Below are 63,058 nucleotides of genomic sequence, written 5' to 3' on the forward strand. Positions count from 1 at the left end.
ATCCTGAAGCCAGCTCAATCACTACAGGAGGATCCTCTCTGTAAAGGTATTACCGCTAACATTAACATTTTATGAATCCATTTGCAGCAGAATCATTGGAGATTACGTTATAATTTGGGCTTACTCTCCCCTATATTTATCCCTGCTCTGATTTTAAGCAGGTAGCCAAGCTGGTTGGAATTGCTTGCCCTTGAGATTTTTCAGGGCAGAAAGCAAAAGAGCTTCAAGTCAATCAATGCCTCCTTTGCTATTTGTTGCTGGTGAAGTCGGGGACGAGAACTAAGGCAATGTCGGGAAGACATATGTCCTACATGAAGAGGGGAGTAAGAGTAGCAAGAGGAAGAGAGAACCCTCCAGTGTTATTGAAACCACAGCGAGGGTTATGCCCTAGGTCCAGTTACTTTCTGCACAAAGACAACGAGGATTGCCAAGGAAGAAAGGAAATTTTACTACTACAGACATCTGTCATGCAGTCAGGAGAAGCAACCTCAAATCCATCTTCCAAACTAAAGCAGAATAAGGGCTTTTTAAATAGGGGAAATTAACAAGGGTCTACAGGCATTTTGGCAGGTCTTATTGAAATTAACAAGGGGATACTTGCATTGGGGCAGGTTGTATTGAAATTAAGGAGGGGCTACATGCATTGAGCAGGTTAGCGAGGGATGGAGTCTTAGCATCAAGAAATCTGCCCAGGGGCCTTCAGAATTGCAACTCCTTTGCCTTGCAGAAATCCCTCCATTTCTGGGAAACAACCCAAAAGGTCAAGTAGTTAGTTAAAGGATAGGATCATAAAAAGACACAGAGGGATTATTGAAATCTGTTCATACCGCAGGTTACACCAGCCTGCAGTGGGGAATTGTGTGTGTCTTTCTGGCAAGATCTGAAGGGACAGGTGGCCATGTGACACACCTAGGTGTACTGAGCCCCAGACACCAAAGGCTTCAAGTCTTCCCAGAGTCCCTGTCCCCAAATGTGGTGCAGATGCAGCAGAGTCAGGAGCTGAAAAGGACCACGCAAGCTGAGTCACAAGGGGTCTCAGAGTGACCAGTGGGGCTGGGGCCTAGCAGAGCATCTCAGATAAGGCTTTAGTGCTTAATTAAGGTTTTAGGAACTTTGTATGACCTGTGGCAGGTAGGACACTGTCGGGGAGACCCAGTAAACACTGAAATTTAACATCCCACCAATTTCACAGGTGGGATAATACTAAATTGATTTAAGGATAATAAAGAAATGTAATATTCTTGAACATCTGAGTTTGTGGACTAAGATTTATACCAAGTCTACATTCATTCACTTGTTCATCTGGCAAGTAAATGAACTTGCCGCCATGTGCCGTACACTGAGATGGGACCCGAGGACACAGCGATCCCCAGGCTTCCAGTGATCACACACTTAGAGACATCCTTCCTGCACCAGAGAGAAGCCACTGCAGTGCTGCTGGGGTAGGACAGGGTCCCAGGACATCTTACAGGTAGCATCACACATGGCCCGTGTGCACTCATCCCCAGCCACTGTTAATTTGAGCACAGTATAATGTATTGTACAGGAGGCAGAATTTTTCCTCTACCTTCATTAGGACTTTTCAGCTGGGCCTGAGAATTAAACTGACACAACAGGAGGAAATCAGCAGGTGAAAAGCATACACATTCCTTTAATATAAGTGTACATGGCACAGGAGCCCCCAAAAGGAAATGACCCAAAGACACAGAGTCAAACATTTATGTGCTGAATTGGACAAAAAGTAGTAAATTATGAAAATGTGACATGGCAAAGGGGCTTGGGCTAGGATAGTGAATTGGGTAGAGAAGTGAGTAGGAAGATAAGGGTTAGTCTAACAAGGTTTGTTTGTACAGATTTCCCTCAGCCTCGACTTCCCGTTCCTGATGATAGATAGGAACGATATTCTCTTTTTGGAACATCGTTCACACGGGAATGTCATCACCCGAGTTGAAACAGAAGGAAGTTGAGGGTGATCTTGCACCTGCCATTTTTCAAGTGCCTCTAACTCAGAATAGTCAATACGCCAGGGCAGCCTCTCTTGGGGTGGCATGTTCTTAACTCCCTCAGTGTTAAGTTTCAAGATTCTACATCTAGAAATTTAGTCCAAGGAAATATTCGTGGATGAATGCAGTAATTTTGCTGGAAGAATGTTCATCTGAGGGTCATTCATAATAGCAAACCCTGGAAGCACCCAAAATAGGTTAAATATGTTATAACACATCTACTCACCAGGACACTGTGCAGGGATTAAGAATGATGTTATGTACAGTACTTTTATAACTAAAAATAAAATATTAAAGAAAAATACTTCAGAGTAACATTTGATGACATGGAAAGACATGAACAATTTTTTTAAGTTAAAAAATCATAAAGCTCTGAGCAAATATCACATTTTCTAAAAACGGTATCAATTTGTGTGTACACGGGATGCAAGGGGATTAGGAGGATATGCAAAAGAAAACATTAAAAGTAGTTATTTCTGCGAGGGTTGGATTATGACTCTCGTGGGCCTTCGGCACGTTTGCCTTTGAGGGTCCTGTCCACCACTAAAAAATATGAAAATTATGTTTTATGGCTGCATGGGTATAAAGATGAATATAATGTAGGATAGACTCAGTATATTTTCATTGTTATTATATTCATTTTTCTTCTGATTTTAAGGGAAATTAAAATGAGAACATTTTGTGGGTCCTGGGCACTGTGCTTCCTATACCTGTTCGATGAGTTACTTGGCCCTGATCCCTGGGATTACCTGCTTCTTAAGTCCTTCTTTTTGCCTGTGTGCATTTTGTAAATTTTCAATACCTAAGATTTATTCTTTTGTTACAATGAAAAGCTATCTGAACAAATCGGTAAACATAAATAAATAGCCCATTTTATGTGACGCCCACATGCAAAACCGAGAGCAAATGCAACCTCTAGGGTCAGCACCCTCTGGGAACTTTAAAGCATCCCAGTGGACACAGCTTGGCATCCCTGGCACTGGTGGGTAGCCCGTCAGATGACTTCCTGCTATCACCAACCCACAAAACAAAACCTCCGATTTTCAGAACAAAGTAGCTCTCTCGTTTACCAAAGAGAATGGGTCCATGTCCTGTCTTTCACACACAAAGACAACACCAACAACCAACACTGGTGAATGTGCACTGGAACCTCAAATGCTTCCTACACCTTCCATCCAGGAGGGCCCAGCCTTCAGAACCACATGAACAAGTAAAACGTAACATAAAGGAATAGCACACTGCCCTGGTACTATAGACTTATAGTACGTCTTGATTCTTCTGGTGTACATCTCTCCAGCTCTTTTTCTTCTTCACACTTGTCTTTATTCTTCTTGGCCTTTCAGGTTTCCATGAGTTTTAGAAATCAGCTTGTCAATTTCCACAAAATAAAACTGGCTAGTACTTTGTTAAGGATCGCATTGAACCTAAAGATTCATTTGGAGAGAACTGACATTTTTGCATTCTTGAGTCTTTCAATCCACAAACATGGACTAGCCTTCAATTTATTTAGATTTTATTTTCTTTCAATGATAAGATGTCATTCAAGGAAGAGGTCTTGCACATGCTTTGTTAGATTTATTTCTAGATCTGTAACTTTTTAGGCTATTGTAGTGGGCCAACATTAGAGATATTAATTGAATGAAATAATTTCCCAGGAAAATATAATACTTTGCAAAATGTGAAACTTTATACAAATTTAAAATATTCTTTCTTACCAACACCACTGAATACATCACTTTGGAAAGCCAGTCTATATACTCTTAAGGCATCCTTCCCAGTAGCTATTTTTTTTTTTTTTTGAGACAGAGTCTCACTTTGTTGCCCGGGCTAGAGTGAGTGCCGTGGCGTCAGTCTAGCTCACAGCAACCTCAAACTCCTGGGCTTAAGCGATCCTACTGCCTCAGCCTCCCGAGTAGCTGGGACTACAGGCATGCGCCACCATGCCCGGCTAATTTTTTGTATATATATATTTTAGTTGTCCATATAATTTCTTTCTATTTTTAGTAGAGACGGGGTCTCGCTCTTGCTCAGGCTGGTCTCGAACTCCTGACCTTGAGCGATCCACCCGCCTCGGCCTCCCAGAGTGCTAGGATTACAGGCGTGAGCCACCGCGCCCGGCCCCCAGTAGCTATTGATTAACCAACATGCCAAGGCTTTACAACCAGGACAACCAAAAAGTGACATCAGAGGCCAAGAACAGAATTACTGACTTGGTATAAACACTGTGGAACAAAACAAAACAAATCAAGTTTTCAATCTGAGTCTGAGTTTTACCCAACAGCCACTAGATGGCCTCAGGAAAAAAAAAAAAAAAAAATCTCAAAAAACACACGATTCAATCAAAACCCAGGGACTAGGTACACTTGATACAAGGTCTCATTCAATCTATGAGCTCCTGAAACTGCCACTGAAAATTCTCCCACACCTTGACCATGCCTTATTGCAGGTGCTACTAAGCCTTTCTGCCTCCTTTCTGCCTTCCCAGGAACAGACTAAGGCAAGACTTGGCTTCCTCCTGAGAACAGTCCCTGGCAGCGGGTTAGTCTCACTTTCAGCTGCCTGAGTCTGAACTGGTGACTCACACCCCCTTGTCTGAGCCCAGCCCTGCAAGCACCCTCCTCCCCTGCCAAGCCCTGTCCCCCGCAGACACCGCCGGGTCCTCATCTCCTTCCTCTTTCCACTGGTCTGAAGAAGAAAATGGCCAAGAAGGAAGTCCTGGGGACATTAAGACTACTTATAAAGCACAAAAACGAGAACGGCTTTGCTGTCATTTACCCCTACATCACTCCATTCCAGTCTCTTGTATCCTCCACCCATCAGCGTAGCAATAACTCTGGGGGTGGGGCCCAGAAATCTGTGTGTAACAGGTCCCCCAAATGAATTAGGGGCTCTCCAAGGATTATCTGATTCCATAGGGGTAGATGCTTACGGGTGTCTTCCTATTGACAAGGCTATTTTATAACTAACTCTGTAAGGACAGAATTTTAGCTGTAGAAAAACTGATAGTAATGCAAAATCATTCTTGGCCATACAAATGCAAAGAAATTTTGTCCAGTAGAGATACGTGGATTTTTAGAAAAGACAATCCCATTCCAATTCATAGGATATGAACCAGTTTTATGCCCATTGACAAATTCAGCATTACTGATTGTGTGTGTTTTCAAATTTTCCCCTTAACTGGTTTTAACAATTTTCTTCTTCCCTCATTAATCAATGAGTTACATAAAATCTTCAACACATACTCATTTTATATTTGTATGAGAGCCATTTTACCTTTTTGAAAATTACACTTGAGCATAGTGATTGTCACAGTGAAGTCCTGGACCTGGGAGCTTGTCAGACATGCAGATTCCCAGGCCTCACCCGGACCCACTGAGTCGGGAACTCCAGGGGCAGGGCCCAGCCACCGTGCTGTAAGGAGCCCCTCCCAAGTTTGAGAAGCCGGCTTCATCCCACCCAGCAAACACTATCAAGGCGCTGTTTTAGTACTGTCTCACGTGGAACCTTGGAACCTGACGTCTGTGTTGTCCCTAACACAGCCTGCCTGTGACAGACGAGAACAGGCCAGGCCATCCTCTCTCATCTTCAAGGACCATCTCAGCATCCTCTCAATCACTCCGTCTCTCCCCACAGCAGCAGGGGAGTGAACAAGCATCCTTTGTGAACTGGAAAAACCAAGAATGTCAAGATTTCCTTAAGGGGATTCCTCTAGGGCCCGTTTGCATCTGCTGGTCTGACCCGGTGGGAGCTAAAAACATCTAAGCTTCATAACTAATGTTCCCACAGGGGCCGTGACCCCAGAGAGAAGGGATGAGGATAAAGGAAAAGAGATCTCAGGACCCAAACGGTGTGCGTATTCTCTCCTCCCGCAATAACAGAGCGCTACTGCTCTGCTGGCAGATGTAGAATCACACGCCCTTCCCGCACCGGCTGGAGCGCATATGCCGCCCATTCGTCTTGCAGCCTGGCAGGGCGCTCTGCCCTGTCCACAGGAAGCCCTCCCTGATTGGCCAACATAAACAAGCCAGATAATCGTCCCTCACCAGGGAGGGGACCCACCAGAAACACTGCCTTCCCTTCACCTGCACAACTGATGGGGCGGGAAGGGCATTCTAGTCACCCCCCACCCCACCTCTGCCATGCCAGCTGGGCCGGCTGCCACCCACATTCTCCTGTGGATGCATCACAGGGGTTCATGTGGCCCAGTGGGGGGCACGATGTGGGAAGGGCATCCTTGGAGGCAGCAGAGCACAGTGATTAAGAGAGGAGGCTCAGGAAGGTCTGGGTTCAAATCCTGCCTCTGCCCCCAGTTAGCAGGGCCGTGAACTTGGGCATGTTCCTTCCCTCTCCTAACCCTCATTTCCTCCAACAGAATGCGGATGATAAGAACACCTTCCTCTAGGGGTGCTGTGAGGATTAAATGAGCCAATCATTAGAAAGCCCTTAACACAGAGCCACACCCCAAATAAGTCTGAGTCCGTATTGGTGGCGGCGGTGGTGGTGGTGGTGGTGGTTGATGATGAAATAGATCCCCTAAAAAGCCCCCTGAAAGGGGAGTAGACAAAATACAGGCATTAACTACCGGCTGAACCAACAGAGGCAGGAAGGAGCCGGCCACAGAGGACACTTGCAGCGGATGAGAAGCCCCAGCCTGCAGTGCAGTCCGGGGACTTTATGGGGCTGTTGTTTGCTTTGTATGCTGACAGGCGCCAGCCACAGGGCAGTGAGAAGACCAAATTGGAAAATCTAAGTGGACACTCTTTGTCAAATGGGAAAACACTAAACAAGTGAGTTTTTCCCTCCTTTCTTCGGCTGCCAAAACACTTTTCTTGTCTATAAAATCTCCATAGGCCCAGGTTGAAGGCCATTTCTTACCTAAAACCAGTGGTTCCCAACTGGGAGTGACTGTCACAACTGGGGAGGTTGCCACTGACATCTAGTCGGGTACAGGGCCTGGATGCCACTAACCATCCTACAGTACACAGGACAGGCACCCACAACAGAGAACTGTGCAGGTCCACATATTAGCAGTGCCTACAGCTTAACACGGTGGCCTGGATTAGGACAAATCTCTCCCTCTGTGCTCCTCAAACATTTTATCTGAGCCCGTGTTGGAGCGTTGGCCTGACCGTCCCTTCCAGGTATTGTAGTTGTCTGGTGGCCTCCTGGAACAGCAGACAGGGCACCGGCTCTGAATGTGCCCAGCCACGCACTGGTTATGACTCAGAAACAGTCATTTAGCTTCTCTGAGGCCATTTCCTCAACTGAAAAATGGAAATAGGATCCCTATTTGTGAAGTTAAGGTAAGGATTACATACAATACTATGCGCAGAGCGCCTGGTATACGTTAAGGGCTCAGTAAGTTATTAGATACAACCCCAGAGGGCCATGACGTCTTGCATAGCCACATCTCCTGCAGCACCTTAGGCTATGCCATGCACGTGTCAGGCACCCAAAAATTGTTATTGAACTAAAGTGATGTCTTCCCTGGAAGCCAAGACTTAAGAAATAAACCCAGCCCACCTCATGGACCTAGAGTCCTACAATTTGTAAGTGGTTTTGATCTAGTCTTCAGGATACACGAGCATCTCTGAACACCCTCTGTTTCTCCCTGTCACAAAGTCTGGGGCTTTTCCGTTGACCAGGGAAGCTGAGATTGGCCTTTGATTCTTTCTGGGACAGCCAGAGATTTGACCATGGCTTGAGAGCAACTACCACAGCCCGGTCATTCTTGACTGACTGACTCAATCACCCCACTAGCCAGACACCTGCTGCAGTGCGTGGGGGAAAAAAGTCCAAGGAAACCCCATGTTCCTGACAATAGGAGGGACACAAGTCTGCATGAGTGTGATCTGCCTGGAAAATGGAGGGGCCATCATCCCGTCCTCCAGGTTGAGGAGAACCTTCCTCAACGCCGTCCCCAGCCACCCACTGACACACCCTGCAGCAAACGTGGGAAGAGCTTCTCTGGCCCTTGACACTGCAATGCTCTTAAGTGCTCACCTGTGATCAGTTTCTCCGCTGCTAGGGAACACACCAGGGAAGGCAGACTAGGCCAGGAAGGAGGGGAGACCTGAGTTCAAGTGTGAGCCCCAACACTAACTGGCGGTGTCATCCTAAGTCCTGTCACCTCTCTGAGCCTCAGTTTCCCATCTTTGAAATGGAAGCTGGAAAAAAGATCTCTAAGGGTCTCTCTAGCTGTGATACTCTGTGACCAGTCGTGGCTTTGCTCCCACATAGACCTGCTGAATGCCACGCAGACAAGCCCTGATCCATTCTACGTCCAGCTTTTGCTGCTCACCAAGCCCTGGATCTCCTACTACTGTATAAGGTGGCCCCTGGAGAATGGCAAGGGTGAGATCTGCTTTGGAATGGACACAGTGACTCCTGGCCCTTCTGAGTCCCCAGAGGCCAGGCCGGGCTGCCCAGGAAGTATCAGGCAGGGACTCAGCTTACAAAGATACACGGTGACATAGACACCCTGCCAGCCCACAGGAGTCCAGGCCAAGAATAGATGATGTTTATATTAAGCATGCACCATAATTGCTAGGTGTCGAAGAGCTAACTGCTCCAGGTACAACACTGCTCTTAGCTGCTTCCTCCCAATCCCTTAGTAAAAAGAATCCAGGTACAGCCACTAACTAAAAGGACTCCACTCCAAATCCGTTCACCTGTCTTATCCGCAAATCCCCCTTCCGTCCAGGCTCCCAGGAGTCTCATTGAGCGCAGATAACAATTGTCCGAATCATATCAGTTCTGGAGCTTCCACTGCCACACAAAGTAAGGGCTGCATCTCACCTGCACACAGCTTTCCTCCCTACGTGGAGCCAGAGCAGAAAGCTGCCGTCTGCCAGCCGCCCTGAGCTCTCCGAGATGGGGTTGCTGCAGGGTGGTGTCGGGAAAGAGCACGAACCAGGAGTTAGAATCCCAGCTGTCCTGAATAAGGCAAGTTGTAATCCTTAGCATCTTTGAATCTCAGTTTGCTCATGTGTGAACTGTTGTCAGCATTCCCTAACTTGCAAGACTGTCCTGGGGAGCAAATGAAACTGTGCATATGAAGCACCTGACCTACCCCAGGTGCCCAGTAAAGGGTAGCTATTTTTATAGGAATTTCTCCCACGTGGCCAAACAATGCGGGTCCAGGCACGAAACACACGAATAGTTTGAGAAAGAAGTGCTTTGAAATAAACCCCAAACCAGAAGTTCTTTTGGCACTTTATTTGAAGTGAATTGGATTCTGTTTGGATTAAGGGAGAATAGACTTGTTCTCCTCTAAGAAGGGTGCATCCAATTCGGACAGATGCCAAATCCATTCAAAACTCTGATTTTGTAAGAACTCCAGGAGTGGAAGTCAGACCCTTGCAGATTCAGGTTTTCAGCTTTTAGCGGATGAAATTCACTTCCCTGGTCAGACCAGGTTTCAGTGGTTCTCAAGCCCAGCTACATATTAGCATCACCTGGGGAGCTTTTCTAAACCATGGGTACCAGGCCCCATACACCAATTTCGTAAGAATCTCTAGAGGTTGAGGGTTGATGCAGGTACCAATAATTCTAAGAGCTCCTGGGTGATCCTAAGGTGAGATCCGCTGGACCAGAAACTCGCCAAGCTTCCTCCCCAGTATCCCTGGTGCCCACAACCATGGATAATTCAGAGTAGACACTTGGTGTATGTTTGTTGAATAAATGAATGAAGATTCTGACTTACCTTTTTTGCTGTTTCCATGTTCATAATTTATGAGGTAAAAGAAGAAAAGAAAAAGAGCTGAATCCTAAGTAAGAATCATCATCAGTGCCGTCCTGTAGAAATGTCTACAATGATGGAAATGTTCCATCATCTGTGCTGTTCGTTACAGCAGCCGTGAGCTGTGTGTGACCTTTAACTACTGGAAATACGGCCAGTGTGACTGAGCAGCTGAACTTTTAATTCTATTTCGTGTTAATTAAATTCAAATATAAATAGCCACATACGACTTCTGGCCACCAGCTGGACAGCGCAGGCATAGCGTGTCTACCTGTCATAAACACATCTATACCTCTGTGCCTTCGTGCCCTTCTCTTCCTAATAGCACCTCGTTTACATTTAGGGCACCCCCTTGCCCGCACCCCTTGCAGTCTTGGTGGGACAGCTAGTGAAAGAAGCTGCCCCGCCCCCCTCCAGCCAAGGAGCGGGCCCAGGAGCCAACCAAGCTACCTCAACTGGACTCTTCTCTCTGGGAATCTGACTCCAGCTTCAGTGTCACAAGAATGGAAAATGAGTCAGAGCAGATTAATAAACGTGTGGATGCCCCGAGACAATGTGTATTCATTTCCAGACCATTAGTCCAGAGTATGCCGACGATAACCGTGATGTACGATGTGCGCTACACATCGTTATCATCATCCCTGTCATCATCAGAGTCACTTGTACCCAGCAACTCTTGCTGTGCCAGCTCCGGCACTAGGTATGTAATTTGCCTAGCTTCTCTCGTGCATCATTTCTTCATCTGTAAAATGGGAATCATATTCCCTAACTTCTTCCGGAGTTTCTGTGAAGACAGCAAAAGAGATAATCGTCATAAAAGCTTTAAGCCAAATAAAGTGTCTGTTAGAGGAGTTGTTCCTAGGGCATGGGTGTCAGGAGTCATGGGAGGGTTTGATGAAGGACCCAGGATCTAGGCCCAGTTCACAAGCTGTGCGATGCCAGGCAAGACTCTTGTCCTCTCTGGGCTTTTGGCGAAAAGGAGATTTGGTTAGACACCATTTTCTAATCTACTTGCATGCCCCCTTGCCTGACACATATCCCTTCTCACTTCTATGCAACGATGCCAGAAAATTCTCTAGCCTGGATCATTCTGGCCTTGTACCCAACTCACTTCCTCTTTCCCCAACTCCCCTCCTGACCAGGAAGTCGCGTTGGCTATGCACTCCCACAGCTTCCTGTTAACTAGCCCTCTGGCAGAGCACTTTATGGGAGTCATGTTTAAATGTCTCCTCCACTAACACACCATCAGCCCTACGAGGCAAAGGCCACGTCCCTTTTGTTCACTACTACATCCCCAGTGCCTGGTGCAGAGCCAGACACCTAGAACATGCTCACTAAGTAGTTACTGTTTGAATGTTTGAATGAATACCCCAAATCTACTTTGTTATTTGTCATTTCAGGAAATCCACAGTATTAGTTATCTAATGCTGCATAACAAATCACCCCAAAACTTGCTAGCTTAAAACAACAATGGTCATTTGTTATTTCTCAATTTCTGTAGGAGAGGAATTCAGAGAGGGCACAGCAAGGCTGGCTTTTCTCTGCTCCATGTCTGGAACCCCAACTCTAGGACTCAAAAACTGGCAGCTGGAATGATGTGAAGTCTCAGTTTACCACCCACCTGGTGCTTCATTCTGGCTGTTGGCTGGGAGCGTAGCAGCAGATGTCAGCCAGACACCTCCATGTGGCCTCATCCTATGGCTTGGGCCTCACAATATGGTGGCTGGTTTTTTCTGAGAAACAGAGAGAAAGCTGTCTCCTTTGTATGAACTACTCATAACATTCACATAGCATCGCTTCTACCACATTCTGTTCATTAGAAATGAGTCACTAATTCTCATAAGATTCCATCTTTGGAAGGAGTGGTCAAGAACCTGCAAGCATATTTTAAAACCACCACAACCACTTGGCTAACACCGGACACAAAGTATAGGGTGAAAACTAAGTGTCTGAAGAAGGAAGACTTCAGTTCAAATTCTAATTCTGCCACTTACCAGCTATGTGAACGTAAGGGAAGCTACTTACTCTCTGAGACTTGGTTTCCCCATTAATACAAAAGAAGGTGGCAGCTGTTGGTCCCGTGTGACTTTTACATGCTTGGCGTCTTCTTGCCTCAGTGAGTGTAAGAGGATCCCGGCAACTAACTTCCCTGGAGCCCTGTGATCCCCCATCACCGACCACCCTTGGCTTCTGACCCTGCAGGCAGCAAGAGGTTGCTACTGGAGCCCAAGGGACCCAGAAATTTCAGACACCAGGGACAACTTTAAAGAACAGATGGGGAACCACTGAGGACCTGGGTTTCTCTAAGGCCTTCTCCAGCCCAGCTCTGGGCTAGAAACCTCAGCTTGTCAACAAATGCAGTTACACCAGACCTAAAAAAATCTGCCAGCTGGGGCCCAGGAATCTGCATTTTCGCGCGAGAGACTGTTATTCCTGTTAACTACCAGTAGGGGAGAGGGGAAGAGTCTTAAAGACACACTTGGCTGTTGACTTTTAGTAAAGTTGTTCCCTTCTGCTCGGCGGTGGTGGCTTTTTCCGAGTGTTACATCTCTGTGGAACGGGGGAGGGGGAGGGGGCGGGGGCGTTGAGTCTCAAAAGTCCAGGGGCCACACAAGACAATCTGCTGTACTTTCACCTTCCTCTGGGCCGGCTAAATCGCCCCATCCATCGCTTCCCATTCCCACGTCGCGGTCCCACGACCCTGGGGAGCTGCATCTCTCCCTCCGGGCCTTAGGGGACCTCGGTGTCCAAAGCGGGGTCCAGGGAGGTGAACTAGGAGCGAACTCTGCGCACCCCCCCCCCCACCGGTGCAGGTGATGGGATAGAATAGGGTGACTTTTAACTCTTTTGTTTCCAGAGGTAGTTACCTCCAACCCCTAGATATCCTCCCTTAAGGAACGTGCGCTCCAGGAGGGACTCTGCGCTCACCCAAAGTGACCACCTCAGCTGAGGGGGAAACTGAGGCCTACAGAGAGAAGTGATCTGTTGAACGTTCCACGCACAACAGTCACTGAATCTGTCTTCCAGGCCAGCGCTCTCGCGTCTACACCCTGAGTGCCGCCGCGAGGTACCCGCTTTAGGAAATTCCCGGCCGCAGAAGTTCCTTCCGCGCCCGGAATCCCCGTGGACTTTGCGCTCTGTTTGACACATTGTAAAGTCCCTCTGCAGGTCCGCACCGCCTTCGCGGCGCCCTGAGAGCGAGGTGAGAAGAGAGCGAATGCCCACCCGCATCCCTGAGATAACTTAGGGGAGAGGGATGGCTGCTGGAGGCGGAGGACCGGGCGGGAAGGCGCTGGCCCTTTAAGGGGGGGACGGAGCGCATGCGCGGCGCGGGCCGGAGTCGAGCCTGGTGGGCGGCGGGCGGGCAGGGGACGCGATCGGCGACAGCTGGACCCTGGGGCGGCGTGGGCAGCGGCGGCGGCACCAGCTTCGCCGAGCCGCGGAACCGCGATCTGGTCGTGGGCTCCGCGTTTGCAGGCTGCTCCCGGGGGGCCAGCGCAGCCGGTGCTCGCCCCGGCTTTGTCACTCGTCTCCAGCTACATCCGCGGGCCGTGGCTGCTCGAGCCTCGGAGCTTGCGGTCCCCGCCCCGCGGTCCTTCCTCCGCCCCTTAACCGGGGCAGCGGGAGTCCGAGCGAACAGCCACCGAGCATCCTTCGCCCGCCCCGGCCGCGCCACCGCCCATGCTGCAGCCAGTCCGGGACAGCGACCCCGCGGCCGCAGCCCGCCGCTCGGTGACCTCAGCCTGGGCCCTGCGCGCCGCCCGAGCCAGTCCCGCTGAACCCTGGGCCCTGGCGCGGCACCCGTGCCCCGCGATGGCTCGGCTGGCGCAGCGCGGCGCCAGGTGCCCGCCGTCTGCCCGCTGAGACGCGCCCGGCTGGGGACCCGCTGGGCCTTGGCACTCCCAGCCTTCGCCTCCCTGCCGCGCCCTTTCTCCTTCTGGGGGAGCCGCTACCGCTTCCCAGGGGCGAGGGGACCGGGGGCCCAGACAAAGCCCACTTTGTGCAGGGAGTTGGCCGCGGGCGTGGAATGTGCGCGTCGATGCGCGCCCCCTCCCCGCGCCCCGCCAGCTGCGAGTCTTGGCTCCCGGACTTGTCTCATTGCGTCGGGGAAATCGCCCCCCAGCGCCACTCTGCCGCCGAGGGGTGTCGGTTCTGAGCTCCCCGGCCGGGAGTCGCCTTGGTCCCCCTTGGGGCGCGCGCGGGTGTGAGCGTGCAGGGGTTTTGTAGAGGAATTTGTTCTCTCCAACACTGGGACCCGGGGCGCCCAGTGGGCACCTGTGCCTTGAGCCTTTCTTTCTGCAGCCGCAGGTCTGAGCTGTCTGGCCTCAGTTTCCCTCCGATTTTTCTCCTGCTTGCCAGCCCAGGCTGCTGCCCGGCATTGTTCTTGTTGTCAAATGGGGGTGCTTTGTGAAGACTGCCAAGTTGGGGTGTGTTCTCTTTACCCCGTTTTTCAAACAAAACAAGGCCTCTAATGCTGACCTCGGACAACCCTCTCGGCCCCTACTTTACGTCGTTGCACTGATTTTTTTTTTTTTTTTTTTTTCTCATTGAGTAGTATTTTATTGTACAGGAGCCACGCCCTGGTTTCTTAAAGGCGCCTTGCACTCTGGCCATGTGTTATCTCTGCAGCTGGTGTGCGGGAGGCCTCCTGTGAGCCACCTGTTTTTCCCGCCTTCTGAGACATCCTCCCACCTGCCTCAAGAATTTAGGGATGCCAGGGGGGAAGAAGGTGATCGGAGGTGGCGGCAGTGGCACTGCCCCCGCTGCCGCCGCCGCCCCCTCTGGGGTCAGGCGTTTGGAGACCAGCGAAGGGGCCTCAGCCCAGAGAGAGGAGGATCCAGAGGAGGAAGGGGAAGAGGACCTTCGCGACGGAGGCGTCCCCTTCTTTGTCAACCGGGGTGGGCTGCCTGTGGATGAGGCCACCTGGGAAAGGATGTGGAAACACGTGGCCAAGATCCACCCCGATGGAGAGAAGGTGGCGCAAAGGATCCGTGGGGCCACGGACCTGCCCAAGGTGAGGAGTGGGGTGGGGGAGGCTGTAGCACAGTCTAGGATATTAGTGGCCTTAGGACTGACCGAGAGAGCAAAGCCACCCTCTCCTCTTGTGGGGTAGGGGACCCTTGGCAGAATAAGATTTAAAGAATAGGGACAGGTCTATCTTGTCCAGAAGAACTTTCTCTCCACTGCCAGTCGCTGAGGGGGTTCACATGCCTGTCTCTGGGAGGCGTTCCCCCATGTCTTTTAAAATGCTGGTGTTTTGTGGGAGGGGACAGGGAATGAACTAACACTAGGATAGCTTGACATGTCATTTGCTTGATGACGCTTGCTAAGCCAGAGAACTGTGAACAGACAGATAATGAATGACTAAGGAAATAAGGGCTTCATATGTTGAGAAAATATTTTCATGCATTATGCCACTGAATTCTCCAGCAATCTTACAAAGTAAGTGTAATTTGGGTCCCCGTTTTACAGATGAGAAAGCCAAAAACTCAAGTAGGAATCAGGGTCCCACAGCCAGTAAGTGGCAGGGCTGGGACTCAACCCCAGGTCCTCTACTCTGTTGGACACTAGATTCAGGGAAATTACAAGAGATCCTGTGGAGAGGGGTCAAATGAAATAATTTTTCTGTGTTTGCTGGAACTCTTCCACGAGGGCTATCCTTCAAGTTGTGTTGCCAATGAAGGCGGAGCCTGTGTCTCATTCATCTTTGTCTTCCCAAGGTCTCCTGTGTGCCTGGCACAGAACAGGCACTTAATGTATGTGTTCACGGAATGAGAGGATATTTGAGACTTTCTGTACTGTACAGTGCTATATGGAAATACATGCCTAGTATTTTTTAAACAAACATTATGGTTCAGACTAAGGAAGCACTCTCCTAAATGCAGAGGTCTGAAATCGCCCAAACAGAGCCCTCTAGACGGAGGTCGGAGCCCAATGCTTAGTCCTGCCTGCTCAGGTGGGAAGGAGGGGTATAGGGAGAATGGCAGTTAGTGTGAATTAGATGTGGGAACAAGTGGCCTGTTCTGTTTTGGTTTTGCCATGTTATTAGTAGAGCCATCAGAAAAATGTCTTCTGGGGTGGGGTACGGTGGCTCACACCTATAAACGCAGCACTTTGGGAGGCTGAGGTGGGAGGATCGCATGAGGCCAGGAGTTTGAGACCAACCTGGGCAACATAGTGAGACCCCATCTCTATCAAAAATTTTAAAAAAATGAGCTAGGCATGGTGGCACTTGACTGTATTCCCAGCTGGTTTGGAGGCTGAGGCGGGAGAATAAGCAGCTGCTCAATATTTCCAGGGGAAATAAAATGTAGATTGATTTTGAATGGCTACATAATTGTCCTCTGTGCTGACTTACCTTACTAGTTTATTTACCTGCTCTCCTATGGTTGGACATTGTTTCCACTATTTTATTCTTTTTTTTTTTTTTTTAAACAGAGTCTCGCTCCATTGCCCCAAGTAGAGTGCAATGGTGTCTTTATAGCTCACAGCAACCTCAAACTCCTGGGCTCAAGCCATCCTTCTGCCTCAGCCTCCCGAGCAGCTGGGACTACAAGCAGGTGCCACCATGTCCGGCTAATTTTTCTGTTTTTAGTAGAGATGGAGTCTCACTTTTGTTGCTCAGGCTGGTCTCGAACTCCTGAGCTCAAGAGATCCTCCCACCTCGGCCTCCCAGAGGGCTAGGATTACAAGCATGAGCCACCACACCTGGCCCATTATTTTATTCTTAAAATGAATACTGTGGGGAACATTCTAAAACATAGATTTTGGGATTCAACTCTGATATTTCCTTTAATATAAACTCCTGGAAGAGAAAGTACTGCATCAAAGGATATGGACATTGGTAAGGACCCTCTGCCTGTGTATATGACCTTAGGCAAACCCCTTTGACCTATTTGAGCCCCAGTTTTCTCATCAGTAAAATGGGATGGGTTGATGGGAAGATTAAGTGAGAGACTCTGTGTTAAAACAGTGGACAAAGGGGTAGAGCCCCAAACCAGTACTGGTTATTGGCTGTTCATTGTCTTGTCTCCTGTCCTTCATCGGGAGGGGAGACTAGATTTCACTCAGAACATTTGAGCCCATGAGGCCAGAGTCACACGCTGCTCCCACATGAGCAAGTTGGCGTTGAGCAGACAGCTCTCCTGCCATCTTGCTTGTGTCTAAATCAGGCCATAGGAGAGTGTGAATGGTTCCCTGCCAAACTGTCACCACTCCTAGGGACTAAAAAAAAACCAATGAGCTTATTGGTGACTGATGTGTATTATCATCTTGTCATTGTCAATCCTCATGCATAGGAGAGACACCAATGAAGGAAGGAAGCTATGATCTGAGGGGGAGGGGGTGTCATGACTGACAGGTGGAAGGAATTTTGTGAGTGGTTTGGAAAAATTTGAAACTTCCCCTGCTCAAACCACGGGAAAAGTGTCTCAGATAGAGGAACCGCATGAGTCTGCGTGAGGTTCCTTCTCTCCCGGGGCCCAGAGTACCAGAAGCCCTTAGAGTCGGGGGTGTGGCGGAGCCCAGGAGGCTTTGGAGAGGAGCAGCGGAGGTTGGGTGCTGGATTGCCAGCGGGCCACCGCGGGCACCCGTCCTGGGGGGCCCTGCCACTACAGCTGGCCCACAGGCATTCTCCACAGAGGTTACACCTCGGGGATCCCAAGAAGGGTTTTGCTGGGACTGTATCATGTTTTAAAAAAACCACTTGAGCCAAAATTTAAAATTGGGAGCTTTTCCCATAACGACCCAGATTTTTGGCATCTTTTCAGAAAACGAGAATTTGGGAACAGAGAATCTGCAATCCCATGTGGCGCTGTCAGCTGGGGCTGAGGAGTGGTTCCCCCATCCCTACCTTTTCAGCCCTGCCTTCTCTGTTTGTGTTACCTGCCAGGCCCCTGCAGGCAGTTGAGTCTGGGACCCCTACTCAGGAGAACACTATAGAGCCTCATCCACCAGGCTCAGATCCTAGCTCTCCCACGACTACTTTCCTGGGGAAGGGAGGAAGGTATGCAACCTCCCTGTGCCTCAGTTTCCTTAACTGTAAAATGGGGATAAGAGCAGTGCCCACTTCAGGGGAAGTTGAGAGGAATTAATGATGTAAAGTAGTTGTCCCCAACCTTTTTGGCACCAGGGACCAGTTTCATGGAAGACAATTTTTCCACAGACCCAGGGTGGAGGGTGGTTTCTGGATGGTTCAAGCACATGACGTTTATTGTGCACTTTATTTCTATTATTATTACATTGTGATATGTAATGAAATAATTATATTCACTATAATGCAGAATCAGTGGGAGCCCTGAGCTTGTTTTCCTGCAGCTAGATGGTCCCATCTAGGAGTGATGGGAGACAGTGACACCCGAAGTATGTTGCTTATGTCCAGTCTACTCTGTAATCTTGCTTTGGTTGCTGTCACTGCAGAAAAACCTGCTTCACAAAGAGAAGATGTTGGAAATGGAAGCAGGTTTTTCAGAGCTTTTGTGGCAATCTCAGGATATTCTGCCTTGACTTTAATCCAGAATGTATGGAGATTTGAAGTTGTCTCAAACATACTTTTAAGGCCACTGTCATTTGTGATCTCAAACAGTTGATCCTCTTCTAGCACAGACAAAGTGGATTCACCTGGCTTATTCACAAATGGGTCACAGATGCATCCCTTCCCAGTTCAGGGGTATTTGTGGTTGGGAAGTAATGCTCAAACTCTTTTGAAAGCCGAGATAGATGATCATGCACCAGCTGGGAGAAAGAAGGCCCTGGCTCAGTCTCTTCCAAATCTCTGCTAATGTTTGAAACATGTCAAAAATCCCAGTGTTCACTTGTTACCGCCATAATCCCAGTTTGGCATTGAATGCAGCCACTGTATCTGCCGACGTGAACATGGTTGTCATCCTCCTCTGAAGTGATAGATTGAGTTCGTTGAGCAGGTTGAATATGTCACACAAGTAAGCAAGTTTTGCGACCCATTCTGTGTCATTGAAATGTGCTGCCATTGGTGACTGTTTTTCTAAAAGAAGTCTCTAGAACGGCTCTTGTAACTCAGAAACTCTGGGCAGTGATCTGCCTTTAGAAAGCCGTCTCACTCCTGTGTGTAAGAGAAGATGTGTGCGTTCTGCGTCCGTCTCCTCACGGAGCTGTGCGAACAGACGTGAGGTAAGGGCATGGACTTTAACGTGGTTAATAATTTTAATCACATCCTGCAAAATGTTTTTTAGTTCAGATGACATTTTCCGGCTAGCCAGCATTTTTCTGTGGATGACACAGTGCGTAGACTCACGTTCAGAAGCGACCTCCTTGACCCGAGCAGTGAAACCAGGAAGCGGTCCAGTCATGGCAGCCACTCCGTCTGTGCATACACTGATACAAAATGACCAATTCAGTTTTCCTGACATGTAATCATTCAAAGACTTGAAGAGCTCTGCAGCTGTGGTGTTGGCAAGAAAAGTGCATGTAACATACCCTCATGCACATCCTCCTAAAAAATGTATCATATAAAAACAAGCATTGTCACCTTGTTACCAACATCAGTAGACTCGCCAACCTGGATTGTGTACCACAGTGACTCATTAATCCTCTCTAACAATTGTGCCTCAATATCCTCTGCTATCAGCCAGGCTCGGTGGCTCACACCTATAATCCTAGCACTCTGGGAGGCTGAGATGGGAGGCTTGAGGTCAGGAGTTAAGAGACCAGCCTGAGCAAGAGTGAGATTCTGTTTCTACTAAACTAGAAAAAAAAATTAGCTAGGTGACTAAAAATAGAAAAAAATTATCGGGGTGTTGTAGTGCATGCCTGTAGTCCCAGCTACTCAGGAGGCTGAGGCAGGAGGATCACTTGAGCCCAGGAGTTTGAGGTTGCCGTGAGCTAAGCTGACACCATAGCACTCTAGCCCAGGCAACAGAGACTCTCTCAGAAAAAAAAAAAAAAAAAAAAAATCCTCTGCTATTTCATCAATTCATCTAGTTACGGTGCTAGCTGAAAAAGGAACACGTGCCACCTTTTGAACTGCAGCCTCTCCTAAAAGTGCACGGCAAATGTCTTTAGCAGCAGGCAGGATCAACTCTTCACCAATGGTAAAGGGCTTCTTAGCTTTAGCAATGCAGTTAGCCACTAAGAATGATGCTCTCAGTGCAGACACATTTGATGAAGTGGTGGCCTTCAATAATTGCTTCTGTTCCTCGAGTTCACATTTTTTTCTTTTGCAAAACTCCAAAGGCTTGTCTTTTAATGCAGGGTGCTTGGTCTTCATGTGGTGAAGCAGTTTTGAAGGTTTCATGGCTTAGTTGGATAGCCGGTCACCACATATTATACAGTATGGACTTGGAGAATGTGAATCACCTGTTGCAATGAACCCATAATTTAAGTAGGACCTTTGATATTTTCTTTTAAATGCAGCTTTCAATTTGTTTGGCAGTCTTGGAGTTTTCTGCTGTCTCATCATCGGGTCTTTCCCCCTTTCCAAAGAAGCTCTCCAGCAACATTTGTTTTTTACTCATTTTTGCTAGGGTTAGCTTGTCATTGAGACAAGTGTGCAGTGCAGGAAAGAGGCGTGGATGGAAGTGGTAAATAAAATAACAGGCGAGCCACACATGGACTAAAGTGTCGGATTCTGACTTAAAGCCTGCCACCAGATGCAGCTGTACAGTTGAAGAACATCAACTCACTAGCCACTGTAAAGCCTGCCACCAGATGCAGCTTAATTGTCACTTGCCACTCACTGATGGGGTTTTGATATGAGTTTGCAAGCAGTTGATTTATTATGGTGTCTGTGCAGCCAAACCTGTCTGCTAATGATAATCTGTATTTGCAGCCACTCCCCAGCACTAGGATCACCTCCTCAGCTCCACCTCAGATCATCAGGCATTAGATTCTTAAAAGGAGTGCACAACCTAAATTCCTCACATGCACAGTTTACAGTAGGGTTCACGCTCCTGTGAGAATCTAAAGCTGCTGTTGATCTGACAGGGGGCGGAGCTCAGGTAGCGGCGTAAGGGATGGGGAGCGGCTGTAATTACAGATGAAGCTTCCATTGGTTGCCCCCCACTCACCTCCTGCTGTGGGGCCTGGCTCCTAACAGACCACAGACTGGTACTGGTCCCCACCTGGGGGTTGGGGACTAAAGAAGTAAAGCATGTGATGCTTCATCCAGGTGAGCCTCTGCTCCAGAGCTTTTGGACCCTTCCTTGTCACAGAGCAGCCTGTTCCTGGGTCCTCTGTCTGGATGGCAGGTGCCAGTCCTCTTGCGGGTACTTCCTGGCCCTGGCCAAGCTTAGGTGAATGGTTCTTGGACTGCAGCTCCCGCCCTGTTTGGAGGATCTCATGGGAGAGTGTTCTTACAGCCTTTACCTGAAGCTCCAGTGACAAGTGGGGATGCCTGGCTGAGACTGCCACCTGAGGAGGTCAGGTGACTGGACGTGAATGTGCCTTGCTGTTAAATAATTCCTGTAATTCCTCTCCCACTCCCCACCTGCATGCCCTTGACATAGGGGAGGCCAGGCCAGGGCCTGGAGCCCACGTGGCACCGGCAGGAGGAAGAGGAGCCCCCACCCTGGGGCTTTTATCCTGCTGGCGACTGTAAGTGGTGGTGCCAGTTTAGGGAGGGGAGTGATGTGAAAGGGGAACCAGCTTCCTTCAGACAGAGGTGTCAGCTGCTCAGGGGTAGCCCAGACAGACAGGAAGGAGAGGACGGCAGGGAGGGAGAAGGAGGAAGCTCATGCAAAGCTGTCACTTTGGACCAGGGCCCTTCCCTCATGTGTCTCCGCCCTAGAGCCAGTAGGTGCCATCAGCAGCACCCAGACGCGAGCGTACAGTGATAACTGGTGTGTCACTTCCCTCCTTGTCAGACCCCCAGTGCTGCAGCCACGTGATGTAAAAGGCTGTCCCCTGTGGGTGCCTTGTCCCTGGAAGGAAGTCCGTTCTGAAGCCCCAGAGGTCCCTAGTCGGCTTCCTCCACCCCACTGACTTGTTGGAGCCAAACTGCCAGCATTTGGGTTCCCCTGGCTGGAGAGGGGGCCCACACCTGCGAGGTAGCCTCTGTCCTGCAGACTGCATGGTGGCTGAGGGACAGCATCGGGGGCTGCTCCTGACCCGAGCCCCAGCAGCCTGGCAGCCCCTGCCTGTCAGTCCCAGCCTGTCAGTCCCAGGCATCGGGAGGCGCCTGCCCGACTTGTGCTGCTCTCCCCGTTGCTGGGCTGGGTGCTGGAAAGGGCATCTTGGTGAGGAGGACTGCAGGGTTACACCTGTACTGCGTAGGTGTGGAGCTGGCGGGAAAGGGGGGTGTTGAAGGAGAACCTGGGGCCCCTGTGCCGCTGTGGAACCCCTCCAAAGCAGCTGGGCCCCAGCAAATAGAGCCCCAGCAAGACCTGTTCCAAAATGTCTCTCTGCTCTGCCTGCTACCCCGACTTACTCCTTGACAGTTCAGGTTGGAGCTCTGCAAGGTCCCATATGTGCCAGTGGTACTGGGTGGGTGACTCCTCCTGCCGAGGACGCATAGATCCCTCCTGGGACCACGCCCCCAGCCCAGGGCACCACCCTGAGAGCATGGGACACCAGGTAAACCAGTTTTGATCTAGCACTCGAGCAAGAGTGAACTTCAAACCCAGAGGAGCTTAACCCCAGTAGTAGGATTCCTCATAAGCCTTGAAGTTAATGACTCTTTAAAATTCAAAACAGTTGGTGAATCAACCTATGTTTTTCTAAAATTATTGAAGATGTAAAACATTGGAATCATCAACATAAGCTCCAAATTAGGAATGCCAGCAAGTGCCAGGAGGGAAGGAATGGCTGGGGTGGGGTCCTGGCAGAAGTCCCCGGAAGGAGGGGGTGACAAGGGAAGAGGCTCAGCACAGAGGGACGGTTGCCCCTCCCCAGAGTGGGGCTCCTCTGGGGACTATTCCTGGGTGTCTGATGGGCTGGCAGCTCCAGGGTGGCCTCCTCTAGTGACCAGAGCTCTTTCTCTGTCCCCAGATTCCCATACCGAGTGTGCCTACGTTCCAGCCGTCTACGCCTGTCCCTGAGCGCCTGGAAGCCGTGCAGCGCTACATCAGGGAGCTGCAGTATCCTCTCTGGTCCAGGGTCATGGCCACCTTCTGGCTGGTGTGATGGCTCCAACAGCCAAGTGGGACTTGTTTCCAGACAGAGCTGGACAGGTGTCAGCAGAGCCGGACAGGTGTCAGCAGAGCCATCTCATTCCCCAGCTCCAGGGGTGCCACTCACACAGCAGCTCTGTGCTCCCCGAAGCTGTGGGACACGGCCTGTGTGCCCCCCAGTATCGGAGGAATTCTGTCCAGCGAGTGCTGGGCCCACTCCATCCTCCCACCCTGTGATGAGGCAGAGGGAGAGGTGTCCTGGCGACTTCTGGTGGGGTGGCCAAGCCAAGAGCTCCTCTGTCTCCATCCAGCCCTAGCAGAGAGAGGAAGGGGGAATGGGCTTGGGCTGTTAAAAGACTGGGTTTAAAAGTAGGGCAAATGGAGGAGAAAAAGGATTTTTGTGTGCCAGGAGCTAACTTCCACATCTTGGAAATTTCTCCTGGTTCTTCTCCTTTTTCTTCCCCAGCAGGAGGCTGGTTGCCCAGTGTGCAAAGAGCTGGGCTCCCCTGAGTCCAGATTCCCCTGTGTCCCTGCTCTGGGCCCCTCCAGCCCCTGCACCCTGTCCCTGGGTCCTCTTCCCCGTCCTTCCAGCTGCAGATGAGGTCAGAGGTGGGAGAACTAGGCATGGGTCCTGGCTAGGCGGAAGGCCAGGCTGACGACTGAAAAGTGCGTCCAGCCCCTCCCTTTGCCAACAGGACAATTGTGGCCCAGTGAGGGGAGGTGGATGGCTCAGGAGCACCCAGCAATTAGAGGCCACATTGGACCCCCGCCCCCGGCCTTCTCCTCACAGTCCATGTTGCTTCTCAGCTGGTTGGAAAATGATGTGCTGCAGAGAGATGTTCCCAGCCTGGCTGGGCTGGCTGCCTGCTCCACATCTCCCATCCTGGGAAGGGAGGCAGGAGGTGGGGCGGGGAAAGGGGTGACGCCAAGGAAGAGGAGGGAGAAGGACAGAGAAGGAGCCTTCTCTGCTTGCCAGGAGACATGGGTCTTTAGCATCCTCCAAGGTGTCTTGCAGGAGCTACTTTTGGGGTCCTAACACACTGTACTACTGGGAGTGCTGGGTGCCCAAGGTCTGGGACGTGGCCAGGGAGAGAGGGACAACCTCCTCCTGACCAAGCCAGGAAGCCCTTAACTGGCGCCTGCAGGTACAATCACACAGGGACACAGTTCTTTGAAATTAAGAAGAGCAGACCTCTGACAGGGTGAGTATGGGGTGGCCGGTGCTCTGCCCAGGCTGGGTTGGAGCCTCGTGGGGAGCCTCTGGTGTGCCTTGGGTGGAAGCTCATGGGGCAGGCAGGGACTCTCCGAGGGAAGCCCGACATGGGGCGGGTACCACCCTGGGGACAGGTACCACTTAGGGTGTCACATGGAGGGAAATCTGGCTCAGAGGAACAGCCAGGGCTACCTTGATGAAAAGGAAACCCTGACATCCCTGCTAAGCTAGCAGGATAGGGGAGAGCCCCCCCCGTTTGCCTTGGTGAGGAGAGGGTGGCCCCAGGTAGACTGGCTGAACCTCAGAGCATCGTCTTATTGAGAAGCAGGCAGAGCAGGAGAGAGCCCTTCCCCTTCCCTCTGTTCCTGTGCACGCCCCCTCGCAGGGGACCTGCCCTGTCACCCTGCTTGCCTTCCTGGACTCTTTTCTGGTCATTTAGCAGAAGGCCCAATGTTGCATCTCTCACTTCCTAGCCCTCCCCGAGTGCTGACCCCTGGCTAGATTCGCTGGCTCTAGAAAGTTTCTGCCCTCGAAGCCCGAAGCCCGGTGGACAGAGCAGAGTGAGGAATGAACGCCTGGGGCCTCGGGCCTCAGCCCAAAGATGCCCCCAGGCTTAAGACCCACCCCCACCCCCGTTTTAAAAATTTATGTGTTTTACATCTTGCTCCACACATAATCTATGTTTGCTTTCTTGTGAAAAAATCTTTAAATGGCTTATTAGCAAAATTACTGAATTATTCCTTCTCCAAGGCCCTGGGTGGAGTCCAACCTCGCTAACTCCAGTGCGCTTGTCCCGCAGCCACTGTGGGGGCCCACTCCAGCCTCCTGTGGCAGGAAGGAGTCCGGCCCCTTCCAGCCAAAGCCAGTGGCCGGACTGAATCCCCAGGCGGGGCCACATTTGGTGAGGAGGGAGGAACCAGCCCATCTTAAAATGGCCTGAACGGCAAGTTCAAGAGCAGGCTGGGGAGTCCCCGGACAGCTATCCCCTGAGATCCCACAGCGGCCCTGCAGCTGCGGGGGAAGGGGGTCCACAGTCAATTAACAAGCTCTTCCCAGAAGCCATGGTGGGGTCAGGGGTGTCCACAGAGAAATTCCAGAAGGGAAGAGGTCAACACTGAAGTCCCCACCTTCCCCCACTGCCCTCACAGAAGGCCCCAGCCCAGTGGCTGTCAAGGTCCCCCCTCTGCGCCCCCCCACTGTGCTCCCCTCCCCCAGAGGGCTGTGGATCAGGAGCCAGGCAGGGAGGAAGTGAGGGGGAGAGGCCTCCTTCCTGTCACCAGTGGCTGCCTCTTCCCCACCCCACAGGGTGGGCTGGGGGTGGGGGTGGGGGTGCTGGGTCTGAGCTGAGAGCAGCTGGGGGCGGCGAGGGGCCTCTGTCCTAGCACGTCTAGTCCACCCTGCCCCCTCCTCCCCACACTCTCCCACCGGAAGCGGTCAGAGGCGCTGTCCTCACAGTTCTGCCTCCCTTTCCCACAGGCTGATGGACCTGGCCAAGGAAATGACCAAAGAGGCTCTGCCAATCAAATGCCTGGAAGCCGTGATCCTGGGAATGTATCCTTCCTCCCCCTGCGAGGCCTGGGGTGGGCGCCAGCCCAGCCACCAGCCCCTCTGGGCCTCAGCTTCCTGCTTGCAAGCAGAGGGCTGAAGGAGCTCCTCTGCTCTTCTTATGCAGTTGTCTGCCTGGCCTCAAGGGAGGGGAGCCCCCAGGATAGAGGAGGCCCCCAAGGTGGGGGAGCCCCCCAAGGTGGAGGAGGTGAGGGGCCCAGGACCCTATGCCTCAGTTGCCACTTTCCCGGGCTTGCCGGGCAGCTCTTTTTTGAGTCACATGGACACAATGACCCTGTTCTCTGAACCCCGAATTGGGGCACACTGTCTTACAAAGGCTGTTGTACCATTTCCAGGAACCAAACACTGGCAGACACAGTTGCGATGCCCAGATGTTGGCATTTCCAGGACATGTTGATTTGTGGAGATGAAGAACGGGATCTTTAAAGCAGAACTGCCTTAAAAAAACACAAACAGGGTTTCCTGGTTACTCCCACCCGAAGGGCAGAAGTGGCGCCTGTAGCTGGGTCTCCAGGGTGGCTGGGGGACAGGTGAGCCCCCAGGAGAGGCTGCCCTCCCGTTCCCTGGACCACAGCAGGGGGGGAGGAGGCAAATGCTCGTGGCCAGGTCTCTGTTGTAAGTAGTCAGTGCCCGAGCACTGGCTTTTGTTTTTCAGGTGTTGTGTTATAAACAATATAACGAATTCCCATGTGCCCATTACTTAGCTTCACCAACTCAAAGCCAATCCTGTTTCATCTCTTCCCACACCTCCCATCTCCCCTACCAGCTTTTTTAAACATTCTCCTGTCCCCCTGGGGCAGGCAGCGCCTGGCTCAGGACTGGAGGAGCACAGATTAGGGAAGGGCCAGGGGGGTGACGGGGCGGGGGGAGGGGGGTCATGTCATAACAAGGAGTCCATGCAGGGGCCACCTGGTGGCTTGTGGGCAGGAGGAAAACAAGAGCAACCCCCATGTAGGTAAGGGGCTCTTCCCTAGTGTCCCCACAGCGGTGACAGCACGTACAGTGGGCCCTGTACTGCATTTGTTCCCATGTCTTGTCCCCATTGCACTGAGCCTCCGCAGGGCAGGGTGGTGCATTTCCCATCTCTGTGTCCCTGATGACTCACAAGGAATCGGGCTCAGTAAGCATGAGTTTAGCACTGCGGGGAACATGGCATGGTGTCTGACAGCACAGACTTTGGGGTCAGGCCGACCTGAACTTGAATCCTGGCTCTGCCACTTACTCTCTGTGTGGCCCCCATGTAAGTCCCTTAGCATCTGAGCCTCGGAGTCCTGCTCTGCCAGGGGGGACAATGGCAGTGCCTGTTGCACTGAGTTGTCAGGACAGTGGAGTGAGCCTGTGCATGTAAGACCTGTGGTCCCCAAACCCCTGGTACCGGTCCGTGACCTGTTAGAAACCGGGTCACACGGCAGGAGGTGAGCAGCAGCGAGCAAGCCAAGCTTCATCTGTATTTACAGCCGCTCCCCATCACTCACATCACCGCATAAGCTCCGCCTCCTGTCAGATCAGCTGGGACCTTAGATTCTCATAGGCGTGAACCCTACTGTAAACTGCACATTCAAGGGATCTAGGTTGCAGGCTCTTTATGAGAAGCTAATGCCTGATCTGAGGTGGAGCTGAGGCGGTGATGCTAGCGCTGGGGAGCGGCTGCAAATAAAGATTGTCATTAGCAGAGAGGTTTGACTGCACAATAAATGTAATGTGCCTGAATCATCCCAAAACCATCCCCCTTCACCCCCCGGATCCTTGGAAAAATTGTCTTCCAGGAAACCAGTCCCTGGTGCCAGAAAGTGTGGGGACCGTTGTTAAGACACTTAGGACGACATCTCTGCGTGGTATGGCTCCCTGCATTATCCATCCATCCCCAACTGTCTGTGCAACAAGAGTTTCACTGAGTAAATGTTATGTGCCTGGCTCTGTGCTGGGCCCTGGAGAAAGAGCGAAGAACAGGACAGATAAGATCCCTGTCCTCAAGATGCCCACATTCTAGTGGGGGAGAATAAATAAGTAAACCAAGAAGTAGGGGAAACGCAGGTTATGTTGAGTGTCGTGGAGGAAACGGCAGCAGATTTGCTTTGGAGAAGGAGGCCAGCGGGGACACCCAGTCCTGAGGGAAGAGCGGGTGCAGGGTGCCAGGGGAAGCCCGGAGGCTGGGGAGGTCGGCGGGTGGGGCAGTGGTCTGAGGCTGGAGGGTCGTGGTGAGAGAGGAGAGGCTGAGCAGAGTTGTGTGCATCTGTGAGGACACGTACCTGTGAGGGAGGAAGAAAACGTGAGTCTGTGTCCAAGGGTACCTAAGGCTGAGTGTGTGCACGACCACGGAGGAGGGGCTGGAGGGAGGGACACAGGTGAAGGGGCCAGTGCCTTAGGTTTGGTGATTTTGTGACTTTGTCAGCCCTGGTTGGCAACATAGCAGCAGCCACGAGTCACTGTGCCTATTAGAGGTTCCGTTTTCTGAGCACCTGCTGTACACCAGGGCGATGCTGGATGGCAGGAATGAGCGAGTGAACGGGGTGGGGTGTCTGCCCCGGCGCTGGCGCTGCAGGGGCCCTCCCTGTCCCATCCTGTGCGCAGCCCCACGCCTCTGCTGGCGCTTTCCTTAGCTGGGGGCGCGGCCAGTTACCTCACCAACAACATGCCCACCCTGGAACGCTTCCCCATCAGCTTCAAGACCTACTTCTCAGGGAACTACTTCCGCCACATCGTGCTGGGGGTGAACTTCGGGGGCCGCTACGGCGCGCTGGGCATGAGCCGGCGCGAGGACCTGATGTACAAGCCGCCGGCCTTCCGCACGCTCAGTGACCTCGTGCTGGACTACGAGGCCGCCTACGGCCGCTGCTGGCACGTGCTCAAGAAGGTGAAGCTGGGCCAGAGCGTGTCGCACGACCCGCACAGCGTGGAGCAGATCGAGTGGAAACACTCGGTGCTGGACGTGGAGAGGCTGGGCCGCGACGACTTCCGCAAGGAGCTGGAGCGCCACGCCCGCGACATGCGGCTCAAGGTCCGGTCGGCTTTCGGCTCCCAGGGCGTGGTGGGGGGCCCTCCACTCCCGCCCTGTGGCCCACCCGGCAGAGGTGGAGTGCGGAGGAAGGGTCGGGCCCTGCCCAAAGGTCCCGAATGTTGGTGGTCCCCTCAGGTGGGCAGCCCGGTGCCCACGGGCTGGGTGAACTGGGTTTGGATAGTGTTAGGTGTTGGACACACAGAGACAAGCAGGTGGGGGGACTTGGAAGTCAGGTCTGCTGGTGGGAAATCGTGGCCTGTCCGGAGGGAATGGCGGGGTGGGTGGCTGGCAGCCTGCACCACTCCTCCTGTGTATGCAGCTGACTCTGGAGCCCCCGGCCACCTGCATCTGATAGGGGGCTAGGAAGAGGTTAGAAGAAATAGGACGGTGAGACCTTGGGGAAGACAGTGAGGGGGGTAGTTTCTTCTCTCTCTTTCCTCTCTACAGATGCGTAGAAATCTGGGGAGGGAGGTGTTGTACCCAGAACAGTTGGGCTGGGCTGCTGAGGCAGAAAGAATTCTGACCTCTCCCTGAGTCCCCCGGATAGTGGGGAGTGCTCCCCTGGGGAGAGGGCCAGGACCCCCTGGGTGTTCCCTCCCTGTTGCTCTGCCCCTGCTAGGCTGTGACCCTGCCCCTCCAGGCAGTCTGGTGTCTCTGCCCCAGCCACTAACTTCTGCACTCTCCGTGCAATATTTCTCCTGACAGCCTGGGAGGCCAGCGGGCAGTAGGTGGCAGCTCCACTTCCAGGGCAGGAAGCCCAGTGTCTAGCTCTCAGACAGTGAGAAGCAGGTCTGGATGGAGCTCAGATGGGGAATCTGGGCTTGTCTCAAGTGCCCGCAGGTGTCCACACAAGGGTTTGCAAGAGCTACGGCTGCCCTAGCCCTGCTTTCCCCCAGGGCAGAAGTGGGCTGCAGCCACCCCGCAATGGAGAGGGGCTGCTCTCTGCTCCTCCTGAGTTGGTCCTCCCCTCCTAGCTCTGGGTCGCCCAGCACCCTGCCTAGCTCTGGGTCGCCCAGCACCCTGGCTTTTGCTGCTCAGAATATTACTGTCTTCAAGGCAGTGGGTTGGATCTAGAGTTGGAGCCAACTCGAATGTTAGCCTAGTCTTTAGCACCATAATTCCTTACCTGTTCAGTGCTAAGGACTCCCCGTGTTATTTGCCCCCCTCCAGCACTCCCGTGGTGCACCCCATGTTTTGAAAACTCAAGTCAAGCTGACTGTGCCACATAAAGGATGATTCATTTGTTTTTCTCGTTTTGTTTCTTATTCAGAGCTGGAGCTACCAGTCTGACTTCTGATTGGTTGGAGATAACCAGTGTCCCCTTTGGGGTTGGTGGGATCCCAGCCCAAACTCACCATGGGCCACTTCCCCAACTGGCACGTTTACCTGGTGTGGGTAAATGGCTTTTTCTTGAGGACTCTGTGCGGCACTGTCACAGCTCAGCGACTCCCCTGCTTCCACACTCCCTTCAGGGTCCCGCGGGGATTGGGCAGCCCTGCTGAGGAACCCCTGCCCCGGCGCTTTAGTGCCTGGGACGTAGCTTTGGAAAGACCCAGAGACAGGGCAGAACGTTGCCTGAGGTTTCCTGGGTCTTGCCCACGGCAGCCTCTGGGGCCACGTGGCTCCTCTGGGCAGCCCTGGAGTGATGCTGTTGCTGCCTCCTCTCCACCTAGATTGGCAAAGGGACAGGTCCACCCTCTCCCACCAAGGACCGGAAGAAGGATGTTTCCTCCCCGCAGCGGGGCCAGTCCAGCCCCCACCGCAGGAACAGTCGCAGCGAAAGACGGTGAGACACAGGGTGGTGCCTGGGTGGGTCTGAAGAATACCCTTTCTTCCTCATCTTCTGGGTCTCTCTTTTTCTGTACCCATCTCTTCTCCATCCCACCCTTCCCTCTTCTTTGCTCCCACCCAAGGGAGATGATTTGGGATGGCAGGGACATCTCCCACAGCAAAGCAGTGCCATTTCCTAGGCAACCCTCAGCTGGCCCACTGGTTACCCTGCGTGGAGCCCTGGTGCCGGACCAACAGGGTCCACACGGCAGGTCTGAAGCATGTGGCAGAGTGGGTTATGTAGGAGGGAGGGCGGAAGGGATGGGGCTCCTGCGAGGCAGTGAGTTCTCCCGGCAGTGTCGTCGGGGAAGGTTCGAAAATTAGGTGGCAGCTGGGTAGATGGCTTTGGGGTAGATGGCTTTGGACATAACTTTTGCCCCCAACAGTCTGTGATTTTTGTCTATATCTTGATGGCAAAAACAAGCTGTTAAAATACCAGGCCGCCGCCTCTGATTTCATCTCCTACATATCAGTCTGACTCTTGCTTTAAATATTATTGTCATTTAGGAGCCACCTCTCTGGTATGAATTAAGGGTTATCAAACAGGCCTCTGGCACTAAAATATCCACCCATCATCATTGCCTTTGATCTAGGAGGCTTTTATAGGCGACAGATTCCCCTTGGAGAGATTTGTGCTTTAAGCTGTTACCCGCAGACTACAGCCGGGTTAGCCAACCTGCAGGGGAGGGCAGGAGCCTGTGAGAGCCAGGGGCCACGTTCAGGAGCACAGGCAGGTCAGGGGTTCCAGAAACACTGTCACACTCGCTCCACTGCTGCATTGCAGGGCCCGTGGAGAATGCAGGGGGAAGCCACAGGGGTTAGGGGGACAGCCACTGCCTCCTCCCTCCGCCGTCTCTCTGAGACTCACTCACTGTCCCTCTGCTCTGCTCTCTTCCTCCCCACAGGCCCTCGGGTGAGAAGAAGCCTTCGGAGCCCAAAGCCATGCCAGACCTCAACGGGTACCAGATCCGGGTGTGAGGCGAGTGCCAGCAGCCCGGGCCTCACCTGCCCCCGGGGGCCAGGATGCACCTGCTGGAACCAGCTTCGCTGGCAGGGCAGAGAGGCTGGTGACGGGGCAGGGCGAGCAGCTGCAGGGAGAGTGTGTTCCAGCTCAGCCCCCCGAGCTGCTCCCCGTCCCACCGAGCTGAGCCCCCTAACTTTGGGCCGAGAGGCAGTTAGTATTTTATTTGGAGTTTTAACTCTACGACTGAAGATTAAGATATTTGGAGAAAATGTAAAACAAATGAATCTGCTGAGGGCCCGAAGGCCGGTGTGTAGAGATCAATGTGCCACGGGTCTGGGTGAGGAGGGGTTGCTGGTGCTGCTGGTGCCCCTGCCCCTGGTGTCTCTCTGGGGTTTGGGTGCATCCTGTCTGTGGGAAACGTCCCAGCCTTTCCAGCCCTGGGGTGCGGGGTGGGGGATGGAGATGTTTCTATCTGCCTGGCAGAATCTTGACCCAGGGAAAGGGAAGCTGGGTAGGAATCATCCTGAGAAAGGTCTGCGTGGCCCATAAATTAGGACTTGGCACGGGCCCTGTCTGCCCCCAGGGCAGGAGCCCATGGCCCCAGAGAGGCGTCAGGCCCTGTGGTCACCACGGGCAGTGCTGTTTGGGCTGGCGCGGCCCCATGCGGGGCCTGTGCCAGGAGGGCGCAGGGGAGCACCCCTGGGCACAGTTCCCAGGCCCCTGACCAGTCTGCCTGCCCAGTCCCAGCTCTGCCTGTTGCTGGAGCCCAGGGGCTCCCTGTGGAGGGTCTGGGATTTGCGGAGGGCCCAGAGTTGTGCTGGGGTCACCATGACTGTGGGCATTGCATAGGTCTGGGGCAGGGTGATGGTCTGGAATACTCGGGCCTGGGTCTTCCCCTGGCAGTGCCAGGAGTGGGTTCTGCTGGGGAAACCAAGACCAGACCAGGATATGTGTGCCCCAGGCCTGCCTCCCCTCCTTAAATCACCCATTTTACCTTGGAGGTTGCAGTGGCAGTCAGGTCTGTCGCTGCTCATGGCAGTTGTTCAGAACCTGAGCAGCTGGGGTCCCCCGCAGCCCGCCATCGGCACAAGAGACCTGGTGGGGAAGTGAGAGGACGTGGAGAGAGGTTGGCAGGGCTGGGAGGTGTAGGCAGGGCAAGGGTGTGGCGTGACCACTGAAGAGGGACAGAGCCCTAGAACTGGGGGGTGTAAGTGAGAAAGGGATGCGGGAGGGAGTTTAGGATCAGGCTGCCTTGAGGGGTAGGGAGGTCCCTACGGCGAGGACTAGTTGGTAATTGTCAGGAAGCTGGAGGGAGGATTCAGGTTGTGGAAGGGCAAATGGATGAGATGCCCATTAAGGGTTTTCTGAGACAGAGGCTGAGTTGGCCAGAGCAGCTCTCGGTAGGGCTGCAGAGGGGCCGGGGGCCTGCATAAGGGAAGACCAGAACTAGGCTGTGAACTCACATGTCCACAGGGCCAGCCGGTGATGAAAAGGACGACTGCAGGGCTGGGTGGGGACTGTGGCCAACTAAGGAGGACAAACCCCAGGAAAGGGCTGCTGCGGCTCAGCTGTTCTCACGGTGCCAGCCCCGTGTTACCAGATGGTCTGATAGTTCAGAGGCCAGAATTCTGAATTTTTATGTAAATCTGATTTTTAAATGTTGGTGACCAGTTCAGAAAATTTAAAACCCCATTACAGGGGAAAGAATGCCAGTTTGCAGTATCTGAAGCAGAGAGAGCTTGTGCTAGGGAGAAGTCCACTGAGATGCTCCGGGACGTACGAAAGCTCTGAGTCTCCCAGAGCCAGCTGGGCCAGGAGAGGGTCCTTGCAGCTGAGGAGGAGGAGAAAGGCCACTTCGGCTCCTCCCCGAGTCTTCATTCCTCCTGCAGACCAGAGACAAACTTGACAGACACCCTTTGCAGTTGCTGGGTCACCCGTGGGGTGGAGTGGATCAGAGACAGGTAGCTCCGGACCTGCCAGGGAGGCAGACGGTGCCTTCCAAGCAAAGGAGGAAGGGAGGGAGGAGCCGGGGATGCCTTTGCAGATGGGAGTGCCCGGCAGGGAAGGCGCCAGAGGCTGGCAGCTCTTCCAACCCGCAGCTCTCAGCCCAGAGCCAGACCCCCCAGGGCTCCGCCAGAGGCAGACGGGGAGACAGCCGGTCAGTCCCTTGCCTCACCAGCTCCTCCTAGGGTTGGTGTAACCTCCCCCGGGCTACCCCCCAGCCAGACCTGTCCCAGGGGTATGGGGACCCTTGACTCACCATTCTGCCTCAGCTTCCCGGGAAGGGGATGGTGTGGTCCCCATGTTCCCACACGGGCTCCCCTTGGGAGGTGTGAGGCTGAAACAAAGTCTCTTCTGGGTCCCGATGTGGCCACTCATCAGCAGGGGTGTGGCCTTGGCTGCCTCTGGGAACTTCCCAGGAATGACAGGGTGAGGGGAAGAGATGTGACAGGGAGCTGCTCCTGATTTCAGAGTCCTAGAAAGAGGCTCTAACCCACAGGCTCCTTCCCCGGAGCCCCCCAGGGCGAAGGAAGCAGAGTGAAGCCCTAACCCCGCTTGCCCTGTGAGGGAGAGGGCTGACCCCCAGCGGACGACCCCAGCACTCACCCTTCCTGAGCTGAGCCCTCGGGCCTGTGGTGACACCACAGGACATAGTGGTGCTTTTTAATTTATTTTTAACTGTTTTTCATATGTAGCAACCCCTCCTCCCCTCCTGGGCGTGTTTACACAGGCTCTGCTCCCCGGGGCTGGCCTGGCTGCAAGGTTTCTGGGGAGGCAGCGAGGCAGGGACTTTGGGGCCTTAGTCACCATCCATGGTATCACCTCATCTCACGTCCTGGGAGGGACAGGGGCCTGGCTGATGGGACCCCAGTGCCCCCTGGCTCAGGACTGCCTTCCAGCTCCTCTGCCCCTGGACGTGGGGGCTGCTGGCTGAGGAGGGACCAAGGTGAGGTCAGAGAAAGCTGCTTGGGGAAGTGGGCTAGGCTGGGGGGTGATTGCAGGGTCTCCCCAAAGCCTGGCTCCTTGTGCTCAGTCCCAGGGATGGAGCAGGGGAGCTGGGCTTAGAGAGCCTTCCTGTGCGCCTAACTCACTGCCAGGCCCCCCCCCATGGCCTTCCCGCATTCTCGTGTCCCCTCACTCACCGTGCCAGCCAGCCCAGCCTGGCTTGGGTGCGGCCAAGTCAGGGGAAGCAGCAGCTCTGTGGCCCCAGGATGCGATGGTAAAGCCTGGGGTCAGGGTTTTGAGGAGCTGAAAGAGCCAAGAAGTAACCATGTCTCATTTCCAGCCCTTTCTGTCATCTCACGCCCCCACCCCTTCCAGCTTGGCCTTGACTTCTGGCTCTGGGAGTCGGTGGCATTCTGGCTGGTGGAGCGCCCAGAAGCCTGTGTGCGTGTGTGCACCTGGTTCTCCTGCCTGGAATGATTTCTGGCTTGGCCCACCGTCTGCACTGTGTCCTTGGCCGCACTCAGGTACAGGGACATGTGCGCTGGGCCCAATGGGCTGGTTGTGTGAAGGGCAGGGAACAGCCCGCTGAGGAGTGGGAGGCGGGAGCGTCCCTCCTTCCAGCCTCCCCAGGCCAGGCAGGGCTGCCGTGGTGCTAGCCGCAAGTCCGTCAGTGTTGACCCTCTCCCTCCATCTTGGTGTTCCGGAGTTCCGAGTTTTCCTTCTTTGAATCTGATGAGAGAAGAAACCTGGGTGTGCTTGGCCTCCGGGGCCTCGTGATGATGGGCCATCTCCTCCCTTAGGCTTTGAGCTGGCTGCGGTGTTGTACTAGACTGTTCTGTTCTCATATCAGTATTACCCCCCCTTCACTTCCACACTTTGTCTCATTCCTGTTGTCACTTTCCCCTGTGAAATGAATAAAGTCTCCCCAGCTCCAGTTCCGTGGGCTGGGCAGAAACCACAACACATGAGCCCTGTCGCCTTTCCTTTGGGACCTGGGGCCCCAGCCCACTCCCACCCCACAGATACCAGCCCCATTGCCCTGGGAAGTACCTCACCTGAGGGAAGGGGAGCCTGAAACCAGGGAACAAGAAACCTCTCAGCCCCTGCAGTCATGAAACTTCCGGGGGCCCAGGCTTTCATTCTCAGGCGGTGAAGCCACTGGGTTCTTATGAAGCCTGATCTCCCTCACACCGCGGGCCTGGCCCCCACCTGCACCCAGGATGCATCCCGAGCCCTGCTCTTCCAGTCCTGGTCCACAGCAGTCCAGGAACAAAGGAGAAAGGGGAATGTTATTCCAGGAGACGAGCTTATTTCAGGAAACCATAGCAGTAGGGACCCAAAGTCCCATCATGGTGGCCAGTCCAGAACCCATGGTGCTTAAAGCCACAGCTCTGGAAAACACCTCTCGATCCACCCGTCACCCCCTTTCTTCCTCCCCACTGACCCTCTGGCTCTGGACCTCTTCCCACGCTTTAAGATGAGCCCAAACAGTTGAAACCAGACTTGCATGGAAAATACCCTTCAGACCCCACAGCATGTTTCAGCCTCAACCCTGCCTCCCCACACCTCTGCTCTCCCTTCATTCAACTTAAGTGTAAAACCCAGACTTGTGAGAGAGGTTGGACACTTCCTGCTTCCATTCCTGCCAATCCCCATGAAGTCCTAGCTGGAAGTGTCACTGAGCAAGCAAGACTCCATTTCGGTAGTGTGGTGGTGGCCGGGGGGCGGGAGGAGGCCATCTGTTGGAATCCACGAACATCTGGGACTATACACCATCAAGTAGAGGCAGTTTTATTACAGGCTCGCTTAGATCCAGCTAAAACGATACGCAACAAGAGCTTTTCAATAAAGGCAACCAGCATTTGTGAATACCTCGGATTGCGCACCCTTTCACAAAGGTGGTGTTGGAATTGCATTTAAATTCAGCTAAAACAATAACCAAGTAAAGGGCCTCGGGGGCAAGCTTCAACGAAAGGGCCTCGTACACGGTGGCTCCAGCCTGCTCTTGCACAAACAAGGGCTGGTAAGTGCTGGGACGAGAATCCACATCACGAATCAAGCAGGCTTGTTGTAGATGCTGCTTGGCCACTTACTTAGAATGTAGAAGTGAGTGTCCCTGTAGACTCCTGGCAGGATCAGAACCCAGCTGGCGGGGGCGGGGGCGGGGAGGGTACCTCATTCCTGCTGTATGTTTGTGTCTGGCTCACTGCACATACTTGCCTAATTTAGGCACATGGCTAACGTGGGTTAGACGTTTAGATGTAGGTGGCCCTTCTCAGACCTTAGAGAACTTCAACCCCTTCTTTAGGGCTGAGAAGCCCCATCTGCCAGGATCTGGCATTTTGATGACTACTGTGGAGGGCAGTGGTGACAGAAAAGAGTTGTCATGCCAAGGACCAGGCAGACTGGCCCAGATGCGGGCTGCCCGGTACCCCAGTGGGGTGAGGGGAGTAGCTGTCGAGGCGGCCTGGCCGGTTGGCAGAGACAGGCCACCTCAGGTCAGCTGGAGGGTCAGCACTGAGCCCAGCCCACCTGACAATGTGCACCCTGATGCACGGACCCCCTCTAACCCCTAGCCAGGAAAGACTTGGTCGTGGGAAACACGAAACCTCCAAGAATATAAGTGTAGACTCCACTCTTCTCTGCAGAGCTGGCTGAGGCCCCAGGCCCTGGGGTCACAGGAGCTGACTGCACATGGGGCAAAGGGCAGAGTTCCCTTCAAAACCCATGAAATTCGCCCTCTCGTCACCCCGGCAGATCTGCACCCCTGCAAGCTCTCATCTGGCAGGCCCCTTCCTGGAACAGTTTTGTCTTGCACATTTGCTGGGGGGAGAGGAAAGGAGAGACAGGATGCCAGGTTAGGAGCCCAGGGCCGCAGGGCAGCGCCCCCTGGTGGAAACCAGAGGTGGACCCGCCTCCTGGGAGAAGAGAAGCCACACTGCCTTATGCAGCCAATCAAAACCCAACCCTCAGTAGCAGAGAGAACGGTGCTACCACAGGCTGAGAAAGGTTGGGGGCGGGGGCAATGAAGACAAGTGTGTTAATGGGTACACAAACACAGGAGTAAGTTCTGCTATTCGATAGTATAGTAGGGAGACTATAGCTAATAGTAATTTATTGTATATTTCCAAATAGCTAGAAGAGAAGAATTGGAATGTTCCCAACACAAAGATAAATGTTTGAGATGACAGATATCCCAAGTATCCTGATTTGATCATTACACATGGTATATGTGTATCAAAATATCACATGTACCCAAAAATACGTACAACTATCATTTGTCAATTAAAAAGGAAAAACAAAACAATCCTCCAGTTTGTAGCTACACCAGGGGAGGAAATGGAGAGAAAAACAAAACAAAAACAGTAGCAGCCTCGTTGGCCTTTTCCCTTTTTGGTTTCCAGCTAAAAGTGGCCTCTGAGCTCCCTTCCCAGGCCCCGGCCCCCACGTGTGTCTGTCCCCCTTACAAGATAATCTGTCTCTTCTGCACCCAGAAAGGCTTTTGGGGAGCTTGGGGTGGTAAGAAATAAAGCAAAGGAGATTCTCAGTTTACGTCTGTGGGACTTGTTTCCTCAGATGTAAGGGTAGGACCTGGACAGCACCTCAGCTGCCACCTCGCGGTGCCGCCGTCCTGGCCAGGGGAAGTGCGAGTGCTGTGCAGATGGCAAGTGACTGAGCCCACGAGGGGGGACCCTCCGTGCCAGGAGAAAGGTTCTGGGGACACACCTCAAAGCTGCCAGCAATCAAATACTTCTCAGCCCATGGGCCCAATGGCCCAGCCTGGCTGGGGGGAACTATGCACCCCCACATCCTGCCAATATTTCTCTGAAATTCTTAGCGCCCGTTTCTTGCCACAGCCCAAAGCAATTTCAGATCCGAAAATTCCTCGCGATTACTGCTTTAGTGTTCATTTCACCAAGGGGTGTGAACTGGAACACAGAGGTTAAGTAACGTACCTACCAGTCACCAGCTGACCAGGCCAAGATGATGAGCAGTGTTCCTAATCCCTCGCTACGTTTTCTTTCTACTCAATCAGTGGATCCCAGCCCAGGCAGGGCAAGAGGCACCCCGGTAGCTCTAAAAAATTCAGGTTCCCAGAGTCTGATTCAGAGGCCTAGTGTGGGGTCTGGGAATCTGCTCGGGTAGGGTAGAAAATCACACCTGCCTTCAGGGCTCCCAGTGGGCACGTGGGCTTGGCTGGGCCTCCCGCACAGGGAGGCCAGAGGAGGACACAAGTACCAGCAGAGTTAGGCCCAAGAAGGGAGAGACATTCTTCCAGCGACAGATGGCCCAGAGCTCAGCCCTGGCTCCAGAATGCAAATGAGATCAGAAATAGACGGCTCGGCAAGAAGCATCTGCCACACGCACCATGCCTCACGCAGCTGCCACAGCTTTGACCAGGAAAACACACATCTCATCCCACTTTCTGCACAGATCCTCCTGAAACACAGTAGGGACTGGGGGCGGTGTGGGGGGAGCAGATGGAGTAAGAATGAAAAGTAGTTGAAAGAGCTATTCTCCTCTCACTTGGCGAGGACGGAGACAAGAGCTGTACCCCGACAAAGTGAGGGCAGGAGGCATCGCTCAAGCCCTGTTCCTCCCAGGCCTCAGAGCAGTCGGGATTTGCCTCAGTTAATAGAAAGGGATTACGACAAATTTCTCTGGTCTAGATTTAGGTCTTGAGACCCCACCCCAGGACCAGAAGCCCCTCAGGCTCTTCCTCTCTGCCCACCTCATCCTCCAGGCCCTCTCTTGAGGACCCCATGCCCTTCAGGATCCTAATAAAATGACCAACAGTAGCGGGGGAAAAAGGTAAACCTTTATTTGGAAAAAGAGAGTTTAAATGGCTATTTAAAACCCCCCAATTCATTTCTGAAACAGAAACAAATAAGAAAACAAGGAAAAGATAATCTGTTAAGCTCCTGCCCTCTGCCATCTTTAGCCATTTTGAACTTGCATTTCCCAGCAGAAGACAACAGGGACGGGCCCCAGTCCTAGGAACCAATAGGGCACTGTCTTGAGACCATCTCAGGAAGTGCCCAGGGGAGAGACAAGAGTGAATGGTGGGGTGTGGACAGGCAGGCCTGGGGCTCAGACAGGCACATGCCCAGTACCCAGGAAACAAAGTTTAAAAATAAACACACAAAGAAAAATAAATCCTCCAGAACCTAGGCATGGAAAGCTCATAACCATGAATGCAGCAGAATTTGAGCTGTGTCTTTGGCTTTCAGAGACAGGAAAGAGCATTAACCTCTGGTTCACCGTCCCTAACTCAAGATTCTTGGCCACCGTCTTCAGTCCCATTGTGGAAGTCTGGGTCAAATCTACCAGGGCTAGCAGCTCCTCTGAATTAAGGGAGATGTAGGGAGGGGCTGGCCCAGGAATACCCCAAGCCACACCCCAGCAATGAAAGATGAAGGTATGCACATGACACAGTATGGGCTAGGGAGCCCCCTGAATAAGCTAGGGTACCCCTGTGTTAAGAGAGGGAGAAGAGAGGCGGCAAACAGCCGAGGCCTTGCTTGGACAGAGCAAACCCTCAAACACTGCCACCCCAAGTTCTTGGACCACTTTTGCCCAAGGCCACCATTCTGCTGAGACGGTTTGGCCTGAGCTAAATACCAGGCTACTCTAAAGAGAAAATAGAAGGGAATGGGGGAGGCAGGAGGCAGCAAAAAGTAAAAACTGGTAGGAGGAGAGGAACAGAAAACTGCTTCCTAGGTGTGCAGAGGACAGAGAACCAGCCCCTTAGGTCTTGAGTCCCAGCTGAGGCAGCTACAGAGCCTATCTGCTCTTTCCCCATTGGGACTCCTACCCTTGCCCCAGTTCTGCGTGCTACAGAGTCCAGTGAGACAAGAGTTTCCCAAAGGTTCTTTTTCCATCATCCCTAAAAGAGTTTTAAACCTCACACCACTATCCCAGCCCACTGAACCCCACACAGGGATTCAAACTTCTGCCTCCCTCAGGGCAGCCTGGAGAAAGGGATCAACCCTAGAGAAATCATGCCAGGTCTGTAGGGACCTCTGGGTTGGAAGGTACCTCTGGGGAAGGTAGCACATCCCCAAATCTGCTGGCTCCAGGCTGGGCCCATTTGTTCCCAGAGCCCATACAATGATGAGCCTGCCCTGCTTGGCAGGACAAATGCCTAACGGAACACAAAGGCTTAAAAGGAGAGAAGGGCCCATGCCCTGCTGCTGCCTGGCAGCACACAGCCACTGGGTCATGCTCTGAACCTGCCCCTAGGCCTACAGCCCCAGTGTGGAAAGTGGGCTGGTCAGAGGCAGGCATGGCTGTGCAAACAGTCCCACCCCAAGAAGACACATGCACACTACACATATCTCACACGTGTATGCCTGGCAAGAGGGCTGGGCCCAGAGGTCATGAAGGCAGGGAGGAGGTCGAGTCAGAAGGTACCACCAAGAAACGGCCTGAAAGCAAATAACCAATGAGATCAATAGCTCCCGCAACCCTGGTAATTAAAAATCAAGGGGGAGCGCTGGATACATGGAAAGAAGGGGGAACCCCCCTTCTGCCTCTCCCAGGGCCACTGAGTGTGTGGCACAGGATTAGGAAGAGGTAGGGGTGGGGCAGGGACCACAGGCAGAGAACATGGACAGGCCTGGAGAAAATCTAACCATGGGAAAAAGGGAACAAGGAGGGGGAGGGGAGGGGACGTAAGTTTCTTGGATCTAAGTTTCCAGAAGCATGGGTTATTGCCACAGTCTCTGATCCAGTGAGCTCTTCTGGAAGAGAAGCTCTCTTCCCCTGGGAGCCCCGTCATGGGGCGGTGACATCCATCCCAAAGCTGGCTAGCAGGCAGAGGTGGTCCGAAGAGCAGAAGGGGTTGGGTAAACCATTGGCAGCCCAGAGAATCTCTTCAGAGAGGAGGGAGAGACGGCCCAGGAGCTTCAGCGTTCCATCTCCATACAGCCTCTGATCTGGGGCACAAAGCAGAAGCCAAGGGTAAAGCAGCCACAGCCACGCAGCATGGGCAGGCAGGGACAGGGCCCTCTGGGAACTACGCCTTCTGTGGGCGCAGGCTGCCCCCTCACCTCCACCTGCAGCCTCTGGGGCAGGAGGCTTCATTTCCTCAGAGATACTCCCTGACAGTATGAACGAAGACGGGGGGTTCCGGGGCACTGTGGCAAGCTGGGGAGTGTACACCCAGGCTCAGCATTATGAGATCTTCTGATAGTCTAAGAAAAGCTAGAAATCCAGCTTTTCGATATAAAATCTGATTTTTAAACCTAGGCAATCAAGGCCGGGCGCGGTGGCTCACGCCTGTAATCCTAGCACTCTGGGAGGCCGAGGCGGGTGGATTGCTCAAGGTCAGGAGTTCGAGACCAGCCTGAGCAAGACCCCGTCTCTACTAAAAATAGAAAGACATTATATGGACAACTAAAAATCTATATAGAAAAAATTAGCCGGGCATAGTGGCGCATGCCTGTAGTCCCAGCTACTCGGGAGGCTGAGGCAGTAGGATCGCTTAAGCCGAGGAGTCTGAGGTTGCTGAGCTAAGCTGACGCCACGGCACTCACTCTAGCCTGGGCAACAGAGTGAGACTCTGTCTCAACAAAAAAAAAAAAAAAAAAAAAAACCTAGGCAATCAATTCAAACATTTTAAAAAACACTCGTTAAACAATAGAGGCATGGGCCTGGGAGACTGCTACACTGTGACTACTGGGATGCGGTGAGAAGAGAGGAAATAGGGTCTCAGCCAGGTCCCTCACTGAGTGGCTGCCACTGAACAAATCTAATCACCTCCTGGAGCTCTGTTTTTACCTCTAAACTAGGGATGGAGAGTGACTCTTCTACCCGCCTCTTTCTAATGCTACAAAGATAAAAACAGAGAAGGCAGGAAAGTGGCGTACGGGGAAAATGATGAGGATGAGCAGTGCCAGGGAGGTACGAAATCTGCCCCTTCGCTGGCTGAGTCCCAGCAGCCCAAGCTATGCCACCGAATGCCTGACCTACCATTTGCTATTCCCAGGGACCCTGGGGGTGACTTCTAGGAACCTGATCCCCCAGGCTTACCAGTTCTGTCCCCATTCTCGTAGGACTCAGCTGAGAAGAAGATGTAATCCACTGTCGTTCCCAAACCCAAGGGCATCGTGGTGACCTCTGGGCGGCCATGCTGGGGCAGGAAGTGCGTATATACCGAGGTCAGGTGGAGGCAGTGCTGGATGGTACCTGTAGTCCTACAGGGACGGACAGGGAGAAGTCAGTGGACAAAAATTACTAAATTTTCCCAAGGTCACTTTCTCTGTGGGTTTTGTAAAGTTTTTTTTTTAAGGGATAATCCCAAATGACTCAATCTCAGCAAATTCCTTCCCATGCTAATGAGAGGCTGGCTGTCTTAGCTAAAATTAGCCTGGAAACAGATACATTTATACTGAGACCCCCTGACATTCTTTATCCCTCACTCTCCTCTTATTACCCAGTAAAGTATACCCAGTGCACCCCTGTCCGTGGGCCCGGCCAAAGAATGTATAGGCTCTGCACCTTCAAGAACATGGGTGGGTCACCTCTGGCTTCTGCATACCTGTATGCCCCTCTATAAGCTTAGCAAGTAGAAGGGGAAGCGAGAGTGTAGCAAAAAGCGCTCCCCCAAATCAGCCTCAGGACAGCCAGTGGGAATCCCACACCTAGACAGGGACTGGACTGAAAGCTGGGGGGAACTGGAGAGAAGGTTACCTGGGGAAGACAGGCTCAAGCTCAGATGCGTCTTCCTCAAGGACAGACTCGGCCCAACCTGCAGGTCGCTCTGTAGAGGACAGAGAGAAAGAGGTTTTCTCATCCACAGGCAGTGAGGCAGGGTCAGAACCTCTCACTCTGAAATCCCTCTCAGACCCCTGACTGGACTGCTCCAGAAGGATCAGAGGGGAAAGGGAAAGAGAAACAGTGAGGAGAGGGAGAAAACAATAAACCAAAGTCAAAAACCCAAGGAAGGCAGTTACAGAGGCCTCTAGCATAGACATCGTCTTCCTTGGCCCACCACTCTTTTTTCTTTTTTCTTTTTTTAGTATGTTTTTTTTTTAGAATAGGTATTATAGTTACATGATACAAAAATCAAAATGTAGAAAAAAATAACAGTGAAGTTTCTCTCCCACTTGCCCCCTACCACTCAACTGCCCTCTCCAAAAGTAACCAATGCTAATTCCTGGTAAATTGCTCTAGAGATTTTCTACCACATATCATCCATTATGTGTCTGTATGTATCTATGTATGTATGCACACACATAAATACATACATACACATGTGTACATATAAATATACATACATATATGCACACCATACATACACATGTGTATATATAAATATATATGCACACCATACATAATTTTTAAAAAAAGATACAAATTACCAATATCCGCAAGAAAGAGGGAACATTACTACAGATCCTACTGACATTAATAGGGTAACAGGGATCAACCCTTAGGTAGACCGACCAATAAAACAATACTCAAATTACCAAAATCAGAAATGAAAGAGGGGCCATCACTACCAACCATATAGAAATAAAAAACAACTACCAGGCAACAGAGCAAGATCCTCTCTCAAAAAAAAAAAAAAAAAAAAAAAACCTACAAGCAAATACTATAAACTATATACCAACAAATTAGATAACTTAGATAAAATGGAGAAATTCCTAGAAAGACACAACTTCATAAACTGACTAAAGAAGTAGAGAATCTGAATAGTCCTATAACAAGAGATTGAATTAATAATTTAAAAACTTCCTACAAAGAAGAGCCCAGGCTCAGATAGCTTCACTGGTGAATTCCACCAAACATTTAAAGAAAAGTTCATACAAATCCTTCACAAACACTTCCAAAAAATAAGAGGGGGAGATACTTCCCAAGTCATTCTGTGAGGTCAGTATTTCTCTGATACCAAAACTACATAAAACATCAAAAAGAAAACTGCAGATCAATATCCCTTATGAATACAGATCCAAAACTCCTCAATAAAATACTAGCAAACCAAATCCTGCAAAATATAAAAATGATTATATACTGTCATCAAGTAGGATTTATCCTAGGAATGTAAGCTTGGTTTAATATCTGAAATCAACTAATGTGATATATCATATTAATAGAATATTTAAGGACAAAAACCACATGATTATCTCAACAGACAAAGGAAAAATATTTGACCAAATCCACACCCTTTCATGATTAAAAAACACTCAAACTAGGAATAGAACTTCCTCAACCTGATAAAGGGAATCTATAAAAAACACACAGCTACCATACTTAACGGTGAAAGACTGAAAGCTTTATCCCTGAGATTAGGAACAAGACAAGGGTGTCTGCTCTCACCACTTCTACTCAACATTGTACCAAGAGTTCTAGTCAGGTTCGTTATGAAAGAAGAAGAAATAAAAAGTATCCAGATTGGAGCAGAAGTAATAAATACTATTTCCATGTGCAAGATGACATGATTTTATACAGCAAAAATCCTAAGAAATTCACTAAAAAAACTATTAGAACTAATAAATTAGTTCAGCAATATTGCAGGATACAAAATCAATATACAAAAATCATATCTCTATACACTAGCAATAAACAATCCAAATACAAAATTAAGAAAACAATTCCATTTACAATAGCACCAAAAAGAATAAAATAATCAGGAATAAATTTAACAAGTAGTATAAGACTTGTGCATTAGAAACTATAAAACATGGAAAGAAATTAAAGAAGATCGAAATAAATGGAAGGATATCCCAATTCATCAGTCGTAAGACAAGATTGTTAAAATGGTGATACTTCCTAAAGTGATCTACAGATTTGTAGATCCCTATCAAAATCCCAACTGCCTTTTTTTTGCAGAAATTGACATGCTGATCCTAAAATTCATATGGAAATGCAAAGGACTCAGAAAAGTCAAAATCATTCTAATAAATAATAACAAAGTCAGAAGACTTACTCTTTCCTATTTCAAAAGTACAGGAGTCCCCCCTTATCTATGGGGGATATATTTCAAGACCCCCAGTGGAGGCCTGAAACCACAGATAGTACCAAACCCTCTATATACTATGTTTTTTTCTATGCACACCTATGATAAACTTTAATTTATAAATTGGGCACAGTAAAAGATTAACAATGAACTAGAACAATTTTAACAATATACTTTAATAAAAGTTATGTGAATGTGATCTCTCTCTCTCAAAATAAATATTTTCAAACTGTGATTGATCATGGATAACTGAAACCAAGGAAAACAAAACCGTGGAGGAGGGACTACTGTATACAAAACTATAGCAATCAAGATAGTGTGGTGCTCACTTCGGCAGCACATATACTAAAATTGGAACAATACAGAAAAGATTAGCATGGCCTCTGCAGAAGGATGGCGCACAAATTCGTGAAGCATTCCATAATTTTTTCTTTTCTCCTCATAAAAACAAAAACAAAAAAACAAAAACAGGGTGTGGTATTGCCATAAGGATAGACATAGATGAATGGAATAGAATTAAGAGTGCAGGCCGGGCGTGGTGGCTCACGCCTGTGATCCTAGCACTCTGGGAGGCCGAGGCGGGTGGATCGCTCGAGGTCAGGAGTTCGAGACCAGCCTGAGCAAGAGCGAGACCCCCGTCTCTACTAAAAATAGAAAGAAATTATATGGACAACTAAAATATATATATACAAAAAATTAGCCGGGCATGGTGGCGCATGCCTGTAGTCCCAGCTACTCGGGAGGCTGAGGCAGTAGGATCGCTTAAGCCCAGGAGTTTGAGGTTGCTGTGAGCTAGACTGACGCCACGGCACTCACTCTAGCCCGGGCAACAGAGTGAGACTCTGTCTCAAAAAAAAAAAAAAAAAGAATTAAGAGTGCAGAGACCCACGTATCTGTGGTCAACTGAGTTTTGACAAGGGGAGAGATGAATGGAAAGTGACTGCTGATGGGTATACAGTTTCTTTTGTGGGTGATGAGAATGTTCTAAAATTAGACTGTGGTAATGGCTGTATAATTCTGAATGCATACTTTAAATGGGTGGATTTTATGACATGTGAATTTCATCTCAGGGATGCTGTTTAAATAAAAGGATAAGGGAATGCTATGGACAACTTCATGCCAATAAATGTGATAATTTAGATGAAATGAAATGTTCCTTTATATACCTTACATTTTTCCTGTTAAATTTATTTCTATATTTTTTTTGTTCCTATTACAAATAAGGTCTTTTTTTATTATATCTTTTAACAAATATATCAGTATTTTTATATATGAATACTACTAATTTCTGCATATTAATCTTGTACCCGCCACCTTCCAGAATCACCTCAGTGCTTCATGCTGATTTTAGTTCTCTTGGATCACCAGTTATATAATGATATCATCAGCAAGTAATAATTTACCCCCTCCTTTCCATTTTTACACTTCTATTTTCTTATATTGCTATTTCTAATTCTGTTGGCTGGTATCTCCAAACACAGCTAAATAATAATAGTGTCATCCTTGTCCTGCTCTTAACTTTAACAGAAATGCTGCTAAAGCTTCTTTTTTTAAATAAGATGCTGATTTTGGAGTTGAGATAGATATATTTCAACAATGTAAGGAAATATCCATTTTTTTCTTAATTTAAGAGAGTTCATTTTAAAAGAATCCAGAATAGAAGCTGAATGTTAACAAATGTCTCTTCAACATCTTAGAGAGGATGACGTGGGTTTCATATATTTTAACAGGTTTCATATATATGCGTGATAAATTATATTAATAGATTTCCCAATATTGAACTATCCTTAATTTTCTAATAAACTCCAATTCATCATGGTATATTGCTCTTTCAATGTGCTGTTAGATTTTGTTTCCTAATCTTCTATTTAAAATTTTTGCATCAATATTCCCAGATGGAGAATATTGGAGTCTGTAGTTTTCTTTTTCTGTGTAATTACTGTCAGGTGCTGGTGTCAATATACTTGTTTCATAAAAAAAAACTTGGCCCCTTTCTTCCTCTGTGCTCTGTAACAACTTAAATAGTAAAGGAATTACAGATTCTTTAAAGGCTTGAGGACATTCCCTGGTCAATCTGAGCCTAGTGTATTGGAGAGACTGCATCTCTGAGAACTTTTTCTATTATTTTTCCCCCATGGTAATTAGTTTATTTAGACAATCTTCCCCCAGAATCAGTTTTAGTAAGTTACACTTATATACCATCTAAATTTTCAATTTCTTTCACACTTAATTGAGCAAAAAAACCTATTATTCTTTTTTCTTCTGCATCTGGACACTTGTTCCTGTTCCTTCAACCCCCACTTAAATAGGATGGGCTTATTTAACTGGCAGCTGTTTAGCACCCAAACAACCACTCTTAAGAGTTTATTAGTTCTTCTGTTTTCTAAATTATTCCCATTTTAATCTTCTTTCCTTTTGCTTTCTTTCCGTTCCTTTTTTCTAATTTCTTGAATTGGATGCTTAATTCACTTACTTTCATCCTTTTATACCTATTAGTATAATTCAATGATTCTAAATATTCTATGTATTAATAATTCTATGAATTTTTCACTGAATACTGTTTTAGCTAATCCCACAAATATATGGTATTTTTGTTGTTGTCATTTTCCAGATACTGTGCGGTTTCAGTTTAAATTTCCTCCCCAAAGTTAATGACACAAATTGGCATGTTTTGATATGCACAGTTAGGTTGGATGAACTAGAAATATTATTTGTTAGCATATCTAGACAGATCCTTTAGAATAAAGAACTCCCACACTGTAATCTCCTTGTCGACACTTAAGTCTTCCATTCATGGCCTTTTAAAAATAAGTATAGTTTTTTAGCTTTGGAAGGGCATGTTCACGGTATGCGGTGAACAGGTGTGTTGACCCAAATCTAACCCCAATTTTGTAATAGTACTGTTATCTTGCACTGTTGGTGAACTGGGTAGTTACCCCCATAGAACGGGTCTTTTTTGCTTACAAAGTGATTGTCAGTATGTGTTTTAAGGGTTCTTGGTTTAATTTTGTTTGTTGTTATATTGAAATGTTTATTTTTATGTTTCGTTCAAGTAACATCACTGATTTAAATAACCTGTTCTTAAGATGAAATTATCTATGTGGCATCTCGTTACTGTTTAACTTTAGGATTTTGTGATCTTAAAACCCTGAGCCATTGCTCCCCTGCCTGAGCCTGACTGATACAAGCACTTATCCCAGTTCTTGAACATGCTAGTTGCTCAATACAGGGTGGCCATCACTATTATTATTCTATCCCCACAGCTGTAATGATACTTTAGCTTTGCAATTAAAAGGGTATTGAGGCATGGTGGCTCACACCTGTAATCCTAGCACTTTGGGAGGCTGAGGCGGGCGGATCGTTTGAGCTCAGGAGTTCGAGACCAGCCTGAGCAAGAGTGAGACCCTGTCTCTACTAAAAAAAAAAAAATAGAAAGAAATTACCTGGACAACTAAAAATATATAGAGAAAAAAATAGCCAGGCATGGTAGCGCATGCCTTTAGTCCCAGCTACTTGGGAGGCTAAGGCAGAAGGATCGCTTGAGCCCAGGAGTTTGAGGTTGCTGTGAGCTAGGTGACACCATGGCACTCTAGCCCAGGCAACAGAGCGAGACTCTGTCTCAAAAAAAAAAAAAAAAAAAAAAGGGGGGTACTGAGCCACTGATATGTTCGCTGCTCTATGCAAATTGCCAGTTCAAATTAAATTCCTATAAGAAAAAAATAAATTCAGTGTTCACTAACAGTTTTCCCAGCCATTGCTTGTTTGCCTTCAGTTACTCCTCTAGTAGTTTCTTCAAGAAAGGTTGTATAAAATGCTTGAGCCATACCTTCTTTCCTTGAGCCTTGATCCACTGTCTTCTAGAGTCAGATGTAATGTTAAGAAGTCTGAAGTCAACTGATTACTATTATGCTTAAAGGCAGCTCAATTTCCTTGTGCAACTGCCCAAAAGATTCTTTTGTCCTTGAGTTCTAATAACTTCAACAGGATGTCTTAATATTGATTCTCCCATATCATTTTTTACTGAGACATGATATGTCCTCAGTCTGAAAATTCACATCTTTCCATTTTGGGAAAATCTTTCTTAAATAATACATTTAAATATTCCTTTTGAGCTATTATATTGGTTATCTTTGTGAACTCCAATTATGTGTATTTTTAATTTCCTTCATCTTTTACTTACTGTCATTTTCTCTTTAATCCTTTTTCTCCTTTTACTTCTATTTTATTTTCCTTGATTTTTTTGTTTTGTTTTGATTTTCTGACTCAGTCTCTTGCCTTGTTTTCAGCAGTATCTATTCCCACTTGTGCTGCATTCAATTTTGTCTTCACTTTTTGTAATTTTTATTCTACTTCTTTTCTGAGCTCTGCAGCTTAAATTTCACCTCCTGATATCTTGCCAGGTGTCTGAACTTATTTTATAAAAGTAGTTAATTTTGGTTTTTTGCTCTTCTTTTACAAAGGCAATTGCTTCATTTTTTTTTATTCACAGGAAAATAATCATAATTTCCATATGCTTCATGGCAACAATTTTTATTTCTGAAGTATTCTTTATCTGCCTCTTGTTTTCCCATTCCTTCCTCCTTTTTTTCTTACAGTATTTTAGTACAGATCCCATGTTGTTCCTTTTGAGAATTAGTTGAGGTTTTTCTGCACCAGCTACTTGTACAAAGTTTATATAAGGGAACAACCGGGTATGCATTTGAAGTATCAGGAATTTTCCTTATGATACAGCATTACATAGGAGTCCTTTTAATCTTTACTCTTCCCCAACCAAAAGAGATATGCAGTTTTGTAAGTATGTCATCTGCCCTCTACCACTTGAACAGACTCCACTTAATGCAAATATGGCTTGATTCCTTGATCAGTCCTTCCTCCACTGCCTCTTAGGATCAAAACAGGTCTAAACACTCTCCTATTGCAACCTCTGCATTCTATTCTTGTTGAAAAAACAAGGAATTTTGATTTTGTGCCTCAAGGTACACTCCTCACTTGGAGAAATGCACTCTGCTGGTTGAGATCCGTGTAGGGCCACAGGCAAGTCTCTCCAAACCTCCTTCAGCACCCCTGCACGATCTCCAGTACTTCTTGCAGCTATTTCTTCCGTGTTGTGGTTTATGGTTTCAGATATCTTCAGATCTCCTAGTTTGCCAAAAATGGAGCCTGAATTTCTTTTTTCCATTCCCCTTGTTGCCTTGGAGTGGTTTCAGAGACAAGAAGGGGAGAATGCCAAGTATTCAATGTGGAAGTTCTCAGTAGGACCAACTTTTTATTACAACAGTCACCGTATGATTTTCCAAGTCCTATCATGTGTATCTTCTCCCCTATACATACTTTATAAACCTAAAAAGGTTAAATGGCTTACTGAAGGCCTCAGAGCTAGGTAGAATTCAGCTCTCTTGATTCCTGGTCTAGCGCTCTTACCACGATGCATATCCGTGCTCACATATGGCCACTGAAGTCAACTGACCTTCATTCTAAGTCTACTTATTACCAAAAGCTAATCTCTAAGAATCATATCTAGGAAAGAGCAGAAAACCACATAACTGACAAAGATCAGGGGTGAGGAAGAAAGAAAACCAAGAAAACAGGCTTAGTTTCCATTACCTTGCTTAGTATCTGTCACTCCTTCCATGAGAACCAGTCCCACTGGTCGCTGACAAGCAATGGTGCAGAAGCGGAAACGTAACAGGAAGTCTCGGCCATATTTACGTCTCTCTGTAAACCAGGAAAAGCCACATATATAGTGAAAGAAAGGAAAAGGAGTCACCTGCTGAGACCCCCTTAGTACCAAGAAACAAAGACACAAAGGAAGTCTGGCTCTAATGACAAGATTTTCCAGCAGCAATAATTTAAAGTCCATTTTAATGAGTGACAATGGGGAGGACAGTGAAAAAAAAAAAAAAACAGAGGAACTTGCTAAGAGAACTGAGGGGATTACACTTTCTCTTGTCATTAAGGTGCCAGCTTTCTCCCAAAATGGGCATAAAAACACAAATGTGACACAAGCTCACCTGATCTCTTGGGGTGACAGGTGGTGACATACTGACAGCAGTCGGTGATGCCCAGGGAGCTGGGCCACAGGGGGGCCTGCAGCTTCCTCTGGTAAAGCTGATGGGAGAAGTCTTCCTGTCCAGATACCTGCAAGGAAAGAACAGGGTGGGAATGAGGAAACCAAGAAAGACAAAGGAAATAAGAGCCCATGTTTTGGGACTTGTGGACAAATACACACACAATCACACACTACACACATGGTATAAGCAAGCCACATGAGTCTCAGGGGAAGGTTAAAAATAAGGAGCTACTTCAACCATTACTTTTTCACTAGAAACTGAAATGTCCATGAGACAGGAATGAGGATTAAAAGAGTGAGGTACGTGAGTCAAGGACAACAGAACTGCAGGAACGTGTGGTTCCCTAAATTTCACCTCAGAAAAATCTACACAATTCTCCACAGGAAATATCAACTCTCAGGGGCTTTAACTTGCAACAGGAAAAGGTTTATCCTGGTTTTTGGATCTTCTAGATCAAAGTCTAATATCTTGAACCTATTACTGGGAAACCACAGGGTCAAACCAAATGGGAAAGGCACCAAAGCACTTTACCGTATCTATGTCACCATCCTCGGTCAAAGCCAATGAGCAGCCTGGGAACGGACAGAACGTAGTAGGGGAAATATTCGGCAACATCAGTCATCTGCACATCTCCAACGTGTGTAGCAAAATCCCCTTTATTGCATTTAACAACAACAAATACTTGAATGCCAAGAGACACTAGCTAAGTGCTGGGGATAGAGCGGTGATAAGACATAATCCCTCTGTCCTTCAAGGGCATAAATTTTCAAAATGTAAACTGAAATAAAACAGACCTGGAATTTAATGGCCATTGAATAACTGTGTGACTTTGGGCAAATCAGTTAACCCTCTTGGGTTCAATAACCTCTACTGTAAAATGGGATAATAATACCATGTATAATTAAGAATCTTAACCACTACCAGGTGTTGACTGCTTCCTTTGAACCAGGTCCTGGAAAATACTTTACATGCATTATTTAATCCACTCAAAAAACAAAAAACACCTCTGAAGCAGGTTGCATTTTATTATCCCTGATGTATAAATGAGGCAAATGCGACTTAAGAAAGTTAAGTAACCTGCTCAAGGTGGCAGAGCAGGGATTTGAACCCAGGACTGTCTGGCGTCAAAGCAAGTGCTCTCGTTCACTGTGCCCAACAGTGCCTGTCACATGGCAGGCACACAGTAAATTCTTCTTCCCATTCCCTGAGCGCCTTGATTATAGCTCCTTCAGTGCAAGATAATGCCTTTCTCTGCGCACTTGGCAACTACGACATTGCTGGCACTTGAGTAACCTCATTAACATAAAACCCCAAAGTGCTCAACAATAATTCAATCATTTTGTGTGCTTTTCCCCCTGTGCCTTGCCAGAAATTAAGCAATAGGTTGGATCAGTAGGGGCAAAACTGAGGAACAAGAGGATTAAGTGACATATAAAAAAATCAGCACAAGCTGATAAAGCTATGAGGTATCTAACCTATCAACATTCAGCAGTTAGAAGGAATGAGATAGATCCAAATTGTTGAGGAAAAAAAAAAAACATGCTACAAATGAAACATACAATAGCATATCATGTTTATAAAATACACGTGATAGATCACCTATTAGCTGTTATAAGCAATTACAGTATAGCATTTGAGGGCAAAAGCTCTGGGGCCAGACCACCTGGTTGCAAGTCCTGGCTCCACCACTAATGACCTGCATAACCTAGAGCAAATTACTTAACTTGTCTACACCTTAGTTTCCTTATTTACACAATGAAAGCAATAATAGAAATTATAAAAATTAATAAGTTAATACATGTAAAGTGCTTAAAATAGTCCCTGGGACACAGTAAGTGCTTAATAAATATAAATTTTGATTATAATATCATAGGAACATAGATATCACTGTAAACGTATAGCAAACAATCTAGAAGATGGCCACCAAACTTAGAACAGTCATTACCTGACTCTAAGAGGAGAGGGTAGGGAATGTAGGTAATAAAGGAGGCTTGTGCTTTATTTTATAATGTTTGAATTCTTGCAAGTATGTACTTACGCATTACTTGTGAATTAAATTAATGATAAAAACGGAAAGGATTCCAATACGCCAAAGTACTCGAGAGATCCTAGCTTCCAGGCTTGGGCACAAGCTATTCAGCATAACAAGAAAAAGCAGGAAGGAGCCAGAACAGGTGTAACTGAGGGCCCTGCCACAGAAGCAGCACTGGATGCCAACACCTGAATCTCTCCCTAGACCACGTTCCCACCCCCACAGTGGCCTCTCCCACTTCACCTTCCAGGCTGGCATCCCATGGTACTGGAGCTCTCCGTCTCTGATGAAGTTGTAGAGAGGGGAATCAGGGACAGAATTCAGGTCCCCGCACAAGATGATGGGGCAGTGGCTGCCATCTGACAATCTGGCCACCTTGTCCACTTCTGCCAGGAGAATGGCCATCTGGGCCAGCTTGACGTCACCCCGGCGTGGGTTGTAAAGGACGTGGGTATTTGCCACACACAGGGGGGCCACTGAGACTTGCCCCAGGACTTCTGGGACTAGTGGCTGCAGCAGCAACACTAAGCCCACGTTGTCCCGATTGAGGAGCTCCAAGCCAGGCCGGAAGTACTCCACAGGGCTGGCGCAGAGCAGACGGAATCTGGTGGGCTTGTAGCAGACAGCACAACCATCCGTTTTACACCCAGTCCTCCTCTTATAGAAACAAGTGAAGCCTGCAAGGAAAACCCCACCAAGGAGCTGGGTCAGAGTCCTCAAAGCCTGAGTATCTTCCAAGCAGCAGTAGCAGCCCAGGTGTGCATGCCTAAGGCACTGTTCCTACCACTCGTTACGGGGAGCCACCCTTGCCACTTCCTGGGCTCCAGAGAGGTTCCCTTACAGTTGTAACCAAATGACTGAGGGGCTGGAAGGGGATGGAGGAAAGGAAGGGTATGCAGCAATATAACATTATAGGAATTTAACGGGACACAGAATCTGGAGTCAGACAAGTTGGAATCCTAGCTCCACATCTACTAACTTTGTAGCCTTGTGATTTTAAGAAAGTCACCCAAATCTTCAGAACCTCAGTTTCCTCATCTGGGGTAATAATGCTCAGTCTCACCACATTGGTTACTTTAAGGATTAAATGGCAATATATGTCAGAATTGCTTTAAAAACTGCAAAACTTTACTTTCGCACCCACACATGGAAGGAGCTAGCTCACAGGTGAGACTGAGGGTTTACTAAGAAGAAAAAGATGGGGTCTTCAGGAGAGAGTAGACAGGGATGTAGGAAGAAAGGCTGGCAAAGATGCCACAGAGCTGCATTACCCATCATTCGCAGAGAAGGCTCCAGCTGCTCCCAGTAATGATCTTCCTGGACTTCCTGGAGGCACAGGATCTGAGAAATTGACGGGGAAACCAATCACTCCAGAGTGCTAGAACGTGACTCCCACCCTCTAGGAGCAAGCACAAAAGCCAGGTGGAAAGCTGCTGCAGATCTTGGGTAGGGTCACACTGAAACTTCCCACAGGGCTGACTCTTCCCAGACAGTCACCAACAGCAAGAACAGGCCCAGACTTAAGCTGAGGAGACCAGACATGTGTGCTGTATTTACCTGCTCCTTAAATCCCTCAAGTTTCCCTGCCTGCATAAGGGGGGCTGGAAAATGCACACCTAGGGAAAGTCTTCTCAGCATCTGCCAAAACCTCATTGACTCTAGGCAGGCAAGTTCCAGCCTAAGCCGGACTCTAATGATTTGAACAACTATGGGCATGAACTCATCTTCTAAGGGCATTTGGAAATAGACTGGATCCAGCAGCAATTCAAGATGGCACTACCCCATCTTCACTCACATCAGGGTCCCAGTGCTGGAATTCCTGCAAGAGGTTCGAGAAGCGATAGTTCCAGTTGAGGATGTCCGGATGGCAATGCAGATAGAGCTCTGAGCTCTGCTGCATCAGGTCCTGAGCCAGGATGTTATAAGACATCAGAGTGAACTGGAATTGAGGGCCATCCCCTGCCTCCAGGCCCTGAGCATCAGGCTGAGTGGTGGAGAAATCCTCCCATTCTCTCCACAAGATTTCTGCAAAGGGGTTGGGAGAAGAGTTCCATGACAAGCACATGTTATCCAGAGGCACCACCGTCTCCACTCCTGACTCAGTAACAGTATGCCTGAAGTTCCTTTTTCCATCTTCCCTGTCACCTAACCCTCTCTGTGGTGATTTAAACAGCATTCTAAGGACAGTCTTCAGACTAGATGGTACAAAGCCAGAGACAATCTTGGCCTATTCACCACTGCATCCCCAGCGCCTAGCACCTCATAGATGCTCCACAATATTTACAGGCTGATAATCTCTCACTTTTGATAAATCCATGACTCTCTGGAGAATCACTGAGAAGGGTGTGCTTAACAGTCACCTGACGTTAAAGAAATTTCTAGAGTAATTTCAGCCTTGGGTGTTTTCTGACCCCTAAACCTGGAAAAGTCCGTGGGGCTAGAGACCACAATGTGTCCCCCATCTTCCCTATAGCGTATGACAGCATAGCAGATTTAAAACCTATTTGAGCCACATTACTTTCTTCAAATTTTAATGGACTCCCAATATGTAACACAAATAAAGTTATTCTAGTAGAGGCAGAGTAGAGGCCCTGAGACCTCTCCACTCCTATCCCCAGAAAACCCTTGGGTCACCTTCAGAGAAATGACAACGTGGGGAATCAGAACTAGGGTCTGGCTTCAGTTCTTCACTGCCTTGCCGTATAACTTTAGGCACGTCCTGATACCTCTCTGCACTGTGATTATTTCATCTGTCAGACCTTAGGGCTGGATAAGATGATCTATAAGTTCCCTCTAAATATGACACCACAAGATTTGCAGAAAAAGCAGAATGCAGTGGCAGAGCTCCCCACCAAAGAACCTTCTCTTTAGCAATGGTCTGCCCACCCCCGAGACAACGTGCTGCCCTGGCTAATTCAGCCAGCTGTCAGACTCACCATGATAGGGTATTTCCATTGGGGGAGGCTGCAATTGCCCCAGGCCCTCAAAGGACCAGAGGGGAGCCTCTTCCTGGGGCATAGGCTCAGGTGCTATGCTCCAGGCCACCACCGCTGGGTCCTCTTCCCATTGCTCTGCAGCCAGAGCACCCATTGGGAGAACAGCACAGTCTGCATACTGGTGCACCGTCTGCATGGGGACAGCTGCCCACATAGGGCCCTCAACCTCTGGCAGTGGCTCCTCTCCTAGCATCTCGGGGAAAGGCTCATCCAGGTTTTCTGCTTCCCGCAGGTCACTCAGCTGCCTACTGGACCACTTTTCCTCTGAAGCAGCATGCTGTTCTCCAGAATTATCCATCAGAAGTGCCAAGCTGCTCTGGGCGAGTCCCTTATCTGCAAGGGGACCCTCACTTGCAGTTGAAAGCACCTGGCTTGACCCTTCTTCTCGCCACTGCTGCAGCAGGCCCTCACACTCTTCCTGGTCAGGGCCCCGAGGAGCCATTGCAAAGTTGCCCTCTACCTGGGGGGACGAGCTCTTCGCCAGGAGGGCATTTTTTCGACATGTGAAGAAAGCATCTGAAGAAAGCCAAAATACCAGATGATAAGAAGACCCACCCACACTCTTCTCCCAGCTAGACCATAAGCCCCATATAAGCAAGAACCATATCTACCTTGCTCACCATACCATCACTGAGCCTGCACACCTTAATGCCTGGAACATCATCATCACCCTCAGAGCAAAATGCTTACTATGTGCCAGGCACTGTTCTAAGTGCTTTATAAGTATTAGCTAATTTATATGGTAGAGAGCTGATAAATATTCAGTGCCTGAATAAAAGAATGCCATCTCACATAATCTAGACCACAGATGGGCACACATAACCCCACCCCTTTTATGTGAACGTTAAGACTACTATTAACATCAATTTTCTGGTTCTAAGAACCATATTACATTGGAAACAGCACTTGACTATGAATCAGAACTCTAGGTTACGGTCTATCACTGAAATGACAAAACTAACTGACCTCGACCATTGCCCCTAGTCAGATGGAGTGACTGTAAAATGGGGACAAGAGAAGTCTGAACTAGATAATCTCCAAGAGCTTTTCTAGCTCTATAAATTCCCCAATTTATGAACCCATTCCAAAAGAAAAAGTCCTAAAGTAGACATTCTCAAAATCTATACAATTTACTTCTTAGCAAAGGCCCTTGGGCCTCTTCTCAAAGCTATTTATTCTCAAAGCTACTTATCTTCTCAAACTTCATTATCTGGTTTTTCCATTCCACAACAATCAGAGGCTATAAATTAGAAGATGCCAACAACTGACAGTAAGAGATAGCTGTCATCTCTCTGCTACAGCAGCCACAAATGACAGCCAACAGGTAAGAAAGCAGGTGGGAAAACCTCTAAAATTAGAACTCCCAAAATCTAAGTACAGTATTTTGGTGAGAGCAAACAACCAACACACACTAAATTATTTATTTACAGCACAGGACAAGTGACATTCATGATGCTGACCCTCAATCACTTAGAGATTCATTTTATTGCCAATGTTTTTAAAGGCAAGAAAAATCTTCAAACTGGCTCAAATGTTGAAAGATGGTTCAAATATCTTGTTTATGGCCTATGTATATTTACATTACGTTCCCTAAAGGAGTGGTTTTCAGCAGGGGTGATTTTGCCCTCAGGGGACATTTAGCAATGTCCAGAGACACTGTGGTTGCCACAACTGTAGCAGTGCTACTGGCATCTAGTGGTTAGAGGACAGGGATGCTGCTGAATATACTACAGTGCAATGGACAGACCCACAACAAATGATCTGGCCCAAAATGTCAACAGTGCTGAGACTGAGAAATGCTGCTCTAAACCCACAGGCTGGGTTGCTGGCCTTTAGTCTCAGGGGCTTGCTAGTTATCTGCCCCTTGAAACATCCTCTGTGTATACCAAATAGCAGAGGTTCTACGGTTTATATACATAAAGTTAGCAGCTTTCAAATGTGGCAGTTTTTTGGTGGTAGTGGTGGTGGTGGTGGTTTGTTTTACAGCAGAATGCTTTTATTAAAAAAAAAAATCTTATCTAGAAACCAGATACACAAATTAAACACAAATGGAACTACTTTAATGTGGAGTGGGGATGGGACCTCCTCTGAGATCCCTAGAAATTACTGGTCTGGAAACTTCTGGACTAGTACACTATATCACTAAGACTGCCATATGGACAACGGAAGAGCTCCAGAAATGATAGCAACCTGGTTAAAGGAATATGCTTAGTTCTCGGAAAACAATTACTTCTGTGGAGTGTCCCATTCCTCAGAAGTATGGACACACAAGACATTCCTGAATTCACTGAGTACCTACTATACACCAGGCAGTGTGTTAGCACAAGAGATACAGCGAACAAAACAAATATGACCCTGGCCTCCTGAAGATTGCATTCTAGTGGCAGATACACAGTAAAAAAGTATATTTAAAATACTTTTATATGGAATATATTATCAATTACACACACACATTATGTAAAATTCCAGAAAGGAAAAGCACAGAATACACAGTTGGAGCCCTTGTTTCTAAGAAAGTACTTCTTGGTCCTTCCCCTAAATTGCAGGAGAAAAATCTGGGTGTTCTGTGGGATCTCAGAAGGAAACTGACGGTCGCATAAAATCCTCTGGAATTTCAAAAACCAGGAATACAGGGTGCTGGCAGATTATAAAAAAGCAAAGGAATAGCCCTCCCTCCTCTATTTAAGGTATCAACTGGCCATTGCTCCTACTCCACCACATCTCTCTCCAAACGCACAGGAAGAATGCTTCTAAGCTGAGATTTAAATGTCTCTGACTTCTGAGCATTTGTTTTTCAACCAAAGACACTGGTGAGAGAGGAGCGAGAGCTGACAGGTGAGTTGTGAAGTTAACCTGGGGAAGAAACGTAGCCCGGGACTTCAGCCCACAGCCCTCCCAGGGCCGACCCACCTCTACCTGCAGAGAATTCGGGCACTCGTCCTGACCCGGAGTTGCCATCCCTCCCCGACCCCCCAGGGCAGTGACTCAGCCGGCCCCAAAACCTCTCTGCACCCCCAGGGCCAGGGAAGGGTAGCCCTGCCCCATCCGCAGCCCCCCTCCACATTAACCGTGGCCCGACGTCACCGGACTACAGGTGTGACGAGGGAGCCGCCCACGAGGGTCGTCGGCCAGGCCCAGGCCTCTTGGGGTCAGGAGGGGCCCCGCGGGCCAAGGGCCAAGGACCGCCTCGCCACGCCTTGGCACTGCCCGGGGGACGGTCCGAGGCCCGGCGCGCCGCACGCTGCCTCAGGCCCGCGGAGCCCCGCAGAGGCGGGCCCGGGCCGGGCTCCTGCCTGTCGAGACGCGGGGCCGGTACCTGAGAGGGCGCGGAAGAGGCGCGCGGCCGGCAGCAGCAGGTAACACAGGCACGACGCGATCATGGCCGGCGCCGGCCCCCCGTAGCCCCTCCTGGCCGCCGCCCGCAGGGTCTCCCTCAGCTCGGCCCCGCCCCCGGCCGACCCACGTGGCGCCGCCGCGCGCGCTTCAACAACAACTTTATTGGGAGCGCGGAGCCGCGGGGGAGCTCGCAGGGGGTGGGAGGAGGCGTTTCCCACGGCAACGGGGGGAGGTGGGGGGGAGTCTGGCTCCCGGCCGGCCGCCATCGAAGCGCCGGGTTTTAAAATTTATAGTGTCTCGCTGGAGGCTTCACAGTATTACTCAAAGTTCACAGTTTATTCCCACTTATGCTGCTAACTAGGTGTCCACCTTGGGATCATTATCTAGCTCTCCCCGCCTCAGTTTCCTCATCTGTTGAAATGAAGGGCTGGTCTTTAAGGCTCCACTTAGCCCTGATTCTGTAATCTACCCCTTCTCAGCCCAGAGGAGAGGGAGCGAGTTCTTCCCCATTTTCCTCCTTTTCTTGCCTCTACTGCCTTCCCAGCTCAGATTCTAGGTCACAAATAGACTCCTCCCTTGCTTCAGCACCTAAGATTTGGTCTCCTCCACCTGTTCCAAATAGGCCTTCTTTTCCCTAATCCGGAAAAAATGAGGTGTCCCATTGGTAAGAGAGTCAAGAAAAACACTTCCACAGGCCAGGGACCAAGTCTGGCTGATGGTTTGTTTACCTTGAGGCATCTCCCTAGCGCCTAATACGGTGCAGGCACACATCAGGGACCAAATAAACCTTGGTTGACTGGTTGAACCAAGCAGATGTCACTAAATGAAGGCCAGTCCATTCATCACTTCTGTGCCACCCAAAGACCTATTGGAGTTTCTCTTGCTCAACTCCCCCACCCTCAGTCTTCTAGTCTCAACCCTGCTCTGAGGAAGGAAGGACTGTATAATATGCCCAATTTCAGTACCTAGTGTCTGAGCTGTGTGATTTCCAATTTGCGGCTGGAGCCTTGTTTGTTCAGGGAAGCCCTCTGGGGAGTCACCAGATCCTGGACCGGCTGGGTACATCATAACACTGAAAGGCTAAAAGGAGGAAGAAGGAGGGAGGAAGAAGGAGAGAGTCAGTATTGTGTCCTTCCCACTATGTACACTTGCCCTTCAGGAAACAGCACTCATCCCTTTCTTTGCCTGAGATGAAGCAGAGGCCATAGCAATCTGAAGGTTAGGAAGCTACTCAAAAATTAGTCACAAATGTAAGATCTACCTAAGGAGGCTCCAAGTTCAGGCTCACTCCTTTACAAGTAAACCCTCCTTGTGCCTGCCTTCCATTTTGTACCAATAGTTACCCAGAAGTCCAAGTTCCAAATCAGATCCTGAATCAAGGCACTTGCCTAGAGACTACATTTATCATTTTGCGAAGTAATGTTTCCCTTATCTACTTGGACTATGTTTTTTAAAATACCAATTTCTAGGCCCTGCTCCCAGAGTTCTGATGTAACAGGTCAGGGATGAGGCACTTAAACGTTCACCAGGTTATTCTGATGTATAGTTTGGGAACCTCTGCTAAAGGATCTAGCCTCAACTGGGCTGTTCAATGCACATGTGTGGACATAATGTGTCAGGCCAACTGATCAGGTTCTTTCAGGGGCTTTTCCTGAGGCCCGTTAAGCAAGGCTTCCCTCTGTTTCTTCTTTTTGTTTCCTGATCCATAATCAACTATGCTGGAAAGTGTAGGGTGACATGAGGATCACAAGCTTTGGAATTAAACCACCTGAGTTTAGATCCTGGCTCTTTCACGTCCCACATGTGGAACCTCTCTGGTTGCCTAACCTCTTGGGGCCTCAGTTTCCTCACCATGGCTAATGCAGGGTAAGCTTTCAGTGTTTATTGGTATATGTTTTGAACTCGTGCAAAAAACAGCTCTGGCCACTGTTAATGGAGGATCTTCTTCCACTAAGGTTTCTGCTCCCCAAACTGCAATGTGGCATTGCTAAGCAAGCCAATAACTGCAGATCCCAAGGAGACCTGGCCTGGTGAAGTGCAGCCTCAGGCTTCCCCAGTGAAAGGAAAATTACAAATCAAATCTGCACTGTCTCCAGCCTCATCGTGTTAGGAATATTCCAAGAGAGATGTGACAAATGCCTCAATTCCTCCCAACTGTGATAACCATGAAGGCAATGATGAGCACCTGCATTCATCAATCCATGTGGTTTCCAGGGAGCAGAACCTATTTAATGTGGCAAGCAGGAGGTATTGCCACACTTTGAGGGATTTAAAGTGTTCTTTTAAAGGGGCATTTCCTGTGTACAGGAAATCTAAGCCCTGAGGGCTCAAATTTTACTTATAACAGGTATATATGGAAGTCAAACAGGTTGGCTGCCTTCATTAAATTACTAGTGGAACATGTATAATATTTGGGGTGACATGGAGCAGTGCTGCCTAAAATAAATGTAATGTAAACTACATATGTAATTTAAATTTTTCTCGTAGCCTTATATAAAAATAAATAAAGCAGGTGAAATTAATTGTAATGTTTTATTTAATCCTATAGATCCAAAAATTTAGCATTTTAACATGTAATCAATATTTTTAAATGAGATACTTTATGTTCTTTTTTTTTTGTAGTAAGTCTTCACAATCTAGTGTGTGTTTTACTGGAACATCGCCTCTCCGTTTGGAGTAGCCATATTTCAAGTGCTGAATAGCTACAAGGAGCTAGTGCCTACCATATTGAACCTGTGCAGGTCTGCAGGGCACAAACAGCCTCTCAGGTAGGATAGACTGAAAACAATTGCTCATTTTCAACTCTTACAATAACCTGAGTACCCTACACTCCTAGTAACTTGGCTTCTTTGAGCCTAGTGTTTATTTCCAGATCTCAGGATTTATGGCTAGATATTCCCAGAGTGTGCCAGTTTAGTCTGAGCATTCATTTGCTCATTTATGCACCGATTCATGCATTCATGTATTCAGTAGAGATTTATCAGGCACTTACTAGTGTTTACCCCAGCCTCATCCTCATCTTTTCTTGCCCTCCTGTCTGCTCCCCTCATCCCTTGAAGACTTTGGCCCTGAACTCACAATCTTCCCTCTCTCAAGACCTCCCATCACCAATGTGAATGAGCCATCCTAACTCCTGGAAGCTCAAGGTCATGACCTCCTCAATGACCTTCTTTCCCACTGTACTTCAGGTACTCCCTGCCCTAGCTGCACCTTGCACGTGTCATTACTGGGTAATGCTCCACTTCTGAAATGGCAAACTCACACACCCACTCTGATGTGGGATATCATGGCTTTCTGCCTCTCCCACTTTAGCTTCT

At 49.4% G+C, this 63,058-nt stretch overlaps 2 protein-coding genes and 1 non-coding gene across 3 annotated transcripts; 2 read left to right on the top strand and 1 right to left on the bottom strand.

The window, feature by feature from the left end:
• Positions 1–14,435: 14,435 nt before the first annotated feature.
• On the top strand, positions 14,436–31,432 carry VASH1 (vasohibin 1). The gene is made up of 7 exons (XM_069465150.1): positions 14,436–14,758; positions 22,705–22,793; positions 23,972–24,028; positions 25,516–25,590; positions 28,222–28,603; positions 30,277–30,389; positions 31,339–31,432. Exons 1-7 carry the CDS (start codon positions 14,456–14,458, stop codon positions 31,409–31,411), a joined length of 1,092 nt encoding a protein of 363 aa, XP_069321251.1. The 5' UTR covers positions 14,436–14,455; the 3' UTR covers positions 31,412–31,432.
• A 9,606-nt stretch (positions 31,433–41,038) lies between these two features.
• On the bottom strand, positions 41,039–59,823 carry ANGEL1 (angel homolog 1). The gene is made up of 10 exons (XM_069465151.1): positions 59,722–59,823; positions 56,346–56,921; positions 55,205–55,434; positions 54,681–54,750; positions 53,653–54,086; positions 51,318–51,444; positions 50,911–51,021; positions 43,038–43,107; positions 42,378–42,541; positions 41,039–41,281 (listed from the first exon to the last, which is right to left on the bottom strand). Exons 1-10 carry the CDS (start codon positions 59,783–59,785, stop codon positions 41,121–41,123), a joined length of 2,007 nt encoding a protein of 668 aa, XP_069321252.1. The 5' UTR covers positions 59,786–59,823; the 3' UTR covers positions 41,039–41,120.
• On the top strand, positions 45,628–45,734 carry LOC138381019 (U6 spliceosomal RNA). Its single transcript, XR_011232974.1, has one exon. It is a non-coding gene; the product is annotated as a U6 spliceosomal RNA (small nuclear RNA).
• Positions 59,824–63,058: the final 3,235 nt, after the last annotated feature.

The sequence above is a fragment of the Eulemur rufifrons genome, chromosome 2 (assembly GCF_041146395.1).
Source record: "Eulemur rufifrons isolate Redbay chromosome 2, OSU_ERuf_1, whole genome shotgun sequence".
In the NCBI taxonomy this organism is placed as follows: Eukaryota; Metazoa; Chordata; class Mammalia; order Primates; family Lemuridae; genus Eulemur; species Eulemur rufifrons.

Excerpts from the sequence above, each read along its gene's own strand:
- VASH1 (XM_069465150.1), top strand. The coding sequence starts at position 14,456 with ATGCCAGGGGGGAAGAAGGTGATCGGAGGTGGCGGCAGTGGCACTGCC. Across the intron at positions 14,759-22,704 it reads GGGCCACGGACCTGCCCAAG|ATTCCCATACCGAGTGTGCC; the intron begins GTGAGGAGTGGG and ends CTCTGTCCCCAG. Across the intron at positions 30,390-31,338 it reads AACAGTCGCAGCGAAAGACG|GCCCTCGGGTGAGAAGAAGC; the intron begins GTGAGACACAGG and ends TCCTCCCCACAG.
- ANGEL1 (XM_069465151.1), bottom strand. The coding sequence starts at position 59,785 with ATGATCGCGTCGTGCCTGTGTTACCTGCTGCTGCCGGCCGCGCGCCTC. Across the intron at positions 43,108-50,910 it reads AGTGACAGATACTAAGCAAG|AGCGACCTGCAGGTTGGGCC; the intron begins GTAATGGAAACT and ends TGTCCTCTACAG. Across the intron at positions 42,542-43,037 it reads CTTGAGCCTGTCTTCCCCAG|GACTACAGGTACCATCCAGC; the intron begins GTAACCTTCTCT and ends CCGTCCCTGTAG.